Below are 72,089 nucleotides of genomic sequence, written 5' to 3' on the forward strand. Positions count from 1 at the left end.
CACAACTGATTGGCTCAAACGCATTAAGAAGGAAAGAAATTCCACAAATTAACTTTTAAGAAGGCACACCTGTTAATTGAAATGCATTCCAGGTGACTACCTCATGAAGCTGGTTGAGAGAGTGCCACAAGTGTGCAAAGCTGTCATCAAGGCAAAGGGTGGCTATTTGAAGAATCTCAAATATAAAATATATTTTGATTTGTTTAACACTTTTCTGGTTACTACATGATTCCATATGTGTTATTTCATAGTTTTGATGTCTTCGCTATTATTCTACAATGTAGAAAATAATAAAAATAAAGAAAAACCTTTGATCATCAGTTATCATATTAAAAACTGCAAACATTTGCCTCCACCTTATGGCAAAATGTGTAGAATTTGCAGACCCACGAGCCACTGCGGCCCCTCATGATGAGTTCTGTTTTTTGGTGGCCCCCACCCCCATCAAAGATGCCCATCCCTGGTCTAAGGGCACTCGTTAGGTATCGTGATGTTGACTATTCACTGTTTTCTTCACACCTGACACAACCTCACAGTTCCTCTGTAGCAGTGAGGTCATTCTGGTCACAAGGGGTACAGAGAAAGGGAGTACCAGAACCAGACAACTTGGTAACAATGCCACTACGTGTTGGACCGGCCAGCGGTTCTCAACCTTTTCTGTTCCGGGGACCACCAAATCACTGTCAAAAGCTCTTGAGGACCACCATTCGGTATTTCTTAGCATAAAATATCTTGTCTGTCAAATTTTGTCAATTTTATCAGTGAAAGTTAACAGATTAAAGGCCTACTATTATTATTATTATAATAAACAATTTACATTGTGAAAAGCAACGTAAAATTGCTTATAATACCGTTAATACTCCCAGCTGTTTTTAAAAATATATATATATAAATTCGCTGGGCTACAGTATCACAATTTGACTTGCACCTGATGATCCGTTTACACTCTTCATTGGTGTTTTACATTACGCGTATGAAGTTATTATAACGTTATTACCATAGAATTACATACAGAGTGAATTATAGGATCTATGGTTATTACAGAGTATTCCAGGATTGCATTTGTCATCGCAAAACAATATAGTTCAAATTAGTCATACAATCAGGTTTCATGGTACATTATTGAGCAGCATACAGTAGGCTATCCTCTCACCAATGTCCCAAACTTGGCTTTCAGCTTCGTCCAGCATGCCTGTCCTGTAGCTGGTTAGGATCCTGTGGCCAGCTTAGGAGGACTAAGAATGATCTGCAATGATGGTCTGAGCTTTCAGCTTCAAGGTTGTAGGCTGTTTGCTGGGTTAGTCTTCATTTGAATAAATTCAAAGTAGATCCCTAGTCTGGATTTCCATATAATTTGTGTAGAGAAAAGGGATAGGGCACAGTACAAGTTTCAAGTTCTTTAGTCTTATGTATGGGATAGGCATGGTATACATTGTCAACGAAATGCTTACTTGCAGGTTCCTTCTGGACAATGCAACAACAATAAGAAATAGTAAAAAATAAGAATATTAACATACAGGTCTACAACATGGGCGCATATCCCCTCCTTTCAACACAGATGAAAAAGAGAAGACGGAGAGAGAGTACCACTGGGATGATTGAGATACACCCCAAGTTAAATTTCGGTTCAACTGAAAGGTTCCGAATTTGTAAGGAGGAAGCTGAGGAAAGGGATTGCCCAGAGAAGACAGACAGCTAAAGCCGCCACCCGAACGCAGTTTCAGTATAACGGATGATCCTTTAAAATAACTATTTTAACAGTCTTTGAAAATCTTTTATATTTCTAATTATAGTGTTACATTGAATTTGGCCACAACAACTTCTTATTGTTTTACACTAATTCAGTGAAGTCAGATGTTTTCCATCAGACCGCCCTCTCCGTGATATTATTTGTGTCTTCCGCATCCTTCCAGATCTTTCTCCTTTCGACAAAATATTTTCAGCACTTACCGTCGTTTCTTCTCACCACAGAGACCAGCAAACTATTTCATGTTGGAATCTGTCAGCAAAGCTATGATCATGAGTGGTACGTTTGCATGACGTTTTACATTATAATATAGCCTCTGATATAATTATAATTTACATAAAATATGTTTTATGTTCAGTCTGATATCTATCCTCATTTGTCATCGACGAGCCCTCGCAATTATGTTATCCATTATCTGGATGTGACATTTCTATAAGCCTATTATTATTAATGACATTAAAACGTCTATTTGAACCGATTTTCATGTATTATGGAAATCAAGGACATGTTGCAGATTGAACTACAGTAGCCAAACATATACATTTACGTTTTAGTCATTTAGAAGACGCTCTTATCCAGAGCGACTTACAGTTAGTGAGTGCATACATTTTTCTACAAGAAAAGTGTTACACTACACTCTTAGAAAAAAAGGTGATATCTAGAACCTTAAAGGGTTCCTCGGCTGTCCCCATAGAGAACACTTTGAAGAACCCTTTTTGGTTCCAGGTAGAACCCTTTCTACAGAGGGTTCTACAAGGAGTGTTCTTTTTAAATAATTAAAGCCACAACCCTTAATTCGTGTTTCAGCCAAAATGCAGCCCCACCACTTGTTTACTCCAGGTATTAAATTAACCCAGGTGTAGCTAAAACCCAGTACCTTGTTTTTTTTAAAAAGTAGGCCTATGTAATGAAACATTTTTGTCCACATTACATTTTCCACAGCCAACAACACCTGTAAGCAACAGCAAAATCCGACAACCCCATAGTAGAATAGTTTACCAATTCACTTATTCAGCCTGTTGCATTCTATGCAGGGCATGCCCTAGCCTTTTTGGGGCCCTAAGCGAGATTTTGTTGGCGTGCAAAACCTTGCTTGCAAAACATCTTAGTGGCCTCCCCTTTTGACGGGAGAGAAAAATGTAAGTTCTAAGGTTAATTTCCTGCAATTCTACCGATTTTGCCATGGGGTGTATAGAAATTGTAGAAGTTTTAAAGCTAATTTCCTGCAATTCTACAAATGTTTCCACAAATTATTCCATGTTAATGATATCTTTGTAAGAGTGACTAACAAAATCAATGGGGGCCCCCTGGAGGTTAGGGCCCCTGGGCACGTGCCTTGCATGCCCGGTCGGTAGTTGGCTATGATTATTACAAGTTTAGATATCAAATCAAATCAAATTTTATTGGTCACATGCGCCGAATACAACAGGTGCAGACATTACAGTGAAATGCTTACTTACAGCCCTTAACCAACAGTGCATTTATTTTTAACAAAAAAAGTAAAAATAAAACAACAACAAAAAAAGTGTTGAGAAAAAAAGAGCAGAAGTAAAATAAAATAACAGTAGGGAGGCTATATATACAGGGGGGTACCGGTGCAGATTCAATGTGCGGGGGCACCGGCTAGTTGAGATAGTTGAAGTAATATGTACATGTGGGTAGAGTTAAAGTGACTATGCATAAATAATTAACAGAGTAGCAGAAGCGTAAAAAGGATGGGGTGGGGGGGCAGTGCAAATAGTCCGGGTAGCCATGATTAGCTGTTCAGGAGTCTTATGGCTTGGGGGTAGAAGCTGTTGAGAAGTCTTTTGGACCTAGACTTGGCACTCCGGTACCGCTAGACTAATTTATCAATCTAAAAATGGTTAGCTGACATGGCTTATCGAGGGACTGTCAGTGACTGACACAACCAAATTTCGAACTTGCACCTTGTGTATTCTACTATTCTAACTCTCAACAGTAAATTGAGACCCCAATAATTTAGTCAAAAATTACTTTATTTTGAAGGAATGCCTTTGATTTGACAGCATGCATATGGGCAGTTCGGCACGACCCGACCATTAAACCCGATTACGTGTTTCTGCACATGAGCTTCGCTAGCTAACGTTGCCATGACAACTCCTACAGGCGTGATCGGAGATTTCTAATGGAAAAACTGTTATGTATGGATATTCTAGTTTTTCCCTTTAGGGCACCTGTAACGCCCACCTGCTTACATACATTGGAATGCTTGGAATGTTTTATCCTGTGAAACGCATTAAACAATGCCGACGTTAGTTTTTACTCCCGTCTCATGTCCTGTCCTTATATTAGTTGTATAAGTAATACAGTGTGCTATACAACAAAACTGGCGACGAGGAAGAAACGTTCTCACGTTTGTGTTCATTATTTTTGGTAGAAAGTCTGAGTTTAATTCGTTTTTTTACTGTAGTAAGACGCAAAGTAAACGTGGAGCTAGCCAGTTGAGTGATGCTAGCTAGCTTCTGATGTCACAGCAATGAGAGCCTCGAGGAAGAGGAAGAGGAAGAGTTTCGCTGTGGGAGAAAGTGGAATCACTGCGAGTAAAAAACAAGCCAAACAAAGGGTCTGGGAGTAAGGGACCATCTAAAAAGTGTGACAAAGAAAAATAATAAGCTAAATGTCTGCACTGGTTGGAAATATAAGAACATTTGATGAATCTGTCAAGTTCAATGGAGTTCTTACACAGAATGTTTTGAGTACTTTGTGTTGGCAAATGGAATTAAAGCAGATGTAGTTGTGCCAACATTTTTGACTGTTATGGGAGGAAAAACATCAAATCTACTGTACAACCTAGTAACGCCTGAAAAACCTGGTGATAAATCATATGATGAAATTGTTTCCGGTCACTAATTCTAACTGGCTGAACCAGTAGAACCGGGGCGCAGGTACCTACCCACCCTTTTGGCCTTGTCTGCCTTATACGGTGAGGGAAAAAATTATTTGATCCACTGCTGATTTTGTACGTTTGCCCACTGACAAAGACATGATCAGTCTATAATTTTAATGGTAGTTTTATTTGAACAGTGAGAGACAGAATAACAACAACAAAATCCAGAAAAACGCATGTCAAAAATGTTATAAATTGATTTGCATTTTAATGAGGGAAATAAGTATTTGACCCCTCTGCAAAATATGACTTAGTATTTGGTGTCAGAACCCTTGTTGGTAATCACAGATGTCAGACGTTTCTTGTAGTTGGCCACCAGGTTTGCACACATCTCAGGAGGGATTTTGTCCCACTCCTCTTTGCAGATCTTCTCCAAGTCATTAAGGTTTCGAGGCTGACGTTTGGCAACTCAAACCTTCAGCTCCCTCCACAGATTCTCTATGGGATTAAGGTCTGGAGACTGGCTAGGCCACTCCAGGACCTTAATGTGCTTCTTCTTGAGCCACTCCTTTGTTGCCTTGGCCGTGTGTTTTGGGTCATTGTCATGCTGGAATACCCATCCACAACCCATTTTCAATGCCCTGGCTGAGGGAAGGAGGTTCTCACCCAAGATTTGACGGTACATGGCGCCGTCCATCGTCCCTTTGACGCAGTGAAGTTGTCCTGTCCCCTTAGCAGAAAAACACCCCCAAAGCATAATGTTTCCACCTCCATGTTTGACGGTGGGGATGGTGTTCTTGGGGTCATAGGCAGCATTCCTCCTCCTCCAAACACGGCGAGTTGAGTTGATGCCAAATAGCTCAATTTTGGTCTCATCTGACCACAACACTTTCACCCAGTTCTCCTCTGAATCATTCAGATGTTCATTGGCAAACTTCAGACGGCCCTGTATATGTGCTTTCTTGAGCAGGGGGACCTTGCGGGCGCTGCAAGATTTCAGTCCTTCACGGCGTAGTGTGTTACCAAGTGTTTTCTTGGTGACTATGGTCCCAGCTGCCTTGAGATCATTGACAAGATCCTCCCGTGTAGTTCTGGGCTGATTCCTCACCGTTCTCATGATCATTGCAACTCCACAAGGTAAGATCTTGCATGGAGCCCCAGGCTGAGGGAGATTGACAGTACTTTTGTGTTTCTTCCATTTGCGAATAATCGCACCAACTGTTGTCACCTTCTCACCAAGCTGCTTGGCGATGTTCTTGTAGCCCATTCCAGCCTTGTGTAGGTCTACAATCTTGTCCCTGACATCCTTGGAGAGCTCTTTGGTCTTGGCCATGGTGGAGAGTTTGGAATCTGATTGATTGATTGCTTCTGTGGACAGGTGTCTTTTATACAGGTAACAAACTGAGATTAGGAGCACTCCCTTTAAGAGTGTACTCCTAATCTCAGCTCGTTATCTGTATAAAAGACACCTGGGAGCCAGAAATCTTTCTGATTGAGAGGGGGTCAAAACTTATTTCCCTCATTAAAATGCTAATCAATTTATAACATTTTTGACATGTGTTTTTCTTGATTTTTTTGTTGTTATTCTGTCTCTCACTGTTCAAATAAACCTACCATTAAAATTATTGACTGATCATTTCTTTGTCAGTGGGCAAACGTACAAAATCAGCAGGGGATCAAATACTTTTTCCCTCACTGTACGGCCTTTACTGGTACATGCCCACCACACATCGGTTACAGGGGCTGTAAGGTTCAGAATTCTCTCCTGTGCTTCCGAACCTAAGTCAGTCACATTACTACTATTTCCAATTGACAATTCGTGATATCTTTGTTTCTCTTTACCCCCCATCTGGATGTCCCGCCCGGTCTCATATCCCCGTCCCCAAGTGTGTCCAGGAACAATCCGCCGTGGGGCCCGAACACAAATATGGTGGGGTATTATTCCATTCTGTTGCTTGTTGACATGTACCCCACACGTTGGCTACGTCCCTAACCCTTATTTTGAATCCTAAAGTCTGCCTTTCTCTGACTCCTATTTTGTAGGTCACTCGTCCTTGATGGTCAGTATGTTGGGTCGCTTCTCTTTTACTTCTTAACAATGGTAAGGGCATAGCGTAATTGGTGCGGGGTGGTGGTGGATCTTGACATATCAGGACCATTGCCGAGACTATGATGCAGTTCAGGGTTACTCATATTCCCAAAAACCGCCAATCCTCTCCTGCCCTTAGTCTTTCTGCTTGGTACCACCCCATACTCTCACCCTAAGAACACACTACAGTGATGATAAGTCGGGGTAGGAGATCTTCGTTATCAGAGGTGATCCCCAGACCCTATTGGTTCAGTTCTTCTCTCTAACTCTGCGTAGTCCTCTCCTCCGTCTAGTTATCTTTAATCCTACCATCTACCATCATCCCCCCTGTTGACACATGGCTCTGCCCATGTGTCAATATTGCCACATCTCTAAACAATCACTTAGGTAATATTGGTAAATTATCCTTATGCAAATTCCCTCCTCCTTGACTGCTCCTATTTTCTCCCATTTGGTCACTTCCTTCATTGGTGCTCTCAACTGGCTCTCTATCAGTAATGTTTTATCAATGTTAATTTCTTCTTTCAGATGTAAGTATGTGGGTGCTTGTGGTTTGAGGCCTGCCTTATTCTCTTCCTCATCTGCCTTTCTGTTGTCGTTGCTTATGCTATTTGCACCTTTAGTATGAGCCTCACATTTATAAATAGCTATCTTCTCTGATATGAGTACAGCATCTAAAAGTAAATTAACTGGGCATGTGTAACGGTTTTTCCAGAAGTGGTTACCATTCCCCTGTTTCTCCATTGTGCAGCAAATATGTGTACTGTATTAAATGCATAGGCACTATCGGTGTAAATAGTAACCTTTTTCCCTTTTCCCAAATGACATTCGCGAGTGAGAGCTACTATCTCAACCTGTTGTGCAGAATAATTTCTAGGTAAAGATTCAGCTTCCAAGACGTCTGTCTCTGTTACAACTGCATATCCTCTGTTACAACTGCATATCCTGTAGCATTCGTACCATCAGGGTTTTTTCTAGATGAGCCATCAACAAACATAGTCACTTCCCCATCTACTAAGGCTAGGTCTGTCAAGTCAGGTCTTTCAAGTCAGGTCTTGGCAATACAAGTTACTCAGTTTCAGTTATACAATTATGTGGGCTGCCATCTATTGCAATAGGAACCAGAGTGGAGGGGTTCAGAGTTGCACATCGTTCTATTGTCATAAGCGTCAGTGAATGCGGTGGGCGAAGTCAAACGCAGGACACAGAGCTTACTGGAAACGTACTTTACTCGAAAATAACCAGAGTATAAACAACCTCCAAAACAGGGAGGAAAATAACCCGCACAATAAACTACTGCCGATGACGAAAACAATCACACACAAAACACAATGAAAGACAGAGGGTTATATAGGGAATACAATGCAACATAATTTGAAACAGGTGTACACAATCAAGACCAAACAAGTCAAACACAGAAACATAGATCGGTAGCAGCTAGTACTCCGGGGACGACGAATGCCGAAGCCTGCCCGAGCAAGGAGGAGGGGCAGCCTCGGCTGAATCTGTGACATCTATGGTCAGATTAGGCATATTTAACAGGATTATCATACAAGATAAATGTATAGCGGGTGACATGTAGGCCATTTTATGCTCCAATAATAGTATGGATACTGCATGTGGAACTCTTAGGGTTAAATCATGGTACAAAACTATTGATGCCGAATCCTGCACCGCCTGAGCTGCAGCTACCACAGACTGTAAACATAGAGGCATTGCTTGTGCTACCTGGTCTAACCTAGATGAATAATGTGCAATGGGTTTGTTTTTCTCACCATGTTTCTGAGTCAAGACCGATGTCATATATCCCTCCCTACAGTCCATCGTTTGAGTAAAAGGCCTGTCATATCTAGGAAAAGCTAAGACTGTTTGGGAAGTTAGCAACTCTTTTATCTCTATAAATTGTTCCTCCGCTTCGGAGTTCCAAATGATTTTATCATGGCCTGCCATTGCCTTCCCATAGATAAGATCAATTAATTTACCAGTATGCAGTGCATGATGTGGTACCCAAGCTCTACAGTAGTTTATCATTCCCAAAAAGCTCATCATTTGTTTCTTGTTTAACGGTTTTGGCGCTTCAAGTATAGCAGTTTTCCTGGATGAGTTTAATGTTCGCCCCTCCTGAGTTATGGTATGTCCTAAGTAAATTACCTCGCTCTGCCAGAGTTGAAGTTTCTTTTTGCTTACTTTGTGTCCCTGCTCTGCCAGAAAGGTCAACAATTGGATTGTATCTGTTTTACATCCCTCTTGAGTGGGATTAGCCAATAGAATATCATCTACCTAAATTAACATTTGGCTTCCTTCCTGAGGTTCAAACTGTCCCATTTAGCATACAGTGGGGGAAAAAGTATTTAGTCAGCCACCAATTGTGCAAGTTCTCCCACTTAAAAAGATGAGAGAGGCCTGTAATTTTCATCATAGGTACACGTCAACTATGACAGACAAAATGAGAAAAAAAATTCCAGAAAATCACATTGTAGGATTTTTTATGAATTTATTTGCAAATTATGGTGGAAAATAAGTATTTGGTCAATAACAAAAGTTTCTCAATACTTTGTTATATACCCTTTGTTGGCAATGACACAGGTCAAACATTTTCTGTAAGTCTTCACAAGGTTTTCACACACTGTTGCTGGTATTTTGGCCCATTCCTCCATGCAGATCTCCTCTAGATCAGTGATGTTTTGGGGCTGTCGCTGGGCAACACGGACTTTCAACTCCCTCCAAAGATTTTCTGGGGTTGAGATCTGGAGACTGGCTAGGCCACTCCAGGACCTTGAAATGCTTCTTACGAAGCCACTCCTTCGTTGCCCGGGCGGTGTGTTTGGGATCATTGTCATGCTGAAAGACCCAGCCACGTTTCATCTTCAATGCCCTTGCTGATGGAAGGAGGTTTTCACTCAAAATCTCACGATACATGGCCCCATTCATTCTTTCCTTTACACGGATCAGTCGTCCTGGTCCCTTTGCAGAAAAACAGCCCCAAAGCATGATGTTTCCACCCCCATGCTTCACAGTAGGTATGGTGTTATTTGGATGCAACTCAGCATTCTTTGTCCTCCAAACACGACGAGTTGAGTTTTTACCAAAAAGTTCTATTTTGGTTTCATCTGACCATATGACATTCTCCCAATCCTCTTCTGGATCATCCAAATGCACTCTAGCAAACTTCAGACGGGCCTGGACATGTACTGGCTTAAGCAGGGGGACACGTCTCGCACTGCAGGATTTGAGTCCCTTGCGGTGTAGTGTGTTACTGATGGTAGGCTTTGTTACTTTGGTCCCAGCTCTCTGCAGGTCATTCACTAGGTCCCCCCGTGTGGTTCTGGGATTTTTGCTCACCGTTCTTGTGATCATTTTGATCCCACGGGGTGAGATCTTGCGTGGAGCCCCAGATTGAGGGAGATTATCAGTGGTCTTGTATGTCTTCCATTTCCTAATAATTGCTCCCACAGTTGATTTCTTCAAACCAAGCTGCTTACCTATTGCAGATTCAGTCTTCCCAGCCTGGTGCAGGTCTACAATTTTGTTTCTGGTGTCCTTTGACAGCTCTTTGGTCTTGGCCATAGTGGAGTTTGGAGTGTGACTGTTTGAGGTTGTGGACAGATGTCTTTTATACTGATAACAAGTTCAAACAGGTGCCATTAATACAGGTAACGAGTGGAGGACAGAGGAGCCTCTTAAAGAAGAAGTTACAGGTCTGTGAGAGCCAGAAATCTTGCTTGTTTGTAGGTGACCAAATACTTATTTTCCACCATAATTTGCAAATAAATTCATAAAAAATCCTACAATGTGATTTTCTGGAGAAAAAAAATCTCAATTTGTCTGTCATAGTTGACGTGTACCTATGATGAAAATTACAGGCCTCTCTCATCTTTTTAAGTGGGAGAACTTGCACAATTGGTGGCTGACTAAATACTTTTTTCCCCACTGTATGCCTTCATACCCCTCTCAGTCGGTGTTTCAGCTACGTTCAACTGAGTCATAGCGTCTCTTCCTAGCAGATTAACTGGACATAGGCTTGATATCAGTACAGGTATGCATGCTCCTCCTCCTGAATTTTCATGTTTTAAAGTCACAGGAGCTGATAATCGCTCTATAAATTAATGACCTGAGGCAGATCGTACTAGGATTTTTTCCCCCATTAATCCTAATCCCTTCGGGCCTGTCGACTGCACAGATCGCTGTGCGACAGGCCCCTGTGTCACACAAGAATGTAATCTCTTTTCCCAATACTGTTAAGGTGAGGTATGGTTTCTGTTCTTGCTGCAGAGCTAATTCAATTGTTGCCAATTCAAAAACCTCACACGTATCGTTCTGTATTTCGTCTTGGCATTTATTCCTTAACTAAAATTTTTTGTCTATATCTGGACAGCTAGTCCCTATCTTAAATTATTCTACCTAGATTTCTATTATTATTATCATCCTGGTCTCATTACTGAATCCATGACCTAGGTAATAGCTGTTTCACATTAGATTGTGCCTTTTTCTGATTTCTGCAGCCCATTGCATTAATTTAGTTTCAAATATCAACTTGTTGTTTAACAAATCTAGAACCTACATAAAGTTGGTGCTATCACATCAGCATAATATTTAAAACTACCTACACTTCACTTAACATAATACTATAGGAGACTTCCATCAATCCTGGAAAAATACTCCCACTCAGAAGACACTAGATAATACCATGTTTCATTAAGTTCACTACACCTTCTACTATAAACCTATAACCCCTTTCTAGTACTTTAATCATCACAACCTGTTGCATTGATGTTTTAAAATATAAACCTATTGTTTAATAACTTCATAACATACCAAAAATATCTACTTCTTCATAAGCCTAATAGTAACAACTATCTCCCATTGTTCAACATATCATAAACATATTATCGTTTTTAGAATTAATGAACTGTCTGCATAACTCACTGTTGTTTAATCAAACAATATAATGTAATAATAATAATTACCAATTATCAAAAAAACGTTCCATATTCAACTATCTAGACATGTTCTTCATATCATCCCAATACGTCCTACATATCTCAATATAGCCCAACCATCACTACTTTCTTTCACCCTGAAATCATGTCATTAGTAAATTGTCTCCACAAAATCCGCGATCCTTGCAAAGCAAGGTAAACAACTACTTCCATGTCGCATAGCAAGTTACGTCACCACTCTAAACGTCACTAGTTCGCAACACTAACTAGCTAGCCCTTTCATACCAACCATTCAACCTCCTATGACTTCCTTTTCCACTGCAACCATTGATCCTCGTACACCTAACGTAACCCATAATATCCCTTACAGCGCTCTCACGTTTCAGCAAGCCCCAATGGTTAACACCCACAGACAAAAAACATGGACATTCTTCCATTTTTTACTAGTAGACAAAATAAAACACACTCTCAAACAGCATTCTGCATTTACCTCTATCATAAGGTTTAAAAACTAACGTAACAACATTAACCATCCTAAATTGCTGTAGTAATGTCATGTTTGGTTCAGTTTATCACCAATCCTCCATTATTAGAATACATCAGATCTAGGTAAATATCCTTTCTAAGTAGGCTAGAAGTAACACTAAACACTTGCTGTATTTTACCATCATATATTGAATTCATATCCATATTCAATTCGATAGTCCACATTACAACTATTTTCTCAGTAGTTTTTAAACTATCAACTCATTCAGCAACACAAAAATAATTATTTTACTCCCCCCACTATTCTTGTTGAATAAGTGAGTCGTTACTAAAATTCCACCATACATAAAAATGTATGCACACATGACTGTAAGTCGCTTTGGATAAAAGCGTCTGCGAAATGACATATTATATTATTATTATAATGATTGATCTTATTTCTATCACATGATCTATGTACTGTTTTCCACCCTCCACGTACGTCTACATGTTTTGGCGCGCAAGCCAGCACTTATATATTCTTCCACTTTTACCTAATCTCTAGTAATCAATTACCCACACATAACATTCATCATATTTTAGTATATTCATATCAACTAAACCATTTGTATTTCTAGTGATTCTTTATTGCCACAAGTTAGTTTACCATAATCTAGTTCCAATCGGAACAACAACGTTAATTACCTAGACCCTGCCCCCTCAGTCATAAAATCCTCCCAGAATCCTATAGACTGGTCACTATTCCCTGAACTAACATCTCACACTATTTTATGACAAGCAGTGTTTTTACAAACCCCAAGATATCATTATATCAACCGCTTATTGTCCAAACTTCAGATTAACTCATTCCCATATTCACACGACTTTCATATTGTCACGATCGTCAAACACAGTGGACCAAGGCGCAGCGTGATATGCGAACATACTTTTATTTATATTCACCCACACGAACAAAACAACAAAACGATACGTGAAGTCCTTGGTTTACAACACAAAACCAACACGGAACAAGATCCCACATCGGTGGAGCGGATTGCTTAGGCTCCGATGTGGAGCAGCTGACCGGTACCTGACCAGGCACCGGTGACCCAGGCACGGGCTGTGCCGGACTGACGACGCGCACCACAGGCTTGGTGTGGGGAGCAGGAACGGGCCGGACCGGGCTGACGACGCGCACCACAGGCTTGGTGCGGGGAGCAGGGACGGGCCGAACCGGGCTGACGGGCGCACCACAGGCTTGGTGCGGGGAGCAGGAACGGGCGGACCAGGCTGACGACGCGCACCCCTGGCTTCAGTGCGGGGGAGCAGGAACGGGCCGGACCGGGCTGACGATGCGCACCACAGGCTTGGTGCGGGGAGCAGGAATGGGCCGGACCGGGCTGACGACGCGCACCCCTGGCTTGGTGCGGGGAGCAGGAACAGGCCGGGCCGGGCTGGCGACGCGCATCACAGGCTTGGTGCGAGGGACAGGAACAGGCCGGACCGCACTGGGAACACACACCACTGGCCTTACCCGGGGATCAGGAACGGGCCGGACCGGACTGGCAACACACCTCAGTACCTCTCGCCGTGCCTCTACATTTTCCTTCCCTCTACTCGCCAATGGCTCCCGTAACCCGGTGGCCTTCTCTCCTCATCCACTAACTCGCCCCTTATCTGCCTCCAGCAGCCCCGTCGTCCACGGTGTGAGCCCCCCCCTAAAAATGTATTGGGCTTGTCTCTCCCCCGTGGATATGGCCTCCATGGCTTTCGCCAGACTCTCCATCCTCTGCTCCCAAGTCCAACCTATCTCCTCCTCACGCTGCTTGACCCAGTCGAGGTGGACATCCGCTAAAGTTACCTCCAGCGTGTACTCCTGGACACGCTGCTTGGTCCAGTATTGGTGGGATCTTCTGTCACGATCGTCAAACACAGTGGACCAAGGCGCAGCGTGATATGCGAACATACTTTTATTTATATTCACCCACACGAACAAAACAACAAAACGATACGTGAAGTCCTTGGTTTACAACACAAAACCAACACGGAACAAGATCCCACAAAACACTGTGGAAAACAGGCTGCCTAAGTATGGTTCCCAATCAGAGACAACAAGCAACAGCTGACACTCGTTGCCTCTGATTGAGAACCACCCCGGCCAACACAGAAACACATGAGCTAGATAAAGAACCTAGAACACAAATACATAGAAACTACACACCCTGGCTCAACATAACAGAGTCCCAGAGCCAGGGCGTGACACATATCACATTCACACAACGTTATTTCCCAACACTCAATCAATATTTGCACAACCTACAGGAATATTTTCTTCTATAATAGTGCCCAAATTTGAAATGTTAACCATATCAACATTTGACATTTCACTTATGGTCAATTTTACCATAATCTCAATTTCCCAAATGTACCGAAATACAATGTGTTGACGTCATATGATCAACCCCGTACACGTGACCTTTTTCTCCAACCAGGATACCCCTATAACTATCTCATACATTAAAGAGTCTTCTTTCTACTGAGTAATCTTGATATTTCTAGAAAATCTAATACATGAAGGGGTTTACCCTTTACGGTTTACTGTCGATAATTCTAGAAAATCTCATACATTAAGAATTCTTCCTCTTATTAGAGAGTCTACAGTAACAAGTATCCCCCTTATAGTTTCTATTGGTAATGGCGTCTACTACCCTGAATCATTTTGGACCCACTTCTTAATCGGATCTCACACCCGGCGCCGTTTTATATTTATCCAGAATACTGGCGCATGGTTTTCTCTCGATAAACGTCTAAAAACGGTGTACCTGATGAATCCCTTTCGGAATATCGACGGATTACTACCCACACTACAGCAGATTTAAACTGTTAATTTTTTCCTACTGCAGTTTCAAGATATCAATCCCCCCAAAATTCATGAATAAAAATCACTGACCTTATCCTTGCAGCTGGGATATCAATCTCAATTTTTGTGATCTCGTCACAGTTTCTGTCATCCACCAGTTTTGCCACCGGCCTGTAAAGAACCCCCAATCACAGAGGCCAGGTTTTAGTCTATACGGATGTATTATCCGTCTGTGCACGGTTTTCGGTGTCCCCCGGAACGACAGAAAACTGATTTTGAGATCCGGCTCGAAGGACCAATTGTCATGAGAATTTCTATCTCTAATAGTTACTAAAGCTTTGAATAATTCCCAGAGGGTGTAAGGCTCTGGTTTAATAATGAATTAAACAAATTCTCCAGTCTGCAAGGGATCACCCAGTTTTATTTCAGAGACCGCTCTGGCGCCAAAAACACACACAGTCCTTTTTAAATGCGTCCACACAAAGGACTTTGCTCCGCCCACCTTTTGGCGGCCTATAACTTTCCACAGTATAGAATGTTTCAGCAGTTTCTAGGTCCCCCTTACTATGGAATGCTCATCTCCAACAGTTTCTAACATCTTCCCTGTTAGTGGTCCTATTTTCTTATAACTCTTAACACAGTTTACACATTTATACACTATCGGGGTGGAACACTTTAGTCATTAAAATAAACATACAAATTAATCTATCAATCCACCCTTTGACAAAAATGTTACACCCTCAGGATAAATGTATTTACATCTATCAGTACCAGATTCAGCAATACCATCTTCAGGTGACAAGGTAGGGGTGGCTTCCAGTAGAGGGCAGGTATACAAGATGGCATATTGAATACACAGCGATAAAAATCACCTCAAGATAAAAACATAATATTCAATATCAGTAAGTTATACTAAATATTAACATTTCATATATTCGAGGGTAATAACATTCAATCTGGATAATAACACAAAACAAATTATAAGGCTAGAGAAATATTGCAACAACACTAGAGATCCACTAGAGATCCAAATATTGCTGTGCCACTAGAGATCCTGGTTCGAATCCAGGCTCTGTCGTAGCCGGCCGTGACCGGGAGACCCATGGGGCGGCGCACAATTGGCCCAGCGTCGTCCAGGGTAGGGGAGGGAATGGCCGGCAGGGATGTAGCTCAGTTGGTAGAGCATGGCGTTTGCAACGTCAGGGTTGTGGGTTCGATTCCCACGTCGGGCCAGTATGAAAAAATAAAAATAATGTATGCACTCACTAACTGTAAGTCGCTCTGGATAAGAGTGTCTGCTAAATGACGTAAATGTAAATGTAAGAACAGATAGATAGCAATAAAAACTGTAACATAGAGGCTCAGAATAAATTAGAGGAAAAACTAAAATAAATGGAGAAACTTATTCAAGAAAGATCAAGTGTAATATATTATAAAAATAAAGCAAACTGGATGGAATATGGGGAAAAATGCACCAAATTCTTTTTTAATCTTCAGCATAGGAATGCTACCAAAAAGAATTTACTGAAACTGCTTACAAATGACGGAGTCACCCATGATTCACCAAATTATATTTTGAAGGAGGAAACAAAGTACTTTAAGCATGTGCTTTGTTTCAGTCGCCTCCATCTCCTCTAACTGAAGCTAATTGTAGAGATTTTGTTCTATTGATAATTTAAAATTAACAGCCAAGACTTATGTGAAGGGGAAATCACAGAGGATGCAATTAAAGACTTTAAGTCCGAGAAAACTCCAGGGTTGGATGGCATACCAGTCGAGGTATACCAAACCTTTTTTTATATACTCAGAGGACCGTTATTAGCATGTTTTAACCACTCCTATGTAAATGGTAGATTATCAGACACTCTAGAAGAAGGTCTGATTTCATTATTACTGAAACAGGATACAAGTGGAAAATACAAAGATCCAGTCCATTAAAAAAATTGGAGGCCCCTTACACTTCAGTGTTGTGATGCAAAAATCCTAGCAAAATGTATAGCGCATAGAATTAAAAAGGTATTGTCGGATATTATTCATTCTAATCAGACAGGTTTTTTACATGGAAGATACATTGGAGATAATATAAGGCAAGTATTGGAAACAATAGAACACTATGGAAAATATGGGAAACCAGGCCTGCTATTCATAGCAGACTTCGAAAAGGCATTTGATCAAGTTCGACTGGGGTTTATATATAAATGCCTGGAGCATTTCAATTTTGGAGAATCTCTTATAAAATGGGTTAAAATCATGTATAGTAACCCTAGGTGTAAAACAGTAAATATTGGCTATTTCTCAGAAAGTTTTAAACTGTCAAGAGGAGTGAAACAAGGTTGTCCACTATCAGCATATCTATTTATTATGGCCATCGAGATGTTAGCTATTAAAATCAGATCCAACAATAATATCAAAGGATTAGAAATCCAGGGCTTAAAAACAAAAGTGTCATTGTACGCTGATGATTCATGTTTTCTTTTAAATCCACAACTTGAATCCCTCCACAGCCTCATAAAGGATCTAGATACATTTTCTAACCTCTCTGGATTACAACCAAATTATGATGAATGTACTATATTACGTATTGGATCACAAAAAAATTAAAAATGTACATTACCATGTAGTTTACCAATAAAATGGTCTGATGGTAATGTGGATATACTCGGAATACATATCCCAAATGAAATAAATGATCTCACTCCAATAAATGTTAATAGAAAGTTAGCAAAAATAGATAAGATCTTGCTACCATGGAAAGGTAAATACCTGTCAATTTGTGGAAAAATCACGTTGATTAACTCTTTAGTATTATCCCAGTTTACCGATTTTCTTATGGTCTTGCCTACGCCTAGCGAACAGTTTTTTTTTTAATTATATGAAAAAACAATATTCCATTTTATTTGGAATGGCAAGCCAGACAAAATTAAACGGGCCTATTTATATAATGACTATGAATTCGGAGGACATCAATTATTAAATATTAAAGCATTAGACCTATCACTAAAAGCTTCAGTCATACAAAAGTTATACTTAAATCCGAACTGGTTCTCTGGCAAATTAGTAAGATTGTCTCACCCAATGTTCAAGAATGGCCTTTTTCCCTTTATTCAGATTACAACCTCACACTTTCAGTTATTTGAAAAGGAAATCATCTCCCAAATATCACTATTTCTAAAACAAGCCATAGAAAGTTGGTTGCAATTTCAATTTAATCCTCCAGAAACGACAGAACAAATAATGCAACAAATATTGTGGTTAAACTCAAATATACTAATTGATAAAAAACCTTCGTAAATTATATCATCGGTAGGACTGGTGGAATTATGTTGCACATGCAGCTAACAAAAACATATGGAAATGTCTGCTCTACGCAAAATTACAACCAAATAATTGCAGCATTACCGCAAAAAAAGTGGAAGGGGGAAAATGTAAGGAACTTGTCTGTCGGCCTTGCATTAAAGAACATAATTGGTTAAAGAAAACTGTGATAAATAACAAAGTATACTAGTTTCATTTAAGGACCAAAGGATTGACAGCAGTCCCATATATATTGCAAAAATAGTTGGGAAGAGATTTTTGACGTACCGATCCCATGGCATAGTGTTTATGAACTGATACGCAAAACGACGCCGGATTCAAAACTTATAATTTTTAAATTTAAATTATTATATACAATTCTTACTACCAATAGAGTGTTATTTCTATGGGGGATACAATCTTCCCAGCTCTGCAGATTTTGCTGCGAAGAGACAGAATCATTAGATCATTTGTTTTGGTACTGTCCATTTATAGCTTGTTTTTGGACACAGGTCCAGGAATGGCTAAAGGATTGCAATATTTACCTGGAGCTAACCCTGCAGATAGCATTACTGGGTGATCTGAAAAGTCATAGTCAATCGATCAATAATATAATAATACTTTTAACAAAAATGTTTATTTTCACAGTACAGTTGAAAAATATATGGCAAATAGAAATCCAATATGGATGGTGTTAAGAGATAGATGGGTGGTGTTGAATGGAGTTGAAGGATGGGACTAATAACAACTAACAACAACTAATAACAACAAGATAACTAATAATGTAAGCATACTGTGTCCATAATAAGTATATAGGTTATAGGTTGAGAGCTTTTGTGAAAGAGCACAGTTAGAAAGATATGGCATATAGAAGCAAACCGGATGGACATCATGAAAATGATCGGAGAGGTTGAGGGTAGAGGATGTTCAGGAGTAAAAACAAACAAAATATAATTATTGTAAAATTTATATAGTATGTATAAGCTGGAAGTAGAGGCCTAAGCATTGTTGTTCACTAGTTAGCTCAAATTAGGGAAGGGGTGGTGGGGTTGGAAAGTAATAAAGGGAAATATATTTTTAAAAAGGAAATGTATGTGTATATATGTATGTATATATGTATGTATGTATGTATGTATGTATGTATGTATGTATGTATGTATGTGTATATATATATGTATATATATATACAGTGAGGGAAAAAAGTATTTGATCCCCAGCTGATTTTGTACGTTTGCCCACTGACAAAGAAATGATAAGTCTATAATTTTAATTATAGGTTTATTTGAACAGTGAGACAGAATAACAACAAAAAAATCCAGAAAAACGGATGTCAAAACATTTAAAAATTGATTTGCATTTTAATGAGGGAAATAAGTATTTGACCCCCTCTCAATCAGAAAGATTTCTGGCTCCCAGGTGTCTTTTATACCGGTAACGAGCAGAGATTAGGAGCACACTCTTAAAGGGAGTGCTCCTAATCTCAGCTTTTTACCTGTATAAAAGACACCTGTCCACAGAAGCAATCAATCAGATTCCAAACTCTCCACCATGGCCAAGACCGAAGAGCTCTCCAAGGATGTCAGGGACATGATTGTAGACCTACACAAGGCTGGAATGGGCTACAAGTTCATCGCCAAGCAGCTTGGTGGGAAGGTGACAACAGTTGGTGCAATTATTCGCAAATGGAAGAAACACAAAATAACTGTCAATCTCCCTCGGCCTAGGGCTCCATGCAAGATCTCACCTCGTGGAGTTGCAATGAGGAATCAGCCCAGAACTACACAGGAGGATCTTGTCAATGATCTCAAGGCAGCTGGGACCATAGTCACCAAGAAAACAATTGGTAACACACTACGCCGTGAAGGACTGAAATCCTGCAGCGCCCGCAGGTTCCCCTTGCTCAAGAAAGCACATACAGTGGGGGAAAAAAGTATTTAGTCAGCCACCAATTTTGCAAGTTCTCCCACTTAAAAAGATGAGAGAGGCCTGTAATTTTCATCATAGGTACACGTCAACTATGACAGACAAAGTTCAATGGAGAACTTGGCAGTATGAAGGACATAACAGTTAAGCTGACCGTGAAACCAGACAGCAAGCCAAAATGCATCAAAGCATGTCCCATACACCATAAAACCAAAAGTTGAAACTGAGCTAAACAGACTAGTCGAGAGTAGAGTATTGGATCCAGTGAATGTTAGTGAATGGGCTACACCCGTTGTTCCAGTCATAAAAAAAGATGGATCACAGACTCTGTGGCGATTTCAAAGTCACCGTTAACCACGTCTTGACTGCTGAAAAATATCCACTACCCCTCATTGACGACCTCTTTTCTGGTTTAGCTGGAGGACAGAAATTCAGTAAGATAGACTTATGTCAAGCTTATCTACAGATTTATGTGGACCAAGGGTCACAAGAACTGTTGACCATAGTGACTCACAAAGGATTGTACAGGTACCGGAGGCTTCCTTTTGGAATCACCTCAGCTCTGGCCTTGTTTCAGAGAGCTATGGACCAGATACTGAGCGGGCTCACTGGGTTCCAATGTTACCTCGATGATCTACTCATCACTGGCAAAGACGAGCAGGAGCACCTGAGAAACCTGAACGCTACACTACAGAGACTGGAGGAGTACGGTCTGAGGGTCCAGAAGGACAAATGCACGTTTTTCCGGCCTTCTGTTGAGTACCTGGGCCACGTCATCAACAGTTCGGGGCTCAACACGGCACCTTCAGAGGTGAAGGCCGTCGCGGAAGCTCCATCCCCACAGAATGTGAGTCAGCTGCGATCATTCTTAGGACCACTAACGAACTACGCAAAGTTTTTGCCGAACCTAGCTAACATGTTAAAGCCACTGAACAAAACCAAACCGTGGAAGTGGACAGACAGATGTGAGGAGGCCTTCAAGAAAGTTAAAACAGCCTTAGCTCAGTCAGAGGCCCTCACCCACTTCAACCCCAACTTGCCATTACAGTTGGCATCTGACACATCGCCTTATAGCATTGGTGCTGTTGTCTCACACATCATGCCATCAGGTGAAGAAAGGCCAATTGCTTTCTCATCGCAGACCTTAAGTAAAGCCGAGAGCAATTATGCACAGATAGAGCGTGAAGCACTCGCCATCGTGTTCAGAGTTAAGAAATTTAATCAGTTTCTGTTTGGCCGACAATTCACACTGCTGACGGACCATAGACCCCTCACCTCCATCTTTGGTCCCCACACTGGCAATCCGTCACTCACAGCCAGCGCATGCAGCGATGGGCATTACTGTTATCTGCTCACCAGTACGATATCAAGTACAGAAGGTCTGAGCAGCACTGCAATGCAGACGGCCTCTCAAGGCTTCCCTTACCTGTCATCATACCGCCGCCACTGAGAAGGCAGGTGCTTGAAGAGCTCCATTCAGGGCACTGGGGCATGGTGCGAATGAAGGAGATTGCACACAGCTACTTTTAGTGGCCTTGTTTGGAAGCAGCTATCGAAGAAAAGGCTGAGTCATGTTCTGCATGTGAAAAGATGAGGAACATGCCTCAGCTAGCGCCACTACACCCATTGGACTTTCCAGAGGAGCCTTGGCAGCGAACCCACAGACTATGCAGGCCCACTGGAGGATCGTATGTTCTTAGTCGTAGTTGACGCACACAGCAAATGGCCTGAGGTCACAGTGATGAAGAGCACCTCAGCGGAGAGAACCATCGAAGAGCTACAGTCAATCTTCACTCGCTTCGGATTGCCAATGCAACTTGTTAGCGATAATGGCCCCCAACTGGTGTCTGAAGACTTCCAGTCATTCATGGAAGCAAATGGAATTCAACACATCAAGTCAGTGCCATATCACCCTTCAACGAACGGCCTCGCTGAAAGATTTGTCCAGACGATGAAGCAAGCTTTAAAATCATCAGAAGGGAATGGGTCCCTCAATAGGCGCCTAAACACCTTCCTGTTGACCTACAGAAACACACCCCATGCTACAACCAAAGTGGTACCCGCGTCAGCCATGATGAAAAGACAGCTTCACACTTCCTGAGACCTCCAAAGACTAAACAGGTTGTACAGACACAACAGAGAGCACAGGTGGAGAGATAGAGCAAAGCAAAAGACAGAAGCTTCAGAGTTGGAGAGGGAGTTCTTGCTCGGAACTACTGCAAAGGGCCAAAGTGGATGCCAGCAACAGTGGTCGCACAAACAGGCCCTGTGTCCTACACAGTTCACACACCGGAGAACATCATCTGGAGGAGACACGTGGATCAATTGTTGCCAGGAACCAACCTCAGAGATGACTCATGTCAAGTGACAAACCAAGATCAGCTACTGGAGACCTACCATGACTACGAGCCATCACCTGAACATCCGCTGCAGCAACCTACAAATTTGGAAAGTGCTCCAGACTCACCTGAACCAGCCAGAGTGCCTAGTCTGGGTAATGTTGAACCCCAGTCTGGGCATACACCATCACCACTCAGACTCAGAGACAATGCGACTGTAGACTCACCTGTATGTCGTCATTACCCTGCAAGAGAAAGACGACCCCCTGAAAGGTTGAACATTTTGTTCATACTAACCTCCGACATTGGGGCAGTTCAGAAAAGGTTATTCTGAAAAGTTCCTTTATTTACATTAAGATAATTAAAAATAAAATAATATGCAAAACAGTGAATATTTACTTTTTCCTTATGAGGCATCAAAAGTAAAGGGGGAGGAATATGTTGTGTATTGATATTCTATTTTGTTCCTTTAGGGCACCTGTAACGCCCCCCTGCTAATGTACATTGTAATGCTTGGAATGTTTTGTCCTGTGAAACGCGTTAAACAATGCCCACGTTAGTTTCTACTCCCGTCTCATGTCCTGTCCTTATATTAGTTGTATAAGTAATACAGTGTGCTATACAACAAAAAGAGTTTCTACATACAGTGTCTTCAGACGTATTCATAATCCTTGACTTATTCCATATTTTGTTGTGGTACAGCCTGAATTCAAAATGGATTAATTCCAAAAAAATTATCTACACACAATACCGCATAATGACAAAGTGAAAACATGTTTTTAGAAAGGTTTGCAAATGTATTGAAGTCAAAACTGTAACCCGGCCACTCATGAACATTCACTGTCTTCTTCGTAAGCAACTCCAGTGTAGATTTGGCCTTGTGTTTTAGGTTATTGTCCTACTGAAAGGTGAATTAATCTCCCAGTGTCTGGTGGAAAGCAGACTGAACCAGATTTTTCTCTAGGATTTTGCCTCCATTCCATTTCTGAAAAACTCCCCTGTCCTTCACGATTACAAGCATACCCATAACATGATGCAGCCACCACTATCCTTGAAAATATGGAGAGTGGTACTCAGTAATGTGTGGTATTGGATTTCTCACAAGCAAACACTTTGTATTCAGAATTAAAAGTGATTTGCTTTGGCACATTTTTAGCAGTATTACTTTTGTGCCTCGTTGCAAACAGGATACATGTTTTGGAATATTTTTATTTTCTACAGGCATCCCTCTTTTCCCTCTGTCCATTAGGTTAGTATTATGGAGTAACTACAATATTGTTGATCCATCCTCAATTTCTCCTATCACAGCCATTAAACTCTGTAACTGTTTTAAAGTCACAATTGTGCCTCATGGTGATATCCCTTGAGTGGTTTCCTTCCTCTATGGCAACTTAGTTAGGAAGGACGCCTGTATCTTTGTAGTAACTTCACCATGCTTAAAGGAATATTCAATGTCTGCTTTTTTTTACCCATCTACCAATAAGTGCCCTTCTTTGCAAGGCATTGGAAAACCTGGTCTTTGAGGTTAAATCTGTGTTTGAAATTCACTGCTCGACTGAGAGACCTTACAGATAATTGTGTGTGGGGTACAGAGATGGGGTAGTCATTCAAAAATCATGTTAACACTAGGCCAATGGCCACTGACGTTTGATTTTGTAACCTGCTCCTTCCCTGACTTTTCCTAAATGTTTGTATTTTACATTGCTCATTTGTCAGAATTTTAAAATCACAAACAGAAAAGTATTGAGCCTTTTTACCTGTTGTTTTCCACACCTATTCCCAATTTAACCCGCCAAGACAATGCGCTGTAGGACATTGATACCCAGCCAGGTGCTAATGTGTCTCTCTGGCCTCACTGAATGAATGACAAATGGATGAATGGGTGTTAATTGTGCGTTACTTCACAATTGAATTTAAATTAGGCCTAACTGAATGATAAGAAGGGTGAAGAGGTGGATTTAATTTAGAAAGACAATAGTGTAATGATTAGTTTGTGTTATGCCTATTTATCAGCGTTGGCGCTCATGTTTATAGCAAATAATTTGACCGCGCACCTTGCAGGTTGATACCATTCTCTTTTTCGTTTTACTTAAAAGAGAATGGTAATGATTGTTTTATTTACTAAAACGCTATTACTAATCACATTTATTATAATGGAAACGAAAACATGCTACATGTTGCAGTAGGCCTTTAGAATAATGCAAAACATATCGTTGACTCTATCCAAGTTGATGAGCAAGGGAAACAAATGATGCCAGTCAGCCGGCCCATCGAAACTACACCTAAACTGTACCGAAACTCATTTCACATATAATAATAAGAGTTAGCGTATTGACACGATTAAATTAACAATAGTCTGATGAGTGACAGTATTATCAGTTGTCAAATTGTACATGAAGAGATGGGCGCATCTTGTAATTGACAGATGCAGGGAAAGGAGCATCACTTTATCAAATCCTCCTTCAGTCACATGCAGGTAAAACGTTTTGATTTCTATATAGTATCAGAAAGAACATATTCTGCAGTTTCTATGACAGTTACCTTTGTCAAATAACTCTCAAAATTAAAGAGGTGCAGCTCTATTTTCAAATGTCACTTTTTCCAAGAATATCTGCGCTGTCGATGCGTTCAGCACATGACCACTAGCAGTGGCAGCAATGCTCTGGCTACTAAGCAGACTAGTAACATAATAAACGGAAAATGTGCTATTCTGTTTTCTTTTAAATACATTTTCTTATTTCCACAATGTTTGCTTTAAACCCGGCAAAACAAAATGATAATGGACTTCTTTGTGATGGACTTAAACTAGTGGTTTTTTGGTTTTACTTCTATCACATTGTAGGATTTTTAATGAATTTATTTGCAAATTATGGTGGAAAATAAGTATTTGGTCACCTACAAACAAGCAAGATTTCTGGCTCTCACAGACCTGTAACTTCTTCTTTAAGAGGCTCCTCTGTCCTCCACTCGTTACCTGTATTAATGGCACCTGTTTGAACTTGTTATCAGTATAAAAGACACCTGTCCACAACCTCAAACAGTCACACTCCAAACTCCACTATGGCCAAGACCAAAGAGCTGTCAAAGGACACCAGAAACAAAATTGTAGACCTGCACCAGGCTGGGAAGACTGAATCTGCAATAGGTAAGCAGCTTGGTTTGAAGAAATCAACTGTGGGAGCAATTATTAGGAAATGGAAGACATACAAGACCACTGATAATCTCCCTCGATCTGGGGCTCCACGCAAGATCTCACCCTGTGGGGTCAAAATGATCACAAGAACGGTGAGCAAAAATCCCAGAACCACACGGGGGGACCTAGTGAATGACCTGCAGAGAGCTGGGACCAAAGTAACAAAGCCTACCATCAGTAACACACTACGCCGCCAGGGACTCAAATCCTGCAGTGCCAGACGTGTCCCCCTGCTTAAGCCAGTACATGTCCAGGCCCGTCTGAAGTTTGCTAGAGTGCATTTGGATGATCCAGAAGAGGATTGGGAGAATGTCATATGGTCAGATGAAACCAAAATAGAACTTTTTTGGTAAAAACTCAACTCGTTGTGTTTGGAGGACAAAGAATGCTGAGTTGCATCCAAAGAACACCATACCTACTGTGAAGTATGGGGGTGGAAACATCATGCTTTGGGGCTGTTTTTCTGCAAAGGGACCAGGACGACTGATCCGTGTAAAGGAAAGAATGAATGGGGCCATGTATCGTGAGATTTTGAGTGAAAACCTCCTTCCATCAGCAAGGGCATTGAAGATGAAACGTGGCTGGGTCTTTCAGCATGACAATGATCCCAAACACACCGCCCGGGCAACTAAGGAGTGGCTTCGTAAGAAGCATTTCAAGGTCCTGGAGTGGCCTAGCCAGTCTCCAGATCTCAACCCCATAGAAAATCTTTGGAGGGAGTTGAAAGTCCATGTTGCCCAGCGACAGCCCCAAAACATCACTGCTCTAGAGATCTGCATGGAGGAATGGGCCAAAATACCAGCAACAGTGTGTGAAAACCTTGTGAAGACTTACAGAAAACGTTTGACCTGTGTCATTGCCAACAAAGGGTATATAACAAAGTATTGAGAAACTTTTGTTATTGACCAAATACTTATTTTCCACCATAATTTGCAAATAAATTCATAAAAAATCCTACAATGTGATTTTCTGGATTTTTTGTCTGTCAGAGTTGACGTGTACCTATGATGAAAATTACAGGCCTCTCTCATCTTTTTAAGTGGGAGAACTTGCACAATTGGTGGCTGACTAAATACTTTTTTCCCCCACTGTATGCTAAATGGGACACCTGGTAACCTTCTCAACGTTCTCTAGTGGGCACTTATAGGCTAAAAGGCCTGGCAGTTCTAGTGTTAAGCACTATTATTGCACACAGAGTCCATGCAATTGTTAAGCAAATTTTTACTCCTGAACTTATTGCTATAAAAAAGGGGTTGAATACTTATTGACTCAAGACATTTCAGCTTTTCATTTTAAAACGTTTCCAAAAACATAATTCCACAATTTAATTATGTGCTTTAGCGATTGCCAATGGTGTTGAATGCATAGGGAAGACCGGGGCTATGTAACTGGGGCTAAGTGTAGCCTATTCACAGTACATAATGCTTGGTTGGCTGGATGCCAGTGGAATGTTTTTGTTAGACATTCAAGTCATCAATATGTTGCTAACTTATGTTTAGACTTCAGAGTTTGTGATCTAGCTAATGATTAGCCCAATGGGGTAAATGTAGATGGGAAACCCTCAGCCTATTTATTTATAGCCACTATGCTGCATCAGGTGAAAGTGCTTATTGCTAAATAGCACACCTGCCTGATAATATGGACAAATATGTTATTGGGATCATTTTATATTTTAGATGTCAGCATCATTTAATTTTCATTTATTTTGGAGTTCTCCCCCCAAAATGACATAATTAATTGAAATGTCCATTGAACAGCAGTAGGGATTGTACCATTATTACCTGGTATTTACTCAGAAATGATATTGTCACGATCGTCGACAGATGAAGCGGACCAAGGCACAGCGTGATAAGCGTACATTCTTTAATTGGTGTACACAACACGAACCAAAACAATAAACAAACGATACGTGAAGTCCTAGGTTACAACACAAAACCTTTTTGAACAAGTTCCCACAATAAACTAGTGAAAACAGGCTGCCTAAGTATGGTCCCCAATCAGAGACAACGAGCTACAGCTGTCTCTGATTGGGAACCACCCTGGCCAACATAGATCAACATGATCTAGAACCAAAAACATAGAAAACAAAACATAGAAAATCCACACCCTGGCTCAACATATAAGAGTCCCCAGAGCCAGGGCGTGACAGTACCCCCCCCCAAAGGCGCGGACTGCGACCGCGCCACACAAACACAAGGGGGTAGGGGCCGGGTGGGCATTCCGCCTCGGAGCCGGATCCGGCTCCGGGCGTGACCACCACTCTCTCGCTACCCCCCCGTAGCGCCCCTGGTCTGGTCCCGCTGGCCGGAGCTGGACTGGACACCGGTGGAGCAGATTGCTCAGGCACGGGCTGTGCAGGACTGACGACGCGCACCACTGGCTTGGTGCGGGGAGCAGGAACGGGCCGGACTGGGCTGACGACGCGCACCACTGGCTTGGTGCGGGGAGCAGGAACGGGCCGGACCGGGCTGACGACGCGCACCACTGGCTTGGTGCGGGGAGCAGGAACGGGCCGGACCGGGCTGACGACGCGCACCACTGGCTTGTTGCGGGGAGCAGGAACGGGCCGGACCGGGCTGACGACGCGCACCACTGGCTTGGTGCGGGGAGCAGGAACGGGCCGGACCGGGCTGACGACGCGCACCACTGGCTTGGTGCGGGGAGCAGGAACGGGCCGGACCGGGCTGACGACGCGCACCACTGGCTTGTTGCGGGGAGCAGGAACGGGCCGGACCGGGCTGACGACGCGCACCACTGGCTTGGTGCGGGGAGCAGGAACGGGCCGGACCGGGCTGACGACGCGCACCACTGGCTTGGTGCGGGGAGCAGGAACAGGCCGGACCGGGCTGGCGACGCGCACCACTGGCTTGGTGCGGGGAGCAGGAACAGGCCGGACCGGGCTGGCGACGCACACCACAGGCTTGGTGCGAGGGACAGGAACAGGCCGGACCGGGCTGGCGACGTGCACCACAGTCTTGGTGCGAGGGACAGGAACAGGCCGGGCTGGACTGTGGAGACGGACTGGAGGTCTGGAGCGGAGAGCTGACACAACCCGTCCTGGCTGAATGCCTATTTCCACACAATCTGTGTGAGGCATCAGCACAGGACGTACAGGGCTGTGCACTCGTACTGGCACTACAGCACGTGGCACTGGCGCAGGATATCCGGGACCGAGGAGGGGTACTGGAGGCCACGAGCGTTGAGCCGGCACACTCCGTCCTGGCTGCATGCCCACCTTAGCACGACACGTGCGTGGTGCTAGCACAGGACGTACAGGACTGTGCCGGAACACTCACGGCACAGTACGTGGCTCTGCATAACACGGAACCTGCCCAGTCTCACGCTGCCTAGCCTGAGTACGGGGAGTTGGCTCTGCTCTACCTCTAGGCTCCGCCAACCACCCTTCCAGCCCCCCAAACCTGATGGCCTCCTCTCCTAGTCCGCCGATTCGCCCTGTAGCTGCCTCCAGCCGCCCCGTCGTCCACGCCGTGTGCCCCCCCCCCAAAAAAATGTATTGGGGTTGCCTCTCGCGTGTCCGTCGTCGGCACGGTTGGCGCCGTTTCTCCTCTCCTGCCTGGGCATTTACTTTTGCCCATGGCCCTCTGCCCGCGAATATGTCCTCCCAAGACCACCATTCGCCCACCTGGGACATCGCCAACTTCTCCTCCTGGGCACGCTGCTTGGTCCTCTGGTGGTGGGATCTTCTGTCACGATCGTTGACACATGATGAAGCGGACCAAGGCGCAGCGTGATAGGCGTACATACATTTATTAGTGTACACACAACAAACCAAAACAATAAACGATACGTGAAGTCCTAGGTTAAATACACAAACCTTCCGGAACAAGATCCCAAAATAAACTAGTGCCAAAAGGCTGCCTAAGTATGGTTCCTAATCAGAGACAACGAGAATCAGCTGCCTCTGATTGGGAACCACCCTGGCCAACATAGAAAACACGAACTAGAACACAACATAGAAAATAACACATAGAAACTCCACACCCTGGCTCAACATATAAGAGTCCCCAGAGCCAGGGCGTGACAGATATGGTCAAATGGTAATTACAGTACATAATTATAAGCTATTCATTATTTGTTTATTTGGGATTCATTACAACTGCATATTTGTACCATTTTGGGTTTTTTCTTAGACGCCCAGCTCCCTTCTTTTGTGATTTGCAGACCGCGGCTACATCTTGTCTTACACAGAGTAGCTGCTAGGGGGCCTACATTCATAGCCTGAATCGGAACTGAATTGTTTCATTTCACTTTAATTTGACTTTGCGATTTAATCTGTTCATTGAAATTGTTTGTGCCTCGGGCATTATTCAAAACAAATTTGGAAGCGATTGGATCAGTGAGTGTGCAACACCTTGGTTACAATGTTTGTGGTGGGATCCTTTCACAGTTTCACAATAATATAGTCTTCCCCTCCTTGTTTTATGTTTACAGCAACACGGCAGCACAGCCTTTATGCGGGCATGGTGAAGACAGAAAACAAATTGGGTAAATCAAGTTTTGTTGGTTTAACTGCGTATGTCTCTGGCCTATTCAATGGGTGACTATATTGAATTTCATGTAATGGAATATAATGTTGAACTGTTTTTCAGCTTCTCTATAAGTTTGACTGAGGAACCACTTCAGTGAAAAGGATCCAAAGGATTTCAGTATGGCTGAACAAGTCCAAATCAAGGTATATAACAAAGAATAAATAATCTCTCCACAATATGCTGTCTTCTCAGAAACACCAGAGACTACATTCAGAATCTGGGGTTGTCTTTCACATTTTTTTCTGCTTGGTTTATACAGTATACACATCGGTTATGCTCTGCTTGTGGTCATAGCTTTAGATGGGATAAAACACTGTTAAATCAGCTGTGAATAATCTTATTGTTAACATCTATATACAGTGGCATATACATTTGAATGAAATCAGACTATTTTATTTCAGAATGAAGATGACAAACCAACTGACCTGCCAGCTGAGATCAAGGATTGGAATAAACATCAAGTGAAACAATGGGCACTCAACGAGGCTTGTATAGACAGTGAATCTGCAAATATCTTGCTTCAGCAGAACATTAATGGGCCCAGTCTTTTACTTTTAAAGAAATCTGATTTACTAGAGGTGGGTGTCACACTGGGGCCTGCAAAGTTGATCATTCACAAGAGAGATGAGCTTTTGAAACTTAGGAAAGTGCAGTTGAGTAACCCAACAACAAATCAGTCTGGTAGACCGTGCAAGCCGTACCCTTTTCATCGACACCATGATGCCTGCCGATACAAGGCGAACAGGATTCTTGATGTAACAGAATCAGGTGCATCAGACTATATTGAACCCTGTCATGAATATAAAGGATACATCCATATGTCAGAGGCAGCTGTGGAGAGCAAAATGAACAAGTTCACTGATGAGGTTATTCGATTTGCAGCAGCCTGCATGAATAGTCGCACTAATGGCACCATACATTTTGGAGTTGGCGACAAGCCAGACTTTGTTCATGGACAAGTTTTGGGAGTTAGCGTCCAGGACAAAGAGGCATATGTCAATGCTCTGCCACAAGCCATTGAGGGTCATTTTGAGTATAAACATATCCAGGCAGCCAAGATGTGCATCAAACCACCTCGATTTGTTGAGGTTCTCAATCCCGATATGACATCATCAGAGAAGTATGTGATAGAAGTGGACATCGTGCCAGACTTTGTGATCTGTCAAGAGAACATCTATCATGTTTTCAGCTTGGATACAAGGAAATCAAAGAGGAAGTCCAAAAGCAAAGAAATGGAGAAAGAAGAGAAAAAACTATTCTTCATTCGTGATAGTAGCAGCAGCAGGGATCTCCTTGCACTAACCACTTTTGCCAAGCCGATGGAAGAATACAATAGATTTGTCTGCAATGTGTCACAGCTATCACAGCTAAGAAAACAAGCGGAGGAAAAGCGCCTTAGTGTGGTTAAGAGTAGTGTCCAGGGCTCCAGACTAAGTGAAATGATAACAGGTGGATCCCAATCCTTAGACAAATCCCACTTCGAGCGGTATGTGATAGTGACCAACAAATCACATTTAGTTCAATTGGACTCCCTGGGATTTCTTCCTGAACTGAACCCAACTGCTGTTTTGGACTTTGACCCAGAGTCGACAAAAAATGGATTGATGAAGCACTTTGAAGACCAGAGTACAATAAATGTCCACTTGCCAGTACAATATAAAATCACAGAGGCTGTCGAAGACATTGCTAGCAAGCTAAAACTGACTCGAAACACCAGCTGGATCCTCTGCAATGGGGGTATCGAAGGAGAGGTCCCCTCAGATGTAGATGACTGGTTGATAGAGAAAGGAGCGTCTGTACGAAATGTGATTTCATTCCTGTGCCGGAAAGATGTGCTACCACACAAGAGATTCCTGGTTATTTTCATATTGTTCTCTACTGTGAGTGAGAAAATGGACCCTCTACTTGAGACTTTCAGCACATTCTGGCAGGAGCTCAAAGGAATAGAGCAAATACTTTGCATCTGTGAAAATGAAGAAGCATTCACCTGCTGGAGGGACCTGATTGAAGCCCGCTATGGATTAGACATTAAAGCAAGGTCAATCTATGAGCTCAGTTTTGCTGAGGTTAACGGCACCATCCTCAGCCTGTGGTCAGACAACCGGAAATCCAGCCGTTTCCTACCCTGTGGAGGAGGAAGCAAAGTGCTGTTCAAAAAGAAAGAGGAGAGCAGCCTGGACACCCTGAATGTTCTGTGTGTAAACCAGTGTGAGGGTGGAAATGAAGACAAGGCCCTTATCCAGGAGAAGTTCTACAAAGGAGGAAAGGTGTCATGGTGGAACTTCTATTTCTCTGAGCAGCCAGGATCCATGCCATTCATCAAACGGGACAAGTTCGACTTCATCACAAACACTGTCCTACCAGCTTTGAGCTCTTTGAGAAAATATTGTGTGTCCTTCAACCTTTTCCATGTTCCAGGATGTGGTGGAACTACACTAGCCATGCATATATTATGGGCACTGAAAGACAAGTTCCGTTGTGCTGTTCTGAAGGACAGAACTGCTGATCATGCTGTTGTTGCCGAGCAAGTGGTCAAGCTGCTGATGTATGAGACAACAGAGCAATCGCCCCGGATTCCTGTTTTGCTCATGCTAGATGACTTTGAGGAAATGGATGACGTGTATGATTTGCAGCAGCTCATTGAGAAAAAATGTGTCAAGAGGGACATTGGATCTTGGTCCCCGCAGGTTATTCTACTCAATTGCACGAGGGCTGAGTCTTGGGAGAAGACTGAATCAACTGAAGACACTGTGTACATTGGCAATAACCTCTCTGAAATAGAGCAGTGGCAGTTCGAGAAAAAACTCGAGGAGATTGAGAAGACCTACAAGAATGCAGATACATTCTACGCTTTCATGATCATGAAGAAGAACTTTTCACCCGAGTATATACAGGGTGTGGCTCGCAACACCCTAAAGAGCTTCAACATAAATCACAAACATGGACAACTCATTGCTGTTCTGGTCTTGTTGAATGTCTACTGCAAGGGTGCAACGCTCTCAGTATCTCTCTGTGAAGAGTTTCTTGGGCTCCAGACCAAGCCACATAGTGGATCCTCCGATGTTAAGGCTGGATTTGGGAAGTTTTCCACTCTAGTGACCTGCTGCACAGAGGAGGCTAAGGTTGTATTCGAGGCAGTGAGAATGATCCACTCAAGCATGGCCGTGCACTGTTTGCAGGAGCTTACAACCACATACAGTGTAACCAAAGCTGAGATCACCGATCTACTGCTCACCACAGACAAGCTTTATGAGTGCATACAGGGCAAAGACAAACTCATGAAGGATGTTCACACCATGTTAGTGAAAAGACATCACTCAGTCAAGGGTGAAGATTCTCAGTTCTCACCTCTCATCCAGGATATTGCAAAGGAGACACCAGGTGTTGAAGAAAATGTGCTATTCAATGCAGCCAAGCGCTTTGAAAAAGATGCTGTCATCTCTCAGCTTCTTGCCAGATACCAATACCTGAAGAAAAGGGATTTCAGGGAGGCGAAGGACTGGGCAAAGAATGCGAAAGATCTTTCCAGAGATAGCTCTTACATTTCTGACACATCTGCACAAGTGATCAAGCATGAGCTAAAGAGTGCCATACAAAGTGACAAAGAAGATCCCATAAAACCTGAAAAGCTGAAAGGCTATCTCAGAATGGCCCAGTCAGCAACAGAGGCCTTCAGAGAAACACAGGAGATTGCAAAGAAGGAGGCTACTCTGAGAGTACAAAACAAGAGAGACAACAGCCCTTTCAACACTGCAGGTTGCCTTGGAGAAATTCAGGTTGCAGTCATCATTATCGAAATACTGGAAAAGATTCCAGTGTTTTCTTCAGGCAATGTCCGTCATGACATTCTGAGTGAGGTTCTCTCTGGCGGAATTCCAATCCAAGATGTTGCGAGGAACGATTCCAGACATCACAAACATGCCTCGTATTACTACATTCTCCGGGATTTTGAAGATATTTTGTACAACCTCAGACATAACATGAAGAAGCACTTTGATTTTCTTGACAGCATTTATGTCAACTTGGGTCCCAGGTTCACCCTGAAAGACAGTCGAGAGGAAAGAACTCGACAGGAGCTCTTCCGGTGCTTTCATCGATACAGTGACCTCTTTTGCAAGACGGATTCCACAGAATTGATGAAAAACAAGAACCTGAGCATCATGCTCCAGATTCACAAGGGAAGGCAATTTTTGGAGATGAGAAAAGCTGATACTCATTCTGGGATTCTAAATTGCCTCTCCAATGATACCCCAACTGACATGATGCAAAAGATAGTCCAGCAGTATGACTTCATTCTGAGTAAAAATCCTGAAAGGAATGTTAGAGAAACGGTCAACTTCATCTATGCTAATGTTGTGCTAAACATTATCAAACCGGAATCTCAACAGCTTCGCCCTTACACGATCCTCATTGATCTTCTTTGCCAAGTTCTTCAAGGTCAAATCCCATATGGTGAAAGTTTGGCATTGCACTTCATTGCCGTGGCACTGCTGTGGCCACAACATATCCTTATGTCACAACCTGTGGCGTCTCAGAAGTTGGGAAGCTATGTGTCACAGATGAAGACATCATTCTGGAATGAGATGAAATCTGTGATCAATGGAAAGTTGCCTGTTGTCCATTTCTTCTTGGGGAAGAAGCTGGGCTATGGTCGCCTAGTTTGCCTTAGGGAAATCAAGTGGTGTGTAAGACCAGAAGACTTTGATTCACTTTGGGAAAATGGAAAAATATGGAAGCACGAGAGAGTCAAGGAGCTCCTTTGCAGGGTGACAGGAGAGGTACAAAGGAAATTCATTCTGGCAGATACCAGGACCGCAGGCTTAAAGATAGAAGTCAATGCAATGTACAAAAGTCAACTCTGTGGAAAATCGCAGGGATCAAAAGTATCATTTTTCATTGGTTTCTCAATGAAAGGCCCACTGGCTTTTGACATCGATTGAAGAAGAGCCCAATTGATATGAAGTCAGACACAAATTATGCGATATCAGTCACTGTCATCTTGAAAATATTCTGTAGAGATTCTGTATAAATCACACAAAAAATAGGTTTACTTTTGAAATTAAGTTCTAAGTCTTTTTAAAAAATTTTTTTTTAAGGGGGAATATATCATCTTAATATTGCAGATAGATTGTATCTTCTATCAATGTAATTGTCTGCATCACTTCCAATCCCCCATGTTTTTTTTTATATATATTTTTTTTAAATATATACTCCCCTTTATTACTTTTCAACCCCACCATCCTTTCCCTACTTGGAGTAAATTAGTGAACAACAATGCCCAGGCCTCTACTTCCGGTCTATACTTACTATCTACACCTTATGGACAGAGTTAATTTTACAATAATTATATTATATATATATATTTATTATTAATTTTAAATTTCTTTTTTTTTTTTGCTCCTGAACTTCTTCTAACTTTCTAACTGTGCTCTTTCCCAAAAGCTCCCAACATACAACCTATATACTTATTATGGACACAGTATGGTTACATTATTAGCTATCTTTGTTATTATTTGTTGTTATTTGTTATTAGTCCCATCCTTCAACTCTATTCAATACCTCCCATCTATCTCTTAACACCATCCATATAGGATTTCTATTTGCCATATATATTTCAACCGTACTGTGATGTTTTACAAAAAGTTCTGAACATTTCTATTCTCATTGCTTCTACAGATTGTGAATTAAAAATAAACATTTTTGCTAAAAGTATTATTATATTATTGATTGATTGACTATGACTTTTCAGATCACCCAGTAATGCTATCTGCAAGGTTAGTTCCAGGTAAATATTGCTAAATTCTAAGTCTTAACAATTTGTTCAACATTATACATTATCTGACCTGGATTTATTTTTTACATTGTTGCAATGTTATATCTCTAGCAAAGATTCCAGGATGTATTTCTTTAAAGCACAATTAGGTTTAAAATGTAGTTAGGAAATATTACTTCTATTGTATTTGGTTTTAGTATTACTACTATATGCATTCCAATTTTGTTTTACTGTTTGTATTTTGTATATATGTTTGTTTAATATTTTGTATATATGTTTGTTTAAGTGATATCGATATCAATCTTTGATGTTCATATGTGCAGTGCAGCTTTCCACTTAAACATATTTCCAACATGTGTTTCTAAATGCACTGATGTTTGTAAAAATTATTGTTTGTTCAAAAAACTCCAAAGCACTCAATATCATGACATGTAGTAAATACTCCAATGATGTTTCCTGAATAAAAATGATGTATTTGTTCTATTAAATGCCACATGTAAAATAACATGGTGTTATAGTAATAATTTGTCTCCTGGGGTGTCCCTTATTTTAGATGAGGTAGGGTGAGGTACCCCATTATCAACAAGTGCCATAGAAAGGTGTAAAGTTCAAGCATGTGCGAAATATAATAATATATTGATGCAATAATTCTGTTACAATAAAATACAAATAGCTTATTAATGATAACACTAAAGAGACATTTTGTCAAACATTGATCAAAATATGTTCCTGATTCTTTTGTTATTTATCAATGTACAACATACTTTCACCACACCTTTTGTGTTGTGGTACAAAAGTGAACATAGTACTTCACAGGAAATGTGCTAGAGGGAGATGTCCAATCATGTTGTCAAGTCTGACCTTGAGGCTGGCCAGGCTGGTGACTGACAACCACCAGCAGGATCTACCTGGACTGGCCCCAGGATCCTAACCAGCTACAGGCATGCTGGGTAAACTAGAGACCAAGTTAGGGAGAGATTGGTGTAAGGAAAGCCTAAATACACAGGAACAACCTTGGCTCAGGCCATCATCACGGACCTTCTTTCCATCCACACTCTCCCTTCAGGCCAACGATGTAGGATGCCTTGCTATGTCTATAAGAAAAACTTTTTTGAGATGTTTGTCGCAGGAAGTGCCATAAGCTTAATACTAAACAGAGAAAGATACATTTTGTCATACATTTACCAAAATGTGTATCTGACTCTATTGCTATTTATCAATGTACAACATACTTTCACCACAACTTGTGGTAGGTGTTTTTGACAAGATATAAAGTGTACAAAAATGAACAGAGTACATAAAAAGAAATGCACTAGAGTGAGATGTCCAATCATGTTGTCAAGTCTGACCTTGGGGCTGGCCAGGCTGGTGACTGACAACCACCAGGACCTACTGTACCTGGACTGGCCCCATCCTAAGCTACAGGCAATCTGGACAAAGCTGAAGCCCAAGTTGAGGACAGATTGGTGTGAGGATAGCCTACAAGTTTAGTATAAGACTTAGCCTTATTACTACAGAGGAACTGAGGGGATGTGTCAGGGGTGAACAGAAACGAAAACAACAATATGATACCTAACAAGTGCCCTTGGACCAACCACATACTGTTTCACAACTCCTGTGTCATACAAGTGTTCTCTGGGCCCTGACCTGTGCTTTCTTTAGTTGGAACAGAGTGACAGAGTTGATTTTGTTTATAACACATGCCATTGAATAATAAATTGAACTCAGAAGAATAGTGCAGAGCAGTGCAAAATACTTGATGTTGAATGAAATCACATCATCACTGTCATGGCAGTCAAGTCTAAATTTAAGATTGTCTTTCATTAAAATGTAATACTTTCCTTAACATATTGGACAATATCAAGCTATTTCAATTTCAGGACAGGTATGTGGAAGAACTGATATGCTGTACATAAAATGTTACATAAAATGGGAGATAAATAACAGAAGCAGAATAGAATCATTAGCTAAACATCATACAGCTATTACATCTATATTATCTGTTCATTTGCCTTATCTGTAAGTCTGTATTGGGGGTTGAAATATTTGTCTGGATTATTTTAATTAATGTGTTTAAATAGGTAAAGCAATTGTGGTACGAAGCAAACAAAGAGTTTGCATCACTTTTGAAACACTGTAGTATTGCAAAACAAGCCACTTTTGAATAAACAGAAACCATGTGGATAGGAAAGATATGATAATTTGAAGATGAAATCAAAGTAAGTATAAGAATGAATACTTTAGTGTGACCCCTACAAAACAGTTGGTCCCCACTCAATTTATAATACCATATGTACTGATACCGCAGAAACTAATGTTAGCCTTCTAATATGTAACATCAAACAAATCAACAACTACAGATTGTACCAAAGGAAGGCCAATAATGTAGTATATTCTTTGAACAACACTTTATGATACATTTGACAAACTTGAGTGATTTTATATAGATTTTCATGGTACTGACTTAAAAAAAACATGTCAATTTTGCAGGAGTAATAAAGGTATTTAACATGAACCATGTTTTATAAATGAATTACACATCTCATCAAAATGTATCAATAACTTAATACAAAAATAAAAATACCAAAAAGTAAAACAGACAGAACCATGTTTGGACAGAAAAATTATATATAGGGTGAGTTATGAACAATCTATACAATTGCACCGTTTAATGTTACAAAGTCTAATGCTCCTCAACAAGCCCTATAGGTTCCAGACACTTGGACAGTGATCTGAAACCATCCACTCCACTCCAGACCTTTCCTCTAGTCACTTCAACACAACATGGTAGCTGTCATTAATTTCATCTGCAAATAGAAGGCAAACAGGACATATTATTTTACTTTTTTAAATATATTGCATATCTACATGATGAGGTTCTGTGCATTTAAGTGAGGGAAATATATTACCTTTCAGTGCTAATAACAAAGCTTGTTGCCTCAGTGAAGTTCTGCACCATCTGAGAAAGATTTATTTGTTATGTGATATTAAAATGACATACTGTATCTTTCTCTCTATTGGTATGATTCTGGTAGTTAGAAAGAAAAAGAAGGTCACCACACATTTTATTGCTCCGATCCAATTGATTTATTAATGAATTAACCAACGTTTCGACAGATGGGTTTCGGTCTGGGTTTCGGTTGATGCTGGTAGTATCATCTACTTCACAGTATTATGACCAGTGTTATGTATTCAAGGGCCCTTCTTGCTATGTTGCCCCAGAGCTATCAGTCTATCAGTCAATCAGTAACTAGACATCATAATGAAGTGCATGGAAACAGCCATGGCCATAACAGCCAGGCCTGAGTGAGAGTTGATCCTGTTGTAGTTCGCATCTGCATCCATAGGCCTCCTGTAGCTCAGTTGGTAGAGCATGGCACTTGCAACACCAGGGTTGTGGGTTCGATTTCCACGGGGGGCCAGTATGAAAAATGTATGCACTCACTAACTGTAAGTCGCTCTGGATAAGAGCGTCTGCTAAATGATAAAATAATAGGCCTACATTCCTGTGTTCCCTACCACCCATTAATAAGTGAGTTTCCATGCAATTGCCTTTTACACAGGGCCATTAGTGAGATTCGTGGGCCCATCCTGACCTAAGCCAGCCAAGGGCACAGGGGTACAAACAACCAACCCAGGGCCTCTGGAGGAGATAACCTAACAACATGACGACCTTAAACCCTAGCTAGCACTCCTCACTGATAGAAACACACTACCCATGACCGCAACCCCTAGTACTTCTCCATGGCTCTTTCCCAATTTTCCTTGATTCCTTGCATCCGCTTTCCTCCCCTCCTCCTCAAAATGCATTGGAAGAGAAGGTCCAAGGAGAGGGCCATACTGTAACAGCCCAATCTGAGGTTCTAAAGCAAATCCTCATATGAATATCCTTAATCTGAACTCTACATGTCTTTTGCTGTGTTTGTTTTAAAAAATGGTCTAATAAATAAATAAAAACCAATCAAACTCTGCTTCCAGACTTTCTCACTACATCAGAGACCAGCATGTGGTTCCCAGTAGGTCCTTGTCCGTAGATGTGGCCAATCTGCTGGGGAGTTATATTGTAAAGGAGATGTATCTTCTCTGAGAGGTCTCCCAGTGTCAGGTCCTCTAGATAGAGAGTGTGGTATACTGTGGACATGGGCGGAAGAGATCCTCATCAGCAAAACATATTTTTCAAACAGACAGACAGATTTTTTCCAGCCTAGTCCTGGACTAAGAGGCATGTTCAATGGAGATTCTGTGGGATGTAACAAGGGATGTAACCTACCCTGTCCCCCATTGGCTTGGTCTGTGGTTGATTCCTTGCTTGTTGCTGACACACATAGATGGTGAGGCGGGGCTGTATACACCTGTACAGAGGACACCATGGGAATTGGCTTGTTAAGATATAGAGCTATAAACGAGAACAAAGCACTAAACATGTGAAAATGTGAAGTGTTGCCATTTTGTTGGTGTGTTATAGGTACATTTCCTGCAACTGCAGTTTTGAACACGCACACAAAACCCCTGGTTCTAAAGGCAGAAGGGGAATTAATTTACATTTAATTGGACAATAAAGTAATCTTCTATTTTGCTCAAGGTGCCATCATGTGTCAGACTTGGGCAGTGCTTCCTTATTCAAAGAAAGAAGGACGCCTCATTATTTTTGCTCTGAATGAACATGACCGCAACGTGATGTCTGCAAATTATTGACAGAATTAATCAATGCACACATTTGATCAGTAGGCTAGTTTGGGAAATTTCAGAGTCAGATTTGACTCACTTCATTCAATGTAGTGGGACAGCCATTCACTACAAATAACATTATGTGGCTCAGTGGCTGTAACCTTATTGCAGTACTGTAGATAAATTGGAACACCAATTTTAGATACTGTGAAATATTTGAAAAATCCTCATGTCACCATGATAAGCTGGATCTTTGATTATAGTCACTGCATCAATGTGTCTTCTTGCATTGTTGAATATATAGAATCTGTAATATCAAATGTAGAAAGGCCATAGTACATGAACAAACCCCAAAATAATAATAATAATAAACAGCCAAACCTGAAGCAAATAGAAGATACAGTATAGGAGGGTTGATATGAGAGTAAGACTAACAGGTGGAAGTTCGGTCTGGAGAATCTGTCACACCATTAAGCTATTTGAATGTTATTGTAGCTGAGTTATTGCATCAATATATTATTAGAGTTCTAGTATGCTTGAACTTTACACCTTTTTATGGCAGTGATGGTCACCTTACTGATTATATGGTTACTGTAACACGCCATAATCTTGGCATTTAATACAGAACAAATAAGTCAATATAATTTTTATTCAGGAAACATAATTGGAGTATTTACTACATGGTTATGATACTGAGTGCTTTGGAGTTATTTTAACAAATAATATTTTTACAAACATCAGTGCATGAATGAAAATGTTTTAGTGGATAGCTGCACTGCACATATAAACATCAAATAATGATTTCAATAACACTTTAAAAACAAACAGTAAAACAGTCAAATAAAGTTGGAATGCATATAACAGTAATACTAAATGGTAAAACCAAATGTAAAAGTAAATATAAACAGTAACACAGTACAAACAGTAAATCAAAATTGGAATGGATATAGTACTAACAGTAAATGGTAAAATCAATGGTAAAACCAAATAAAAACAGTAAAACAGTACAAACAGTAAAATAAAATTGGAACACCTATACAGTAGTAGTAATAGTGTCACGAACAGAAGAGGACCCAAGAGCGCAAGTTCAAATTCAGAGTTCTTTATTCAAGGTTACAGGCGGGAAGAGGAGTCCCAGGGGTGTCAGGGTCTTTCAGGGTCCTCCTGTGGGTACCTGTGCTCCGGGGGTCACCAAATGTCCGGGGGTGTCCAGTCCAAGTGCTTAGTGTGTGTGTTCCCCAGTGATGGAGCGGCGTATCGGGCTGAGGGTGGTGAAACGTCTGGGCACGCTCATCTGGTGGTCGGAGACCTGGGGGAACACACACACACAACAGCAATATGAATGGCAGGCAGAAGTACAGATCAGGGCTGGGCAAATATCGTGGTGAGAGACAGAAGGCAGAAACGAGTTACCGGAGGGGCTGAAGATCGGAGAGTAGTCGAGGTCCAGAAGGCAGGTTGGGATAGACGGGGCAGTAGAACAAGGAGGCAGTCAAGAAAGGATCGGTATCACAAACAGGAGTCAGAGCGCAGACAGGCAGGTTACTGGTCCGGGTTTGAAGACGATCTGACAGGGCTTGGCTGAAAAACAGGGCTTGATATACTGGGAGAGGTAGTGGGGAAATGCAGTTCAGCTGGCAGAGTAATTAGAACAGAGTGAGGCAAGGTGAGGATGGTGAGTGGGAAATGCAGTGCAGCTGGCCAGGTAACAAGAGCAGAGCAGGGCAGGTGGAGCTAGTTAGGCTGAGTAGAGAGAGGGAGGTGAGCAGAGTGGAAGATAATTGAATGCAATTAATGTTGCTACCAGGGAGAGAGAGTGCTCATGACAGGACCCCCTCCAAGGGACGGCCCCAGAAGTCCCAAGAACAACATCATGCCGGGAGGGTGGAGGGGAGCAGGCGGCGGGTCAGAACTCCTCCGAGCGGTCCGAGTGAATCTCCTCATCCTCAGAAGGAGCTGGAGGGTCACGGTCGGGAGACAGGACAGGCACTGAGACAGGAGCAGGGCGGGCCGGACGGCTAGGAACCCCTCTTGGACGGCCCCTACGGATTGCAGGCTGATCAGGATGTAGTCGGTGGAAGTCAGTGATAAGGGTCCGGTCCACTATCCTCCTGGCCGGGATCCAGGTCCTCTCCTCTGGACCATATCCCTCCCAATCAACGAGGTACTGGAGACCCCTACCCCTTCGCCTAGAGCGGAGCAGCCGCCGGACGGTGAAGACAGGACCGCCATCTACGAGGCGCGGAGGAGGTGGCGCCGGAGCTGCAGGGACCAGGGGACTTTCATGGACCGGCTTGACCTTGGAGACGTGGAAGGTGGGGTGGACCCGCATGGAAGCGGGCAACTGAAGTCGGACCGCCGTTGGACTGATGACTTTCTGCACAGGAAAAGGACCAATGAAGCGAGGGGGCCAGCTTTCGTGATACAACCCGCAGCGGCAGATCCCGGGCAGACAGCCAGACCTTCTGACCAACCCGGTAAGTAGGTGCTGGGGTCCTCCGTCGGTTGGCACCGACGGCGTAGCTGGTTCCAGACTTCAGGAGCGCAGTGCGAGCCTGGGCCCAAGTGCGGCGGCAGCGGCGGGCATACGCAAGAGCAGACGGACAGGTGGCATCCGCCTCCTGGCTGGCAAACAGTGGAGGTTGATACCCGTAGACACACTGAAAGGGGGGAGAGCCCGGTGGAGGAACTGGTGAGTGAATTATGGGCATATTCCACCCAGAGCAGGTGTTGAGCCCAGGCCCGGGGATTTTGGGAAGCCACACACCTCAGTGCCTTCTCCAGCTCCTGGTTCATGCGTTCAGTCTGGCCGTTTGACTGCGGGTGGAATCCAGACGATAGGCTGGCGGTGGCCCCAAGGAGATGACAGAACTCCTTCCAAAAGGTTGCTGAGAATTGCGGGCCCCGGTCTGACACTATATCCTGGGGTAGGCCATGGATACGAAACACATGTTCCAGGACCACCTGGGAGGTCTCTTTAGCAGAGGGTAGTTTGGGAAGGGGCACGAAGTGGGTCATCTTACTAAAGCGGTCAACAATGGTAAGGATGACTGTGTGTCCGTCAGAGGGCGGAAGGCCCGTAACAAAGTCCAGTGAAACGTGGGACCAGGGCCTCTTGGGTATGAGTAGGGGTTGCAGCAACCCAGCAGGAGGCTGGTTGGGAGTCTTGTTTCGGTTACAAGTGGGACAAGCTCGGATGAATTCTCGGACATCCCGTCTCATCCCCCGCCACCAGAACCGCTGGCGGACCAGATGAAGGGTGCGAGTGATGCCGGGATGACAGGCCAGACGGGATTCGTGCCCCCACTGAATCACAGGTGACCTGAGATTTGCTGGAACAAACAGACGGTTGGGGGCGCTGGTGCTTGGACCTGGCTGGTCCCGAAGAGCCTCCATGACCTGCTTCTCGATCTCCCAGGTGAGGGCCGCTACGACCAAGTGGCTGGGAAGAATGGGAGCTGTCATGGCGGTGGTCTCGTCCTTCTGAAACATCCGGGAAAGAGCATCAGGTTTGATGTTGCGAGATCCCGGGCGGTAGGAGAGCGTGAAATTGAAGCGCGTAAAGAACAGAGACCACCGCTGTTGACGGGAGTTCAGCCTCCTGGCTGTTTGGATATACTCCAGGTTCTTGTGGTCTGTCCACACTACGAATGGTTCCTTTGACCCCTCTAACCAGTGCCGCCATTCTTCAAGGGCGAGCTTGACAGCCAACAGCTCGCGGTTCCCAATGTCGTAGTTGCATTCGGCAGGGGTTAGCCGACGGGAGTAGAAGGCACAGGGGTGCATCTTGCCATCCTCAGCTGCTCTTTGAGAAAGCACTGCACCCACTCCCACGTCCGAAGCATCTACCTCCACCACAAACTGCCTTGCTGCATCTGGCATCTGGAGGATGGGAGCAGAAGTGAAACATGTCTTGAGGATATTGAAGGCCTTATCAGCAGCTGATGTCCATTGGTACGGTTGTTTAGTGCTGGTTAGCGCCGTGAGGGGTGCAGCCACTGTGCTATAGTTTCTGATGAATCTCCTATAAAAGTTGGCAAAGCCCAGGAACTGTTGCAACTTCTTCCGAGACTCAGGAACTGGCCAGGAAGTGACAGCCGACACCTTCGTGAGATCCATCTGAATGCTGCCCTCGGTCACCACATACCCCAGGAATGAAACGGTCTTGGCATGGAACTCGCACTTCTCTGCCTTCACGAAAAGAGAGTTCTCCAGCAGGCGGCGCAGGACCAACCGGACGTGGTGCGTGTGTTCTGACAGAGTCTTTGAGAATATTAAAATATCGTCAAGGTACACAAATACGAACGTATTTAGCATGTCCCTGAGGATATCATTCACTAGGGCTTGAAAAACTGCTGGGGGCATTGGTGAGGCCGAAGGGCATGACGAGATATTCATAGTGGCCGGTTGGTGTGTTGAACGCTGTCTTCCATTCGTCTCCCTCCCTCATCCGCACCAGATGGTAGGCATTGCGAAGGTCCAGCTTAGTGAATACAGTGGCTCCCTGCAGCAGTTCGAAGGCAGACGAAAGTAAGGGCAGTGGGTAGCGATTCTTAACCGTGATGTCGTTCAGACCCCGGTAATCTATGCATGGACGAAGAGAACCGTCCTTCTTGCCGACAAAGAAGAATCCCGCTCCTGCGGGGGAAGACGACGGTCTAATTATCCCGGAGGCAAGAGAGTCATTAATGTAGTCCTCCATGGCCTTTCTTTCCGGGGCTGACAGTGAATACAGACGACCCTTGGGAGGTGCTGTGCCAGGCAGGAGATCAATCGCGCAGTCATAGGGTCTGTGTGGGGGTAGAGATGTCGCCTTGGATTTGTTGAACACCTCTTTCATGCTGTGGTAACAGGCCGGAACATTGGATATGTCGGAGGTAGCGCTAGATCCTTCCCGGTGAACGGGCAGGGTGGCCCCCCTTAAACAGGTCTGGTGACAACTCCTTCCCCACTCACGGACTGTTCCTGTCTCCCAGTCGATGTGGGGGTTGTGCTGACGGAGCCACGGGTATCCAAGAATGAGTGGTTGGCCAGGTGAGTGTAGGAGGTGAAACTGGATGGACTCCTGGTGGTTTCCTGACAGCAGGATTGTCACAGGGGCGGAGATATGAGTGACAGTGCCAAGATGATGCCCATCCAGGGCTCGTGCAGGAATGGGTTGTGTCAGTTGATGATGGTTCACGCCCAGTTGCTGTGCAAGCTCAGGGTCCATGATGTTTGCTTCGGCTCCGGAATCCACAAGGGCGGCCAATGTATGAGTCTTGTCAGAAAGCTGAAGGCGGAGATGAAGCAGGGTCTTTCGGATGGAGGGAGACTGAAGGCTTGTTGAGCTCACCCGGATCTCCCCTACACCTGGTGAGCTGCGGCTTTTGCCGGACAAGTAGCGACACGGTGATTCTCGCCACCACAGTAGAGGCAAAGGTTGGAGCTTAGACGGCGCCCGACGCTCCTCGGGAGTCAGAGAGGCACGGCCAATCTCCATGGGCTCAGGCTGATTGAGTTGGCTATGGGACTTGACAGGCAGGGGCTGGACAGAAGCGGTATCGACCCGAGTACGGATGGCAGGTTGACTGAGACGGCCCTTCTCCCTCCTCCGGGTCTGTATACGGCGGTCAATGCGAACGGCAAGGTCAATGGCGGCATCAAGCGTTGAGGGCGGGTCATGGGAAACAAGCTCGTCCTTGATATAGTCCGCCAGGCTATGGAGGAAGGCTTGCACCAGTGCCTCTGGGTTAAACGAGCTTTGACTGGCCAGGGTACGAAAGTCAATGGAGAAGTCTGCCACTGTCCGATTGCCCTGACGGATGGTGAGCAGAGCTTGTGACGCTTCGGCTGTTGGCGAGCCTAGGTCAAAGACCTTTAACATCTCCTCCTCAAAGGCACTGAAGGAGGCACAGGCTGGGGGTTTGCCGGTCGAATTCGCCGTTCCCCACAACCGAGCTCGACCGGTGAGATGTGTGATGACATACCCCACCTTGGCTCCCTCTGTTGAGAAAGTCCTGGGCTGTAGTGCAAACTGGATTCGGCAGCTGCTCAAGAATGGTCTTACTTGCTTCTGGTTGCCATCAAAACGTTCCGGGTTCCCAATCCTTGGTTCAGGAGCGTGGGGATCTGGTGGCAGCACTGCCGGGCCTGCAGCATTGGGACCTCCAGCGGAGGGATGAAGGAGTATCGGTGGTACAGGAACAAAAGGATCAGGGGGGGTGCAGGTGGAGTAGCCGGGCTTGAGAGTAGTTGCAGGGCTTGGGCTAGCTGTTGTTGCTGCAGTTGGAACTGTTGTTGCTGCTGGTTGAATAGCTGGAGAAGGGAAGCGATGTCGCCAGCCATCCGATTTATGTCTCCCTCAGAGCGTTCCAGTCGCTGTAGGGCAGTCCTCTCTGGCTCTTCCTCCATCGTGGTCAGGGAGTGCGCTGGGTCCATGATGGTCAGATCGTTCTGTCACGAACAGAAGAGGACCCAAGAGCGCAAGTTCAAATTCAGAGTTCTTTATTCAAGGTTACAGGCGGGAAGAGGAGTCCCAGGGGTGTCAGGGTCTTTCAGGGTCCTCCTGTGGGTACCTGTGCTCCGGGGGTCACCAAATGTCCGGGGGTGTCCAGTCCAAGTGCTTAGTGTGTGTGTTCCCCAGTGATGGAGCGGCGTATCGGGCTGAGGGTGGTGAAACGTCTGGGCACGCTCATCTGGTGGTCGGAGACCTGGGGAACACACACACACAACAGCAATATGAATGGCAGGCAGAAGTACAGATCAGGGCTGGGCAAATATCGTGGTGAGAGACAGAAGGCAGAAACGAGTTACCGGAGGGGCTGAAGATCGGAGAGTAGTCGAGGTCCAGAAGGCAGGTTGGGATAGACGGGGCAGTAGAACAAGGAGGCAGTCAAGAAAGGATCGGTATCACAAACAGGAGTCAGAGCGCAGACAGGCAGGTTACTGGTCCGGGTTTGAAGACGATCTGACAGGGCTTGGCTGAAAAACAGGGCTTGATATACTGGGAGAGGTAGTGGGGAAATGCAGTTCAGCTGGCAGAGTAATTAGAACAGAGTGAGGCAAGGTGAGGATGGTGAGTGGGAAATGCAGTGCAGCTGGCCAGGTAACAAGAGCAGAGCAGGGCAGGTGGAGCTAGTTAGGCTGAGTAGAGAGAGGGAGGTGAGCAGAGTGGAAGATAATTGAATGCAATTAATGTTGCTACCAGGGAGAGAGAGTGCTCATGACAAATAGTAAATGGTAAAATAGTAATATTTCCTTACTCAATTTTAAAACAAAATATTCTGTGCTTGAAAGAAATTCATCCTGGAGTCTTTGCTAGAGATATTACATTGCAACAATGTGACAAAAACCCAGATTAGATCATGTATACAGTACATTTAGCAGACTCACTTATCCAGAGCGACTTACAGTTAGTGCATTCATCTTAAGATAGCTAGGTAAGACAACCACATATCACAGTCGTAGTATGTAAATTTTTCCTCAAAGTAGCTATCAGCAAAGTCAGAGCTAATAGGGGGGAGTAAAGTGTGAGTGTTAGTTCAAGTTAACAGTAGGTTTGAATGTTGAACCAATTTTTTTGACTTAGGCCGGGATTCAATCCAATCACGCTTGTAGACAACACATATTTTCAAGGCAATGTTAACACGTTCGCGGAGATCGCATTCAAGATAAACACTGCAGATGGCAGCTCAATTAGACCATAAAACGTCATTTCAAAAGTAAACCAGTTTTGTGATTTTTATAGAATCTCTTCAGAATATTTTCTAGATGACACATTTTTTATGATCATTTGGTCATTTGTGTCTGACTTTGCATCAATTAGGCTGTTCTGGATGTTCAATCGATGTCATAAGCCAGTGGGCCCTTCATTGAGAAACCAATGACAAATGACACTTTTGCTCCCTCCAATTTTCCACAAAGCTGGCTTTTGAACATTGGAATGACTTCAATCTTTGAGCCTGTGTTCCTGGTATCTGCCAAAATGAATTTTCTTTGTACCCGTCCTGTCACCCTGCAAAGGAGCTCCTTGACCCTCTCGTGCTTCCATATTTTGCCATTTTCCCAGAGCGAAGCAAAGTTTTCTTGTGGGCTTACACACCTCTCGATTTCTCCAAGGTGGATAAAACGGTCATAGCCCTGCTTCTTCCCCAAGAAGAAATGGACAACAGGCGACTTTCCATTCAACACTGATTTCATCTCGTTCCAGAATGATGTCCTCATCTGTGACACATAGCTTCCCAACTTCTGAGACTCCACAGTTTGTGACATAAATATATGTTGTGGCCACAACAGAGCTACAGCAATGAAGTGCAATGCCAAACTTTCACCATATGGAATTTGACCTTGAAGAACTTGGCAAAGAAGATCAATGAGGATCTTATACGGGCGAAGGTGTTGAGATTCAGGTTTGACACAGCTTAGCACAACATTGGCATAGATGAGGTTGACCTTATCTCTAACACTCCTTTCAGGAGTATTACTCAGAATGAAGGCATACTGCCGGACTATCTTTACCATCACGTCAGTTGGGGTACCATTAGAGAGACAATTTAGAATCCCAGAATGAGTATCAGCTTTTCTCATCTCCAAAAATTGCCTTCCCTTGTGAATCTGGAGCATGATGCTCAGGTTCTTGTTTTTCATCAATTCTGTGGAATCCGTCTTGCAAAAGAGGTCACTGTATCGATTAAAGCACCGGAAGAGCTCCTGTCGAGTTCTTTCCTCTCGACTGTCTTTCAGGGTGAACCTGGGACCCAAGTTGACATAAAAGCTGTCAAGAAAATCAAAGTGCTTCTTCATGTTATGTCTGAGGTTGTACAGAAGATCTTCAAATTCATGGAGAACGCAGTAATACGAGGCATGTTTGTGATGTTTGGAATCGTTCCTCGCAACATCTTGGATTGTAATCCTGCCAGAGAGAACCTTACTCAGAAAATCATGATGGACATTGCCTGAAGAAAACACTGGACTTTTTTCCAGTATTTCGATAATGATGACTGCAACCTGAATTTCTCCAAGGCACCCTGCAGTGTTGAAAGGGCTGTTGTCTCTCTTGTTTTGTACTCTCAGAGTAGCCTCCTTCTTTGCAATTTCCTGCGTTTCCCTGAAGGCCTCTGTTGCTGACTGGGCCATTCTGAGATAGCCTTTCAGCTTTTCAGGTTTTATGGGATCTTCTTTGTCACTTTGTATGGCACTCTTTAGCTCATGCTTGATAACTTGCGCAGATGTGTCAGAAATGTAGGAGTTATCCCTGGAAAGATCTTTCGCATTCTTTGCCCAGTCCTTCGCCTCCCTGAAATCCCTTTTCTTCAGGTATTGGTATCTGGCAAGAAGCTGAGAGATGACGGCATCTTTTTCAAAGCGCTTGGCTGCATTGAATAGCACATTTTCTTCAACACCTGGTGTCTCCTTTGCAATATCCTGGATGAGAGGTGAGAACTGAGAATCTTCACCCTTGACTGAGTGATGTCTTTTCACTAACATGGTGTGAACATCCTTCATGAGTTTGTCTTTGCCCTGTACGCACTCATAAAGCTTGTCTGTGGTGAGCAGTAGATCGGTAATCTCAGCTTTGGTTACACTGTTGGTTGTAAGCTCCTGCAAACAGTGCACGGCCATGCTTGAGTGGATCATTCTCACTGCCTCGAATACAACCTTAGCCTCCTCTGTGCAGCAGGTCACTAGAGTGGAAAACTTCCCAAATCTAGCCTTAACATCGGAGGATCCACTATGTGGCTTGGTCTGGAGCCCAAGAAACTCTTCACAGAGAGAGACTGAGAGCGTTGCACCCTTGCAGTAGACATTCAACAAGACCAGAACAGCAATGAGTTGTCCATGTTTGTGATTTATGTTGAAGCTCTTTAGGGTGTTGCGAGCCACACCTTGTATATACTCGGGTGAAAAGTTCTTCTTCATGATCATGAAAGCGTAGAATGTGTCTGCATTCTTGTAGGTCTTCTCAATCTCCTCCAGTTTTTTCTCGAACTGCCTCTGCTCCATTTCAGAGAGGTTATTGCCAATGAACACAGTGTCTTCAGTTGATTCAGTCTTCTCCCAAGACTCAGCCCTCATGCAATTGAGTAGAATGACCTGTGGGGACCGAGATCCAATGTCCCTCTTGACACATTCCTTCTCAATGAGCTGCTGCAAATCATACGCGTCATCCATCTCCTCAAAGTCATCTAGCATGAGCAACACAGGAATCCGGGACGATTGCTCTGTTGTGTCATACATCAGTAACTTGACCACTTGCTCGGCAACAACAGCATGATCAGCAGTTCTGTCCCTCAGAACAGCACAACGGAACTTGTCTTTCAGTGCCCATAATATATGCATGGCTAGTGTAGTTCCACCACATCCTGGAACATGGAAAAGGTTGAAGGACACACAAGATTTTCTCAAAGAACTCAAAGCTGGTAGGACAGTGTTCATGATTAAGTCGAACTTGTCCCGTTTGATGAATGGCATGGATCCTGGCTGCTCAGAGAAATAGAAGTTCCACCATGACACCTTTCCTCCTTTGTAGAACTTCTCCTGGATAAGGGCCTTGTCTTCATTTCCACCCTCACACTGGTTTACACACAGAACATTCAGGGTGTCCAGGCTGCTCTCCTCTTTCTTTTTGAACAGCACTTTGCTTCCTCCTCCACAGGGTAGGAAACGGCTGGATTTCCGGTTGTCTGACCACAGGCTGAGGACGGTGCCGTTAACCTCAGCAAAACTGAGCTCATAGATTGATCTTGTTTTAATGTCTAATCCATAGCGTGATTCAATCAGGTCCCTCCAGCAGGTGAATGCTTCTTCATTTTCACAGATGCAAAGTATTTGCTCTATTCCTTTGAGCTCCTGCCAAAATGTGCTGAAAGTCTCAAGTAGAGGGTCCATTTTCTCACTCACAGTAGAGAACAATATGAAAATAACCAGGAATCTCTTGTGTGGTAGCACATCTTTCCGGCACAGGAATGAAATCACATTTCGTACAGACGCTCCTTTCTCTATCAACCAGTCATCTACATCTGAGGGGACCTCTCCTTCGATACCCCCATTGCAGAGGATCCAGCTGGTGTTTCGAGTCAGTTTTAGCTTGCTAGCAATGTCTTCGACAGCCTCTGTGATTTTATATTGTACTGGCAAGTGGACATTTATTGTACTCTGGTCTTCAAAGTGCTTCATCAATCCATTTTTTGTCGACTCTGGGTCAAAGTCCAAAACAGCAGTTGGGTTCAGTTCAAGAAGATATCCCAGGGAGTCCAATTGAACTAAATGTGATTTGTTGGTCACTATCACATACCGCTCGAAGTGGGATTTGTCTAAGGATTGGGATCCACCTGTTATCATTTCACTTAGTCTGGAGCCCTGGACACTACTTTTAACCACACTAAGGCGCTTTTCCTCCGTTTGTTTTCTAAGCTGTGATAGCTGTGACACATTGCAGACAAATCTATTGTATTCTTCCATCGTCTTGGCAAAAGTGGTTAGTGCAAGGAGATCCCTGCTGCTGCTACTATCACAAATGAAGAATAGTTTTTTCTCTTCATTCTCAATTTCTTTGCTTTTGGACTTCCTCTTTGATTTCCTTGTATCCAAGCTGAAAACATGATAGATGTTCTCTTGACAGATCACAAAGTCTGGCACGATGTCCACTTCTATCACATACTTCTCTGATGATGTCATATCGGGATTGAGAACCTCAACAAATCGAGGTGGTTTGATGCACATCTTGGCTGCCTGGATATGTTTATACTCAAAATGACCCTCAATGGCTTGTGGCAGAGCATTGACATATGCCTCTTTGTCCTGGACGCTAACTCCCAAAACTTGTCCATGAACAAAGTCTGGCTTGTCGCCAACTCCAAAATGTATGGTGCCATTAGTGCGACTATTCATGCAGGCTGCTGCAAATCGAATAACCTCATCAGTGAACTTGTTCATTTTGCTCTCCACAGCTGCCTCTGACATATGGATGTATCCTTTATATTCATGACAGGGTTCAATATAGTCTGATGCACCTGATTCTGTTACATCAAGAATGCTGTTCGCCTTGTATCGGCAGGCATCATGGTGTCGATGAAAAGGGTACGGCTTGCACGGTCTACCAGACTGATTTGTTGTTGGGTTACTCAACTGCACTTTCTTAAGTTTCAAAAGCTCATCCCTCTTGTGAATGATCAACTTTGCTGGCCCCAGTGTGACACCCACCTCTAGTAAATCAGATTTCTCTAAAAGTAAAAGACTGGGCCCATTAATGTTCTGCTGAAGCAAGATATTTGCAGATTCACTGTCCACACAAGCCTCGTTGAGAGCCCATTGTTTCACGTGATGTTTATTCCAATCCTTGATCTCAGCTGGCAGGTCAGTTGGTTTGCCTTCCTCTTCATTCTGAAATAAAATAGGCTGATTTGATTGAAATTCATATGCCGTATAGATGTTAACAACAAAATCATTCACCATTGAGCAGGTTTACTCAACATTTGGTGGTGTTTTAGCCCATATTCAGCTATCACCACAAGCCAAACATAACAGATGTGTATACTGCACAAAGCAAGCATGAAAAATCTTTAGTAAATCATCAGATTCACATAATACATATGTGGTCTCTGGTGTTTCTGAGAAGGCAGCATATTTTGAGGATATTATACAAATTGATGATTGCAAAGTGCGTTTTATATACAGTAACAGTCAAAGGTTTGGACACACCTACTCATTCCAGGGTTTTTCTTTATTTTTACTATTTTCTACATTGTAGAATAATAGTGAAGACATCAAAACTATGAAATAACACATATGGAATCATGTAGTAACCAAAAAAAGTGTTAAACAAATCAAAATATATTTTATAATTGAGATTCTTCAAAGTAGCCACCCCTTTGCCTTGATGACAGCTTTGCATACTCTTGGCATTCTCTCAAACAGCTTCACGAGGTAGTCACCTGGAATGCATTTCAATTAACAGGTGTGCCTTGTTAAAAGTTAATTTGTGAAATGTATTTCCTTCTTAATATGTTTCAGCCAGTCAGTTGTGTGGTGACAAGGTAGGGGTGGTATACAGAAGATCGCCCTATTTGGTAAAAGACCAAGACCATATTAAGGCAAGAACAGCTCAAACAGCCCTGCAGATAACATTACTGGGTGATCTGAAAAGTCATAGTCAATCGATCAATAATATAATAATACTTTATTTTCTATTTATAATCTGTAGAAACAACGAGAATAGAAAGGTTCAGAACCTTTGTAAAACAATAGAAATCCAATATGGATGGTGTTAAGAGATAGATGGGTGGTGTTGAAGGATGGGACTAATAACAACTAACAACAACTAATAACAACAAGATAACTAATAATGTAAGCATACTGTGTCCATAATAAGTATATAGGTTATATAATTGCGAGCTTTTGTGAAAGAGCACAGTTAGAAAGATATGGCATATAGAAGCAAACCGGATGGACATCATGAAAATGATCGGAGAGGTTGAGGGTAGAGGAAGTTCAGGAGTAAAAACAAACAAAATATAATTATTGTAAAATTGACTGTGTCCATAAAATGTATATAGTATGTATAAGCTGGAAGTAGAGGCCTAAGCATTGTTGTTCACTAGTTTACTCCAATTAGGGAAGGGGTGGTGGGGTTGGAAAGTAATAAAGGGAAATATATTTTTAAAAAGGAAATGTATATGTATGTGTATATATGTATGTATATATGTATGTATGTGTATGTACAGTTGAAGTCGGAAGTTTACATACACTTAGGTTGGAGTCATTAAAACTCGTTTTTCAACCACTCCACAAATTTCTTGTTAACAAACTAGTTTTGCAAGTCGGTTAGGACATCTACTTTGTGCATGACACAAGTAATTTTTCCAACAATTGTTTACAGACAGATTATTTCACTTATAATTCACTGTATCACAATTCCCGTGGGTCAGAAATGTACATACACTAAGTTGACTGTGCCTTTAAACAGCTTGGAAAATTCCAGAAAATGATGTCATGGCTTTAGAAGCTTCTGATAGGCTAATTGACATCATTTGAGTCAATTGGAGGTGTACCTATGGATGTATTTCAAGACCTACCTTCAAACTCAGTGCCTCTTTGCTTGACATCATGGGAAAATCAAAAGAAATCAGTAAAAAAATTTGTAGACCTCCACAAGTCTGGTTCATCCTTGGGAGCAATTTCCAAATGCCTGAAGGTACCACGTTCATCTGTACAAACAATAGTAGAAAGTATAAACACCATGGGACCACGCAGCCGTCATACCGCTCAGGAAGGAGACGCGTTCTGTCTCCTAGAGATTAACATACTTTTGTATGAAAAGTGCAAATAAATCCCAGAACAACAGCAAAGGACCTTGTGAAGATGCAGGAGGAAATAGGTACACAAGTATCTATATCCACAGTAAAACGGGTCCTATATCGACATAACCTGAAAGGCTGCTCAGCAAGCCACTGCTCCAAAACTGCCATAAAAAAGCCAGACTATGGTTTGAAACTGCACATGGGGACAAAGATCGTACTTTTTGGAGAAATGTCCTCTGGTCTGATGAAACAAAAATAGAACTGTTTGGCCATAATGACCATCGTTATGTTTGGAGGAAAAAGGGTGACGCTTGCAAGACGAAGAACACCATCACAACCGTGAAGCACGGGGGTGGCAGCATCATGCTGTGGGGGTGCTTTGCTGTAGGAGGGACTGGTGCACTTCACAAAATAGATGGCATCATGAGGATGGAAAATTATGTGGATATATTGAAGCAACATCTCAAGACATCAGTCAGGAAGTTAAAGCTTGGTCGCAAATGGGTCTTCCAAATGGACAATGACCCCAAGCATACTTCCAAAGTTGTGGCAAAATGGCTTAACCCTCACGTTGTCCTCGGGTCAAAATGACCACTGTTTACAAAGTGGCGGGTCATTTTGACCCGAGGACAACGTGAGGGTTAAGGACAACAAAGTCAAGGTATTGGAGTGGCCATCACAAAGCCCTGAACTCAATCCTATACAAAAGTCGTGGGCAGAACTGAAAAAGCGTGTGCGAGCAAGGAGGCCTACAAACCTGACTCAGTTACACCAGCTCTGTCAGGAGGAATGGGCCAAAATTCACCCAACATATTGTGGGAAGCTTGTGGAAGGCTACCCGAAACGTTTCACCCAAGTTAAACCATTTAAAGGCAATGCTACCAAATACTAATTGAGTGTATGTAAAATTCTGACCCACTGGGAATGTGATGAAAGAAATAAAAGCTGAAATAAATCATTCTCTCTACTATTATTCTGACATTTCACATTCATAAAATAAAGTGGTGATCCTAACTGACCTAAGACAGGGAATTTTTACTAGGATTAAATGTCAGGAATTGTGAAAAACTGAGTTGAAATGTATTTGGCTAAGGTGTATGTAAACCTCCGACTTGAACTGTATGTATATACAGTGGGGAGAACAAGTATTTGATACACTGCCGATTTTGCAGGTTTTCCTACTTACAAAGCATGTAGAGGTCTGTAATTTTTATCATAGGTACACTTCAACTGTGAGAGGCGGAATCTAAAACAAAAATCCAGAAAATCACATTGTATGATTTTTAAGTAATTAATTTGCATTTTATTGCATGACATAAGTATTTGATCACCAACCAGTAAGAATTCCGGCTCTCACAGACCTGTTAGTTTTTCTTTAAGAAGCCCTCCTGTTCTCCACTCATTACCTGTATTAACTGCACCTGTTTGAACTCGTTACCTGTATAAAAGACACCTGTCCACACACTCAATCAAACAGACTCCAACCTCCCCACAATGGCCAAGACCAGAGAGCTGTGTAAGGACATCAGGGATAAAATTGTAGACCTGCACAAGGCTGGGATGGGCTACAGGACAATAGGCAAGCAGCTTGGTGAGAAGGCAACAACTGTTGGCGCAATTATTAGAAAATGGAAGAAGTTCAAGATGACGGTCAATCACCTTCGGTCTGGGGCTCCATGCAAGATCAGTTTTAGATTCCGTCTCTCACCGTTGAAGTGTACCTATGATAAAAATGACAGACCTCTACATGCTTTGTAAGTAGAAAAACCTGCAAAATCGGCAGTGTATCAAATACTTGTTCTCCCCACTGTATATATATATATATATATATATATATATATATATTTGCGAGAAAAAACAAACATATATGGGGGATTGGAAGTGATGCAGACAATTACATTGATGGAAGTTACAATCTATCTGCAACATTAAAGCTGATCTACCCCCTAAAAAAAATAAAAATAATAATAATAAAGAACAGCTCAAATAAGGAAAGAGAAACGATAGTCCATCATTACTTTAAGACATGAAGGGCAGTCAATCCGGAACATTTCAAGAACTTTGAAAGTTTCTACAAGTACAGTCACAAAAACCATCAAGCGCTATGATGAAACTGGCTCTCATGAGGACCGCCACAGGAAAGGAAGACCCAGAGTTACCTCTGCTGCAGAGGACAAGTTCATTAGAGTTACCAGCCTCAGAAATTGCAGCCCAGATAAATGCTTCACAGAGTTCAAGTAACAGACACATCTCAACATCAACTGTTCAGAGGAGACTGCGTGAATCAGGCCTTCATGGTTGAATTGCTGCAAAGAAACCACTACTAAAGGACACTAATAAGAAGAAGAGACTTGCTTGGGCCAAGACACACGAGCAATAGACATTAGACTGGTGGAAATCTGTCCTTTGGTCTGATGAGTAAAACATTTGAGATTTTTGGTTCCAACCGCCGTGTCTTTGTGAGACGCAGAGTAGGTGAACGGATGATCTCCACATGTGTGGTTCCCACTGTGAAGCATGGAGGAGATGGTGTGATGGTATGGGGGTGCATTGCTGGTGACACTGTCTGTGATTTATTTAGAATTCAAGCCACACTTAACCAGCATGGCTACAGCAATACGCCATTCCATCTGGTTTGCGCTTAGTGGGACTATCATTTGTTTTTCAACAGGACAATGACCCAAAACACACCTCCAGGCTGTGTAAAGGCTATTTGACCAAGAAGGAGAGTGATGGTGCTGCATGAGATGACCTGGCCTCCACAATCACCCGACCTCAACCCATTTGAGATGGTTTGGGATGAGTTGGACCGCAGAGTGAAGGAAAAGCAGCCAACAAGTGCTCAGCATATGTGGGAACTCCTTCAAGACTGTTGAAAATGCATTCCTGAGTATTCCTTGTACTCCTGAGTGGCGCAGTGGTCTAAGGCACTGCATCGCAGTGGTAACTGTGCCACTAGAGATCCTGGTTCAAATCCAGGCTCTGTTGCAGCCGGCCGCGACCGGGAGACTCATGGGCGGCGCAAAATTGGCCCAGCGTCGTCCAGGGTAGGGGAGGGAATGGCCGGCAGGGATGTAGCTCAGTTAATAGAACATGGCGTTTGCAACGCCAGGGTTGTGGGTTCGATTCCCACGGGGGGCCAGTATAAAAAAAAATATATGTATTCACTAACTGTAAGTCGCTCTGGATAAGAGCGTCTGCTAAATGACTAAAAATGTTTTAAAAAATCCTCATGAAGCTGTTTGAGAGAATGCCAAAAGTGTGCAAAGTTGTCATCAAGGCACAGGGTGGCTATTTGAAGAATATACAATATATTTTGATTTGTTTAAGACTTTTTTGGTTACTACATGATTCCATATGTGTTATTTCATAGTTTGGATGTCTTCACTATTATTCTACTGGTACCAGTCAAAAGTTTGGACACACCTACTCATTCAAGGGTTTTTCTTTATTTTTTACTATTTTCTACATTGTAGAATAATAGTGAAGACATCAAAACTATGAAATAACACATATTATTATTCTTTTTTAAAATTAATTCCTTGTTAAATACCTCCATTTGGCCTTGTTCAGCCATACTGAAATCCTTTGGATCCTTGTCACTGAACTGGTTTCTCAGTCAAACTGAAGGAAAAGTTGAAAAACAGTTCAACATTATATTCCATACATGTAGTCACCCATTGAATAAGCCAGAGAGAAATACAATAAAAAAAAATAAAAAAAGTGATTTACCACTTTGTTTTCCGTCTTCACCATTTCCGAATAGCTGCTGTGTTGCTGCAACATGCTGTAAAACATAAAACCAGGAGAGGAAGACTATATTATTGTGAAACTGTCAAAGGACACAACCACAAACATTGTAACCAAGGTGTGGTGCACTCGCTGATCCAATCGCTTTAATGCCCCTCATTACAGACACAACCAGTTTCAATGAAAATATTAAATCATGAAGTGAAACAAAAGTGAAATGAAGCAATTCAGTTTGGATTCAGGCTCTGAATGCCTACTATAGCAGCCACTCTGTATAAGGCAAGATGTAGCCGTGGTTGTGAAAATCTGGTTGGTGCAGGAGAGAACAGACAAAACCGCAAATGTATATCTGATTTAAAAAATGCATTACTTTTACCATGTCATTTCTAAGTACCAAGTAAATACCAGGTAACAGAAATACAATATTTACTGCTGTTCAGTAGTCATTTCAATTAAGATTAATAGACCTTTTGCACAACATAGCAACGCCCACTTCCGCTCAACTTCCTACCTGATACATAGCTTCCTCTCCTGACTGTAGCCATACTAGCCTCGAAGTCGCTTGTTTTATCATTAATATACTGAGGTAATCAGTATATTAATATAATCATATTTCTATCATACAGTGAGGGAAAAAAGTATTTGATCCCCTGCTGATTTTGTACGTTTGCCCACTGACAAAGAAATGATCGGTCTATAATTTTAATGGTAGGTTTATTTGAACAGTGAGAGACAGAATAACAACAACAAAAATCCAGAAAAACGCATGTCAAAAATGTTATAAATTGATTTGCATTTTAATGAGGGAAATAAGTATTTGACCCCCTCTCAATCAGAAAGATTTCTGGCTCCCAGGTGTCTTTTATACAGGTAACGAGCTGAGATTAGGAGCACACTCTTAAAGGGAGTGCTCCTAATCTCAGTTTGTTATCTGTATAAAAGACACCTGTCCACAGAAGCAATTAATCAATCAGATTCCAAACTGTCCACCATGGCCAAGACCAAAGAGCTCTCCAAGGATGTCAGGGACATGATTGTAGACCTACACAAGGCTGGAATGGGCTACAAGACCATCACCAAGCAGCTTGGTGAGAAGGTGACAACAGTTGGTGCGATTATTCGCAAATGGAAGAAACACAAAATAACTGTCAATCTCCCTCGGCCTGGGGCTCCATGCAAGATCTCACCTTGTGGAGTTGCAATGATCATGAGAACGGTGAGGAATCAGCCCAGAACTACACGGGAGGATCTTGTCAATGATCTCAAGGCAGCTGGGACCATAGTCACCAAGAAAACAATTGGTAACACACTACGAAACCTTAATCACTTGGAGAAGATCTGCAAAGAGGAGTGGAACAAAATCCCTCCTGAGATGTGTGCAAACCCGGTGGCCAACTACAAGAAACGTCTGACCTCTGTGATTGCCAACAAGGGTTTTGCCACCAAGTACTAAGTCATGTTTTGCAGAGGGGTCAAATACTTATTTCCCTCATTAAAATGCTAATCAATTTATAACATTTTTGCATGCGTTTTTCTGGATTTCTTTGTTGTTATTCTGTCTCTCACTGTTCAAATAAACCTACCATTAAAATTATAGACTGATCATGTCTTTGTCAGTGGGCAAATGTACAAAATCAGCAGGGGATCAAATACTTTTTTTCCCTCACTGTATTTCTGTTTATTGTGTCTCTTAGCTAACTAGCTATTAACGCGCTAACTAGTAAGGTGGCTAGCAAATAGCCAACACCCCCCTCCCTTACCAACCATGGCACTGTTTTACACAAGGTGCTTGCAAGAGCTGCCAAAGATAACAGTGACGGATGTACATCATTTGGCCAAGACAAGTAGCAAAGCACCGACCTCCAAGTCCACTCTGCCAACCCTGATGTTCTAGCAGTGTCTGAATCTTGGCTTAGGAAGGCCACCAAAAATTCAGAAATGTCAATTTCGAACTACAACATTTTCTGTCTAGATAGAACTGCCAAAGGGGGCGGAGTTGCAATCTACTGTAGAGATAACCTGCAGAGCTCTATCATACTATCCAGGTCTGTGCCCAAACAGTTTGAGCTTCTACTTCTAAAAATCCACCTTTCCAGAAATAAGTCTCTCACTGTTGCCGCTTGCTACAGACCCCCCTCAGCCCCCAGTTGTGCCCTGGACAGCATATGTGAATTGCTTGCCCCTCATCTATCCTCAGAGATTGTACTGCTTGGTGACCTAAACTGGGATATGTTTAACACCCTGGCCGTCCTACAATCTAAACTAGATGCCCTCAATCTCACACAAATTATCAAGGAACCTACCAGGTACAACCCTAAATCCGTAAACATGGGCACCCTCATAGATATCATCCTGACTAATTTACCCTCTAAATACACCTCCGCTGTCTTCAACCAGGATCTCAGCGATCACTGCCTCATTGCCTGCGTCCGTAATGGGTCCGCGGTCAAACGACCACCCCTCATCACTGTCAAACACTCCCTAAAACACTTCAGCGAGCAGGCCTTTCTATTTGACCTGGCACGGGTATCCTGGATGGATATTGACCTCATACCGTCAGTAGAGGATGCCTGGATGTTCTTCAAAAGTGCTTTCCTCTCCATCTTAAATAAGCATGCCCCATTCAAAAAATTCAGAACTAAGAACAGATATAGCCCCTGGTTCACCCCAGACTTGACTGCCCTTGACCAGCATAAAAACATCCTGTGGCGTACTGCATTAGCATCGAACAGCCCCCGCGATATGCAACTTTTCAGGAAAGTCAGGAACCAATATACACAATCAGTTAGGAAAGCAAAGGCTAGCTTTTTCAAACAGAAATTTGCATCCTGTAGCACTAACTCCAAAAAGTTTTGGGACACTGTAAAGTCCATGGAGAATAAGAGCACCTCCTCCCAGCTACCCACTGCACTGAGGCTAGGAAACACTGTCACCACCGATAAATCTACGATAATCGAGAATTTCAATAAGCATTTTGCTACGGCTGGCCATGCTTTCCACCTGGCTACCCCTACCCCGGCCACCAGCTCTGCACTCTCCGCTGCAACTTGCCAATGATCCATTCTTATTGGCAGGTCAATGTGTCAGATCGGAAGGCCTGTTGTCTGGACCTCTAGCAGTCTCTATGGGGGTGCCACAGGGTTCAATTCTCGGGCCGACTCTATTCTCTGTGTATATCAATGATGTCGCTCTTGGTGCTGGTGACTCTCAGATCCACCTCTACGCAGACGACACCATTTTGTATACATCTGGCCCTTCATTGGACACTGTGTTAACAAACCTCCAAACGAGCTTCAATGCCATACAACACTCCTTCCGTGGCCTCCAACGGCTCTTAAACGCTAGTAAAACTAAATGCATGCTCTTCAATCGAACGCTGCTTGCACCCGCCCACCCGACTAGAATCACTACTCTCGGCGGGTCTGACTTAGAATATGTGGACAACTAAAAATACCTAGGTGTCTGGTTAGACCGTAAACTCTCCTTCCAGACTCACATTAAGCATCTCCAATCCAAAGTTAAATATTGAATCGGCTTCCTATTTCACAACAAAGCCTCCTTCACTCATGCTGCTAAACATGCACTCGTAAAACTGACTATCCTACCGATCCTTGACTTCGGCGATGTCATTTACAAAATAGCTTCCAACACTCTACTCAGCAAATTGGATGTAGTCTATCACAGTGCCATCCGTTTTGTCACCAAAGCCCCATATACTACCCACCATTGTGACCTGTACGCTCTCGTTGGCTGGCCCTCACTACATATTCGTCGCCAAACCCACTGGCTCCAGGTCATCTATAAATCACTTCTAGGCAAATCCCTGCCTTATCTTAGATCATTGGTCACCATAGCAACACCCACCCGTAGTATGCGTTCCAGAAGGTATATCTCACTGGTCATCCCCAAAGCCAACACCTCCTTTGGCTGCCATTCCTTCCAGTTCTCTGCTGCAAATGACTGGAACGAACTGCAAAAATCTCTGAAGCTGGAGACACTTATCTCCCTCACTAACTTTAAGCATCAGTTGTCAGAGCAGCTTACCGATCACTGCACCTGTACACAGCCCATCTGTAATTAGCCCACCCAACTACCTCATCCCCATATTGTTATTTACATTGTTATTTATTTTGCTCATTTGCACCCCAGTATCTCTATTTGCACATCATCTTCTGCACATCTATCACTCCAGTGTTAATACTAAATTGTAATTATTTTGCACTATGGCCTATTTATTGCCTTACCTCCATAACTTACTACATTTGCACACACTGTATATAGATTTTATATTGTGTTATTGACTGTACGTTTTGTTTTATCCCATATGTAACTCTGTGTTGTTGTTGTTTTTAATCGCACTGCTTTGCTTTATCTTGGCCAGGTCGCAGTTGTAAATGAGAACTTGTTCTCAACTGGCTTACCTGGTTAAATAAAGGTGAAATAAAATAAATAAATAAAAAAGTCATCTTCCTTGCTGTTTCTGTAAACTCTGTTATGTTGGACGCGTTAGATTAAATTTAAACAAGGCCATATACCCTTAATAGAAAAGTTTAAACCCATATTGCTGTAATGAATTTAGTGGCTGTTGCATGTTGTGCCAGTCACTTCTGTTTGCTGGTCGTGACATATGTTGAGTTATTTTATAGTCTAATCATTTTATTTTTATATACCCACGTAGGTTGTCCTGAAGCCCTCTGAGCCAGTAACAATGACACAACATCACTGTTCATGTGTTGCTGGCACTGCATTATGCAACCACACAGTTGCATTACTATTCCAGTCTGCACACTATTCCCAGATGGGAACACCAGTCGTCCCACCTGTGCACAGCTGCACAGAGGCTGAGCAGCAGTGGCATAAGCCAAGGACTATGGTATGTTTTAATAGCTATACCACATATCAACATCATATGGTTATAATCACATCATAATGCTAAGAAATGATTTAATGAAAACTTAAATCGTCTCATGATTAGATTTAGAATAGTGCCCTTGTACTGTCTTTTTACAGGGTCTGAAACCTGGGCCCGTAGGCAAAATGACCATCACCAAGCCCACCAAAAAGCGCATGGCAGAAGGAGGGATGAGGTGAGTATTCCCTAATAGACAGTATAGTAGGTAGTAGCTGGTCATGTCCTATTACACTTTGACTATATAACATTTCAGGTGGTTTCAAGTACATTGTTTAGATTGGCTAACCACAGCGGCTGCTTTGCTTTGCAGAAGTACACTCTAAAGCCCCCTTCTTGGACCGCTCCCTGACCTCTCAGTTCTCCAGATAGAAGAGGCATACAAGAACTTTAACCCTCTATCCAAGCCATTAATCTGCAGCATGGGGATGTCTGCTGAAAAGCTTTTAGTCGACTCCCACTTTGGAAAGGTACAGGTGGGGAGCCTCCTGTCTGACCAGCAGCCTCCACACACAACGCGACACATAGTTCCCCATAACTTCAAGGTCAGCTCTACATCACTGGGTTGGAGTGGTGTGACTTTGTAGTCTGTGCACATGAGGACATTCTGGTCGAGAGAATACATAGAGACCCAGTGGTGTTCTCACTAATTAGAGAGAAGGGTGATTGGTACTACTTATATGTGTACATGCAAAGGTTCCTAGGCAAGAAAGACTAAATAACTACGGACAGGCTCCTTTATCTTTCAATTAATGAAAGAGAAACAAACCAACAAATCTGTCTGTGCAATTAATTAATTAATTAATAATTTAAAATAATTCCGTTACATTTTTTCTGTTCTCTTGTCACTGTAAATAAAACCTTTGTGTTTGGAGTATAAGCAGTGGTGTTTATTATCAATAAATGGACTACGGGGTGTTAGACAATGTGGATGGTCACAGCATAAAAAGGAAAGATGCATTGGAGTAGTAGCTCATTGCTCCTTGGCCCATGCCTTCACAAGAGGCCCACACTGGTAGTTTGTGAGAAGGCAAGCCACAGCCCAGATGTTGATGTTGCTCTTCTTCATTTCCTAACTTTCAATGAAGAACTAATAACGTTAACATTAGCACTAATGTTTGCAAGCTAAAGAGACAAAAAAAAAGACAGAGAACACAAGAATAGAATTACAAAAATCACTAACTGAACGGATAAACACAATTTTCAACAAGAATGATAAAAAAAACGCTATAGAAATGTCATTATATTAATATACTGAGGTAATGATAAAACGAGCGACTTCGAGGCTAGTATGGCTACAATCAGGCTGACAGGACGCGATCGCGAGAGGAAGCAGGCGTTGCTACGTTGTGCAAAAGGATTCTTAAGAAATATAACGTAAGCCCATGTAAAACAAACTGCCTTTTAGTTCAAATATGTTTAAACATGTTGATCTCATGGACTGTCCATCCTTACATCCATACCAGCTCTATCGATCAATTTGAGAGTGGTTACATTTCTCCAGACCCATTTCTCAGCTTTAAAGCAAGTGTGGCAGGACTGCATCTTGGCTGCAACACGAATTGAAGAGGGTTGAGGCATTAATTATTTAAAAAATAGTGTAGGCCACCACTTTTCTTATAGTTTAGGCATAATATGTTATGGTTCTCAACTTTAATCTGTATCATGTCATTGATTTTCATAATGCACGAAAATCGGTTCAAATAGGCGTTTTAATGTCATTAACTATATAAATGTGTGTAATATCCGGATAATGTATAGCCTAACTGCGAGAGATATTCGATACATCAGACTGAACATATTTTATAATGTAAAACGTTGTCTATATTGCCTATAACGTTATGTAAAACTGCAAACTTACCTTTCATTATTATAGCTTTCCTGACAGCAACATTAAATAGTTTTCCAGTCTCAGTGGTAAACAGAAACGATGGTCGGTGTGGAAAGGGTTCGATTATGTCGAAAGGAGAAGAGACATAAGAGAGCGGAAAATGGGGAGGCGGTCTGTTGGCAATTTGACAAGCATCTGACTTCGCTGAATTATAGTGTAAAACAATAGAACATCGTTGCAAACCAATTAAATTGAACACTAGTATAGAAATATTAAAGATTTCCAAAGACTTAGTTGAAATAGGTATTTTAAACGAGTATCTGTTAAACTGAAAAAAACTGAATGTGGGGGTGTGCTTTAGCTGTCCATCTCTTCTGGACAAGATTAACCTTTCCCTCAATTCGGCGCGTTTCAGTTGAAACGAAACTTAATTTGGGGTGTATCTCATTCATCAGAGTGGCTTCCTCACTCTTCTCATCGCTACTGATCTGAAAAGTGAGGATATGCAGTCCTGAATTGTGTCTTATCCCCTGTTCTCTACATTTTAGTCATTTAGCAGACGTGCTTATCCAGAGCGATTTACAGTTAGTGAGTGCATACATCTTTCATACTGGCCCCCCGTGGGAATCGAACCCACAACCCTGGCGTTGCAAGCGCCATGCTCTACCAACTGAGCTACAGGAGGCCAGTACACAAATGATATGGAAATCCAGACTAGACATCTACTTTGCAAACATATAAGCTTGATATTTGCTGATATATTTCACTCATGCTGAAAGCGCAGACTTTTATTTGCAGACCATTCTTACCCTCCACACTCCCTTCAGGCCAACACTCAATGACTTGCTACTGTATGGCTAGACATTTTTTGATATTTGTCCCAAGCAAGTGCCATAATAAATATATGACAGATTCTCCAGACAGAACGTCTAGAGAATGGAGAATCTCAGGTAACTCCCAAATCAACCCTGTATCTTTTATTTGCCTCAGGTTTTAGGAGATGTTCTTTTGGTTTGGTTATATATGTAGACTGCTATGGCCTTTCTGCATTTGATAGGCAGATTCTGTATTTTCAACATTGATGCAGTGACTATAATCAAAGAACCAGTTTATCATGGTGACGAGGATTTTTCAAATACGTCACAGTATCCAACATTGGTGCTCCAGTTTACCTATAGTACAGCAGTAAGATTGCAGCCAGCGATCAATTGTTCTTTGTGGTCCCATTTAATAAAGTGAGTCAAATCTGACTTGTACATTTCCAAAACTTCTGATCAAATGTGTTCATTGTTGGATTCTATCAATAATTAATGTTGGCCTCAGAGGCATAATTTTTTCTTTGAATAAGGACGCACTGCCCAAGTCTGACAGATGATGGCGCCTCAAGCACAAGAGGAGAATAACAGGTACCCTAAAAGAAGAAGACCGGAAGTGACTTTTTCATAGGAGGTTAGGATAATTTAGGCATAAGGTTAGGAAAATGAATGTAGCAGGTTAGGAGAATTAGGTTAAGGCTAGGAAAAGTGTTAGGGTTTAGGGTTAGCTAAAATACTCACCTAAACTGTTAGGAAAATCACTTCCAGTAGTAGCTGTATCCAAGTGCCATGAAAAGAGTGTGCCCCTTATATGCAAGGTCCAGCCATAGAGATAGATAGAGGACTCATCTTCATATATGTGCATTATAACGTCTGTGACAGCATGAGCAGCGCCATTGAGGCTACAACCCATAGCAATCCCCACACAATTGACTACTTTAAAATGGTGGGTGATGGCAATGTCCAATAGCAATGGCAATGTCAATGCTAAAACTAGTTATATCCATGAAGAGTCCTTTATCTATCTCTATGGGTCCAAGATAAATTCAAACACCCTTTTCATGCCACTTCGATACAGCTACAACCGAAGTGGCTTTTTTGTAGCAGGTTATAGGACAATTAGGTTAAGGTTAGGAAAAGGGTTAGTGTGTCACGGTTTCGGCCGAGGCTGCCTCTCTCCCTTGTTCGGGCAGGTTTCGGCGTTCGTCGTCTCCGGAATTCTAGCTGCCACCGCTGTATGTTTCATGTTCGTTTGCTTTTGTCTGTTTGTTTCCACACCTGTTTCTGTTTTGGCGTAATTAGTGTCCTATAAGTTTCTCGTTGTGTTTGTCTAGTGTTGTGTGTAATTATTTCCGTCAGTATTGTGTTTTGCTCGGTTGAGCTTATTCTCCACTGCGCTGGAGCATTTTCGCACCTGTGTGTGCACAGTTACATTTTGTCGCACCTGTTTGTGCGCAATTTACCTTTCGCCTTCGTGCGTGTTTTTTCGCTTTCGGGCTAGTTGTCCTGTTGCCTTAGTTTGGCCAGTAATACAGCCTTTGGAACATTCAGTCTGAGTCCTGCGTTTGATTCCTACATTACACCTACAACACGCCCTGACAGAATTACACACCAACTATGGAATCAGCAGGAGCCGAAGCAGCCCAGACGAGACTGGAGACCCAGGTTCGGGACCAGCAAGATCAGCTCCTGCAGATGGGGACCGCCCTGCAGGAGGTGATTTCCACCATCCGAGGCTGGGGTCCGCCTCCACCGCCTCCAGCCCTGCCAGCACCATCGGCCAGCCCGCCCATTCCAGCGCCGGAACCTCGAGGAGTCCGACTATCTCTCCCGAGGGCCTACGACGGAGCCGCGGCTGGGTGTCAGGGATTCCTACTCCAGGTGGAGCTATACCTGGCCACAGTGCACCCGGCACCTTCAGGGCATGAGAGCGTGTCCGCCCTGATCTCCTGCCTGGCCGGGAAAGGCGTTGGAGTGGGCCAACGCGGAGTGGAGGAAGATCGACGCCACGACGATTACTTACAACGAAGTTCTCCCGCCGCTTCAGGGCGGTGTTTGACCATCCCCCGAGGGGAAAGCGGCGGGGAGCGTCTGGTCTTCCTCCGGCAGGGGAGGAGAAGTGCCCAGGAATTCGCGCTCGAATTCCGTGACGCTAGCGGCAGATGCAGGGTGGAATGATCGGGCCCTCATCGATCTGTACAGATGTAGCCTACGAGAGGACGTCCGTCGGGAGCTGGCTTGTAGGGACACCAGCCTCTCCTTCGACCAGCTGGTTGACATGTCCATCAGGCTGGATAACCTACTGGCTACCCGCGGACGTCCTGCGGAGGGTCCGCCCATTTCACCCTCCAGCGCCTCCGAGCCGTGTCCTATGGAGCTCGGGGCGCTGGCGCTAGAGAGAGGAGGAGTCGGCAGGCTAGGGGGTCCATCCACTGCACCAACTGTGGTCGGGGAGGACACACCGCGGCTAGGTGCTGGGGATGGCCTCCTAGGGGAGATGACGACAGGTCCCGCACTGGGGATTCCCTCCAGGTGAGTAGGCGCCCCACTCACCCAGAGCTCTCTGTTGCCCATTTTTGTATGCCTGTACGTTTTCCACAGGTAGCACCTCATTCCCAGCATAAGGCGCTGGTAGATTCAGGCGCGGCTGGGAATTTTATTGATAAAAGGTTTTGTTTAGAGTTAGGGATTCCCCTCATTCCTGTTGATGTTCCTTTTCCCGTTCACGCCCTAGATAGTCGTCCGTTGGGTACGGGCTTAATCAGGGAGGTCACGGCGCCACTTAGGATGTGTGCGCAGGGGGATCATCAGGAGATGATTCAGCTGTTCCTGATTGACTCTCCTGCGTATCCGGTGGTGCTGGGCATGCCCTGGTTGAGTACCCATAACCCAGCTATTTCGTGGCAGGAGAGGGCTCTGATGGAGTGGTCTGCTCAGTGTGTGGGTAGATGTTTGGGCGTTTCCGTAGGGGCTACCTCGGTGGAGAGTCCAAACCAGGTGCCCGCATTGCACGTTCCACCTGAGTATGGGGGATTTGGCTATTGCGTTTAGTAAGGCGAGGGCGACGCGGTTGCCACCCCATAGGCAGGGGGATTGTGCGATAGACCTCCAGGCAGGAGCTGCGCTCCCACGGAGCCATGTGTATCCTCTGTCTCAGGAGGAGAAGAAAGCTATGGAGATTTACATAGACGAATCGCTGAGACAAGGATACATACGGCCTTCCACTTCCCCCGCGTCCTCGAGTTTCTTTTTCGTGAAGAAAAAGGATGGTGGTTTGCGCCCGTGCATCGATTACCGTGGTCTCAATCAGATTACGGTGAAGTATAGTTATCCACTCCCGCTGATTGCGACCATGACTGAGTCGTTGCATGGGGCGCGTTTCTTCACGAAATTAGATCTCAGGAGCGCGTACAACTTGGTGCGCATCAGGGAGGGTGATGAATGGAAAACAGCCTTTAGTACCACCTCGGGCCATTACGAGTATCTGGTCATGCCATACGGGTTGATGAACGCTCCGTCAGTTTTCCAATCATTTGTGGATGAGATCTTCAGGGACATGCAGGGGCAGGGGGTGGTGGTGTACATTGATGACATTCTCGTGTACTCACCTACCCGTGTCGAGCATGTGGCCCTGGTGCGCAGAGTGTTGCGGAGGCTGGTGGAGCACGACCTGTATGTGAAGGCAGAGAAGTGTCTGTTTTTCCAGGAGTCGGTCTCCTTTTTGGGTTATCAGTTGTCTGCGTCAGGGGTGAAGATGGAGGTAGACCGGGTGTCGGGCCGTGCGTAATTGGCAAACACCAACCACTGTGAAGGAGGTGCAGCAGTTTTTGGGGTTTGCAAATTACTACAGGAGGTTTATCCGGGGTTTTGGACAGGTGGCAGCTCCCATCACGTCTCTGTTGAAGGGGGGTCCGGTGCGTCTGCAGTGGTCGGCCGAGGCGGACAGGGCTTTTGGGAGGCTGAAGGACCTGTTTACCTCGGCCCCGGTGCTGGCGCATCCGGATCCCTCTTTGCCGTTCCAGGTAGAGGTGGACGCGTCGGAGGCCGGTTTAGGAGCCGTGCTTTCCCAACGGTCTGGCGCGCCACCTAAACTCCGCCCCTGTGCTTTTTATTCTAAGAAGCTCAGTCCGGCGGAGCGGAACTATGACGTAGGGGACAGGGAGCTGTTAGCCGTGGTACAGGCTCTCAAGGTGTGGAGGCACTGGCTTGAGGGGGCTCAACACCCTTTCCTCATTTTGACGGACCACCGTAACCTGGAGTACATCCGGGCGGCGAGGAGGCTGAACCCTCGCCAGGCAAGATGGAGTATGTTCTTGACCAGGTTTACTTTTAAGATCACGTACATCCCTGGGTCACAGAATGGCAAGGCAGATGCGCTGTCTCGGCGGTATGACACGGAGGAGAGGTCCGTGGAGCCCACTCCCATACTGCCTGAGTCGTGTCTGGTGGCACCGGTAGTGTGGGAGGTCGATGCTGAACTCGAGCGGCGCACGCACCGACCCTAGTCCACCACAGTGCCCGGAGGGTCGGAAGTACGTTCCGCTCGAGGTTCGGGATCGATTGATCTATTGGGCTCACACGTCACCCTCCTCTGGACATCCGGGTATCGGCCGGACAGTGCACTGTCTTAGTGCCAAGTACTGGTGGCCCACGTTGGCAAGGGATGTGAGGGTTTATGTTTCCTCCTGCTCGGTGTGCGCCCAGTGTAAGGCGCCTAGACATCTACCTAGGGGTAAGTTGCTACCCCTGCCCGTTCCACAACGACCATGGTCCCACCTCTCAGTGGACTTTATAACAGACCTTCCCCTCTCCCAAGGGAATACTACCATCCTGGTCGTTGTGGACCGGTTCTCTAAGGCCTGTCGTTTGCTCCCCATGCCGGGTCTTCCTACTGCCCTACAAACTGCCGAGGCACTGTTTACCCATGTGTTCCGGCACTACGGGGTACCCGAGGACATTGTGGCTGATCGGGGTCCCCAATTCACCTCCAGAGTCTGGAGAGCGTTTATGGAGCGGTTGGGGGTCTCGGTGAGCCTCACCTCGGGTTACCACCCGGAGAGTAATGGGCAGGTGGAACGCGTAAACCAGGATGTGGGTAGGTTTCTCAGAACATACTGCCAGGACCGGCCGGAGGAGTGGTCGAGGTACGTTCCCTGGGCCGAGATGGCCCAGAATTCCCTACGCCATTCCTCCACTAACCTAACTCCATTTCAATGTGTGTTAGGTTACCAGCCGGTTCTGGCACCCTGGCAGCAGAGCCAGATCGAGGCTCCTGCGGTGGATGAGTGGGCGCGGCGCTCGGAGGAGACTTGGAACGCTGCACACGTCCACCTGCAGCGGGCCCTCCGACGTCAGAAGGCGAGCGCTGATCTCCACCGCAGTGAGGCACCGGTGTACGCACCTGGTGATCGAGTCTGGCTCTCTACCAGAAACCTGCCCCTCCGCCTGCCCTGTCGGAAACTGGGTCGGCGGTTTGTAGGGCCATTTAAAGTCCTGAGAAGGTTGAACGAGGTATGTTATAGATTACAGCTACCTGTGGAGTATAAGTGTATTAACCCCTCGTTCCATGTGTCCCTTCTCAGGCCGGTGGTAGCGGGCCCACTCCAAGAAGATGAGATCTTGGAGACTCCTCCGCCCCGTTGGACATCGAGGGGCACCGGCGTACTCCGTGAGATCCATCTTGGATTCGAGACGTCGGATGGGGGGTCTCCAGTATCTAGTGGAGTGGGAGGGGTACGGTCCGGAGGAGCGGTGCTGGGTGCCGAGGAGAGACGTTTTGGACCCGTCGCTCCTGACGGAATTCCATCGGGGGCATC

At 43.6% G+C, this 72,089-nt stretch overlaps 2 protein-coding genes across 7 annotated transcripts; one reads left to right on the plus strand and one right to left on the minus strand.

Moving 5' to 3' along the window:
• Positions 1-1,861: 1,861 nt before the first annotated feature.
• On the plus strand, positions 1,862-35,317 carry LOC121536155 (sterile alpha motif domain-containing protein 9-like). 3 transcript variants are annotated; one of them, XM_045206689.1, is made up of 6 exons: positions 1,862-2,026; positions 6,483-6,525; positions 6,639-6,655; positions 30,151-30,204; positions 30,309-30,391; positions 30,650-35,317. In XM_045206689.1, exons 5-6 carry the CDS (start codon positions 30,368-30,370, stop codon positions 35,186-35,188), a joined length of 4,563 nt encoding a protein of 1,520 aa, XP_045062624.1. In that variant the 5' UTR covers positions 1,862-2,026; positions 6,483-6,525; positions 6,639-6,655; positions 30,151-30,204; positions 30,309-30,367; the 3' UTR covers positions 35,189-35,317. The 3 variants fall into 3 exon arrangements, with proteins under 3 accessions (XP_045062624.1, XP_045062625.1, XP_041699371.2); XM_045206690.1 differs by lacking the exons at positions 6,483-6,525; positions 6,639-6,655; XM_041843437.2 differs by lacking the exons at positions 6,483-6,525; positions 6,639-6,655; positions 30,151-30,204.
• Positions 35,318-39,433: 4,116 nt separating this feature from the next.
• LOC121536154 (sterile alpha motif domain-containing protein 9-like) lies at positions 39,434-65,771 on the minus strand. Of its 4 annotated transcripts, XR_006657273.1 has the most exons (6): positions 65,489-65,771; positions 58,701-58,755; positions 58,522-58,592; positions 52,873-53,052; positions 40,292-40,373; positions 39,434-40,152 (listed from the first exon to the last, which is right to left on the minus strand). XR_006657273.1 is itself a non-coding variant. In XM_041843436.2 (4 exons), the coding sequence occupies exons 3-4, from the start codon at positions 58,543-58,545 to the stop codon at positions 48,511-48,513; spliced, it is 4,566 nt and encodes a 1,521-aa protein (XP_041699370.2). In that variant the 5' UTR covers positions 58,546-58,592; positions 58,701-58,755; positions 65,489-65,769; the 3' UTR covers positions 48,193-48,510. The 4 variants fall into 4 exon arrangements, 1 of the variants encoding a protein (XP_041699370.2); XR_006657275.1 differs by lacking the exon at positions 52,873-53,052; XR_006657274.1 differs by lacking the exons at positions 39,434-40,152; positions 40,292-40,373 and adding an exon at positions 47,781-47,814 and having other exon boundaries at positions 65,489-65,769.
• Between the last annotated feature and the right edge of the window lie 6,318 nt (positions 65,772-72,089).

Source organism: Coregonus clupeaformis, chromosome 23, assembly GCF_020615455.1.
Source record: "Coregonus clupeaformis isolate EN_2021a chromosome 23, ASM2061545v1, whole genome shotgun sequence".
NCBI lineage: Eukaryota > Metazoa > Chordata > Actinopteri > Salmoniformes > Salmonidae > Coregonus > Coregonus clupeaformis.

Coding starts and splice junctions, on each gene's coding strand:
- LOC121536155 (XM_045206689.1), top strand. CDS start 30,368: ATGGCTGAACAAGTCCAAATCAAG. Junction 30,392..30,649: donor CTGAACAAGTCCAAATCAAG/GTATATAACAAA, acceptor ATTTTATTTCAG/AATGAAGATGACAAACCAAC.
- LOC121536154 (XM_041843436.2), bottom strand. CDS start 58,545: ATGGCTGAACAAGGCCAAATGGAG. Junction 53,053..58,521: donor CTGAACAAGGCCAAATGGAG/GTATTTAACAAG, acceptor ATTTTATTTCAG/AATGAAGAGGAAGGCAAACC.